This window comes from Leuresthes tenuis, unplaced genomic scaffold (genome assembly GCF_036924035.1).
Source record: "Leuresthes tenuis unplaced genomic scaffold, fLeuTen1.0.hap1 SCAF_17, whole genome shotgun sequence".
Classification (NCBI taxonomy): Eukaryota; Metazoa; Chordata; class Actinopteri; order Atheriniformes; family Atherinopsidae; genus Leuresthes; species Leuresthes tenuis.
The window spans coordinates 29666921-29739009 of NW_027325371.1; the positions used below are offsets into that span (position 1 = coordinate 29666921).

The 72089-nt window shown below is 42.2% G+C and overlaps 7 non-coding genes and 1 pseudogene across 7 annotated transcripts; 2 read left to right on the top strand and 6 right to left on the bottom strand.

Moving 5' to 3' along the window:
* Positions 1-6858: 6858 nt before the first annotated feature.
* Positions 6859-6972, top strand: LOC140274293 (U5 spliceosomal RNA). Its single transcript, XR_011908260.1, has one exon. It is a non-coding gene; the product is annotated as a U5 spliceosomal RNA (small nuclear RNA).
* Positions 6973-24944: 17972 nt separating this feature from the next.
* On the bottom strand, positions 24945-25058 carry LOC140274294 (U5 spliceosomal RNA). The gene has a single exon (XR_011908261.1). It is a non-coding gene; the product is annotated as a U5 spliceosomal RNA (small nuclear RNA).
* A 10093-nt stretch (positions 25059-35151) lies between these two features.
* Positions 35152-35265, top strand: LOC140274295 (U5 spliceosomal RNA). Its single transcript, XR_011908262.1, has one exon. It is a non-coding gene; the product is annotated as a U5 spliceosomal RNA (small nuclear RNA).
* A 2972-nt stretch (positions 35266-38237) lies between these two features.
* Positions 38238-38338, bottom strand: LOC140274108 (U2 spliceosomal RNA; annotated as a pseudogene).
* A 308-nt stretch (positions 38339-38646) lies between these two features.
* On the bottom strand, positions 38647-38760 carry LOC140274172 (U5 spliceosomal RNA). The gene has a single exon (XR_011908149.1). It is a non-coding gene; the product is annotated as a U5 spliceosomal RNA (small nuclear RNA).
* An 11117-nt stretch (positions 38761-49877) lies between these two features.
* LOC140274296 (U5 spliceosomal RNA) lies at positions 49878-49991 on the bottom strand. The gene has a single exon (XR_011908263.1). It is a non-coding gene; the product is annotated as a U5 spliceosomal RNA (small nuclear RNA).
* Positions 49992-69467: 19476 nt separating this feature from the next.
* LOC140274332 (U2 spliceosomal RNA) lies at positions 69468-69651 on the bottom strand. The gene has a single exon (XR_011908296.1). It is a non-coding gene; the product is annotated as a U2 spliceosomal RNA (small nuclear RNA).
* Positions 69652-69959: 308 nt separating this feature from the next.
* On the bottom strand, positions 69960-70073 carry LOC140274319 (U5 spliceosomal RNA). The gene has a single exon (XR_011908284.1). It is a non-coding gene; the product is annotated as a U5 spliceosomal RNA (small nuclear RNA).
* Positions 70074-72089: the final 2016 nt, after the last annotated feature.

Consider the following 72089-nt stretch of genomic DNA (forward strand, 5'->3'; position numbering starts at 1 on the left):
TTTTGCAAATTATGATCTGACATTCACACCTACTTGCAGTCGAACAGCTCTGCTCCCGCTTTTGATTATGTATGTTTGGATATTCGAACCTTTTCTTAACTGCTTTTTACAAACTTTGGTTGGACGTTCACACCTTCTTGTAGCCGAACACATGCACCCCTGCTTTTGATGATGAATGGTTGGGCATTCGCACCTTTTTTTTTACCCATTTTTCAGGTATTATGGGTGGACATTCACACCTTCTTGCAGCTGAACACCTCCTCTCCCACTTATGATCATGTGTGGTTTGATTTTCGAAAATTTTCTTTCATGTTTTCTAGCAATTATTGATGGACATTTAGACCTTCTTGCAGCTGAACACCACCTCTCCCGATTTTGATTATGTATGGACCGGCATTTTTACCTTTTCTAACACATTTTTCAGCAATTATGGTTGGATATTCACACCTACTCACAGCCGAACAACTCCGCTACCGCATTTGATGGTGTATAGTCGGGCATTCTCACCCTTTCTCATCAGCTTTTTGCAAATTATGATCTGACATTCACACCTACTTGCAGTCGAACAGCTCTGCTCCCACTTTTGATTATGTATGGTTGGATATTCGAACCTTTTCTTAACTGCTTTTTACAAACTTTGGTTGGACGTTCACACCTTCTTGTAGCCGAACACATGCACTCCTGCTTTTAATGATGTATGGTTGGGCATTCGCACCTTTTTTTTACCCATTTTTCAGGTATTATGGGTGGACATTCACACCTTCTTGCAGCTGAACACCTCCTCTCCCACTTATGATCATGTGTGGTTTGATTTTCGAAAATTTTCTTTCATGTTTTCTAGCAATTATTGATGGACATTTAGACCTTCTTGCAGCTGAACACCACCTCTCCAGATTTTGATGATGTATGGACCGGCATTTTTACCTTTTCTAACACATTTTTCAGCAATTATGGTTGGATATTCACACCTACTCACAGCCAAACAACTCCGCTACCGCATTTGATGGTGTATAGTCGGGCATTCTCACCCTTTCTCATCAGCTTTTTGCAAATTATGATCTGACATTCACACCTACTTCCAGTCGAACAGCTCTGCTCCCGCTTTTGATTATGTTTGGTTAGATATTCGAACCTTTTCTTAACTGCTTTTTACAAACTTTGGTCGGACGTTCACAATATCTTGCAGCCGAACACCTCCGCTTCCGCTTTTGATGGTGTATATTCGGGCATACGAACCTTTTCTTACCCTCTTTTTACAAACCAAGGTCGGACTTTCACACCTTCTCTTAGCTGAACAACTCCGCTCCCTCTTTTGATTGTGTACAGTCGGGTAATTTAACCTTTTCTTACCCGCTTTTTACCATCTATGGTCGGACATTCACACCGTCTTACAGCGGAACACCTCCGCTCCCTCTTTTGATGATGTATGGTTAGGCATTCGCACCTTTTCTTACCCATTTTTCAGTAATTATGGGTAGACATTCACACCTTCTTGCAGCTGAACACCTCCTCTCCCGCTTATGATCATGTGCAGTTTGATATTCGAAAATTTTCTTTCATGTTTTCTAGCAATTATTGATGGACATTCAGACCGTCTTGCAGCTGAACACCTCCGCTCCCACTTTTGATGGTGTATAGTCGGGCTTTCGAGCCTTTTCTTCCCCGGTTTTTACAAATTATGGTTGGACATTCAGACCTTCTTGCAGCCGAAAACCTCCACTCCCTCTTTTGATCATACATTGTCGGGCATTCGCACCTTTTCTTACCCGCTTTTTACAAACCCTGGTCGGACTTTCACACCTTTTAGTAGCCGAACAACTCCGCTCCCGCTATTGATTGTGTACAGTCGGGTATTTTAACCTTTTCTTACCCGCTTTTTACCAACTATGGTTGGACATTCACACCTTCTTACAGCAGAACACCTCCGCTCCCTGTTTTGATTATGTATGGTTTGACATTTGCACCTTCTCTCACCCGCCTTTTACTATGGTCGGCCAATCACAGCTTCCTCTCCACCATACTTGTATGGTGGGATATTCACACCCACTTGCATCCGAAGACCTCCGCCCCCACTTTTGTTGATATTTAGTCGGTCATTCGCACCTTACCCGCTTTTGGCAAACTATGGCCTTCTTGCAGCCAAACACCTCTGATCTCGCTTTTGATGATGTAAGGTTGGGCATTCAGACCTTGCTTCACCTGCTTTTCACCAAATATAGTCGGACATTCACACCCACTTGCATCCGAAGACCTCCGCCCCAAATTTTGTTGATATTTAGTCGGACATTCGCACCTTACCCGCTTTTGGCAAACTATGGCCTTCTTGCAGCCAAACACCTCTGATCTCGCTTTTGATGATGTAAGGTTGGGCATTCAGACCTTGCTTCACCTGCTTTTCACCAAATATAGTCGGACATTCACACCTTCTTGCAGCCGAACACTTCCGCTCCACCTTTTAGTGTTCTATCACACCTTTTTTTCACCGCATTTTATACATTATGGTTGGAAATTTTCAACCACTCTCATCCGAAGACCTCTCCTCCCGCTTTTGTTAATATATTTGAACTTTAGTCGGACATTCAAACCTTCTTGCAGCTGAACCACCTCCGCTCCCTGTTTTGATCATATATGGTCTGGCAATACTACCTTTTCTTACCCGTTTGTGAGTAATTATGGCTGGACATTCACACCTACTTGCAGCCGAACACAACCTCTCTCGCTTTTGATGATGTATGGACCGGCATTCTTACCTTTTCTAACACATTTTTCAGCAATTATGGTCGGAGATTCACACCTACTCACAGCCGAACAACTCCGCTCCCGCATTTGATGGTGTATAGTCGGGCATTCTCACCCTTTCTCATCAGCTTTTTGCAAATTATGATCTGATATTCACACCTACTTGCAGTCGAACAGCTCTGCTCCCGCTTTTGATTATGTTTGGTTAGATATTCGAACCTTTTCTTAACTGCTTTTTACAAACTTTGGTCGGACGTTCACAATATCTTGCAGCCGAACACCTCCGCTTCCGCTTTTGATGGTGTATAGTCGGGCATTCGAGCCTTTTCTTACCCACCTATTACTTACTATGGTCGGACATTCAAACCTTCTTGTAGCCGAACACATCCGCTCCTGCTTTTGATGATGTATGATTTGGCATTCGCACCTTTTCTTACCCATTTTTCAGTAATTATTGGTCGGACATTCAGACCTGCTTGCACCTGAACACCTCCGCTCCCGCTTTTGATGGTGTATAGTCGGGCTTTCGAGCCTTTTCTTTCCCGATTTTTACAAATTATGGTTGGACATTCAGACCTTGCAGCCGAAAACCTCCGCTCCCTCTTTTGATCATACATTGTCGGGCATTCGCCCCTTGTCTTACACGGTTTTTACAAACTTTAGTCAGACATTCACACCTTGCAGCTGAACCACCTCCATTCCCTGTTTTGATCATGTGTGGTCTGGAAATACTACCTTTTCTTCCCCCGTTTGTGAGTAATTATGGCTGGACATTCACACCTACTTGCAGCCGAAAAACCACCTCTCCCGCTTTTGATGATGTATTGTCCGGCATTCTAGTCTTTTCTATCACATTTTTCAGCAATTATGATCTGACATTCACACCTACTTGCAGTCGAACAGCTCTGCTCCCGCTTTTGATTATGTTCGGTTGGATATTCAAACCTTTTCTTAACTGCTTTTTACAAACTTTGGTCGGACGTTCACACCTTCTTGCAGCCGAACACCCCCACTTCCGCTTTTGATGGTATATATTCGGGTATTCGAACCTTCTCTTACCCGCTTTTTACAAACCATGGTTGGACTTTCATACCTTCTTGTAGCTGAACAACTCCACTCCTGCTTTTGATGATTTATGGTTGGACATTCGCATCTTTTCCTACCCATTTTTCAGTAATTATGGGTGGATATTCACATCTTCTTGCAGCTGAACACCTCCTCTCCCGCTAATGATCATGTAAGGTTTGATATTCGAAAATTTTCTTTCATGTTTTAAAGCAATTATTAATGGACATTCACACCTACTTGCAGCCGAACACCACCTCTCCCGCTTTTGATGATGTATGGACCGGCATTCTTACCTTTTCTAACACATTTTTCAGCAATTATGGTTGGAGAATCACACCTACTCACAGCCGAACAACTCCGCTACCGCATTTGATGGTGTATAGTCGGGATTTCTCACCCTTTCTCATCAGCTTTTTGCAAATTATTCTCTGACATTCACACCTACTTGCAGTCGAACAGCTCTGCTCCCGCTTTTGATTATATTTGGTTAGATATTCGAACCTTTTCTTAACTGCTTTTTTACAAACTTTGGTCGGACGTTCACACCTTCTTGCAGCCGAACACCTCCGCTCCCTCTTTTGTTGGTGTATGTTCGGGCATTCGAACCTTTTCTTACCCGCTTTTTACAAACCAGGGTCGGACTTTCACACCTTTTAGTAGCCGAACAACTCCGCTCCCGCTATTGATTGTGTACAGTCGGGTATTTTAACCTTTTCTTACCCGCTTTTTACCAACTATGGTCGGACATTCACACCTTCGTACAGCGGAACACCTCCGCTCCCTCTTTTGATGGTGTATGTTCGGGTATTCAAACCTTTTCTTACCCGCTTTTTCCAAACTATGGTCGGCTATTCACAGCTTCCTCTCCACCATACTTGTATGGTTGGATATTCACACCCACTTGCATCCGAAGACCTCTGCCCCAAATTTTGTTGATATTTAGTCGGACATTCGCACCTTACCCGCTTTTGGCAAACTATGGCCTTCTTGCAGCCAAACACCTCTGATCTCGCTTTTGATTATGTAAGGTTGGGCATTCAGACCTTGCTTCACCTGCTTTTCACCAAATATAGTCGGATATTCACACCTTCTTGCAGCCGAACACTTCCGCTCCACCTTTTAGTGTTCTATCACACCTTTTTTTCACCGCATTTTATACATTATGGTTGGAAATTTTCAACCACTCTCATCCGAAGACCTCTCCTCCCGCTTTCTTTAATATATTTGAACTTTAGTCGGACATTCAAACCTTCTTGCAGCTGAACCACCTCCGCTCCCTGTTTTGATCATATATGGTCTGGCAATACTACCTTTTCCTACCCGTTTGTGAGTAATTATGGCTGGACATTCACACCTACTTGCAGCCGAACACAACCTCTCTCGCTTTTGATGATGTATGGACCGGCATTTTTACCTATTCTAACACATTTTTCAGCAATTATGGTCGGAGATTCACACCTACTCACAGCCGAACAACTCCGCTCCCGCATTTGATGATGTATAGTCGGGCATTCTCACCCTTTCTCATCAGCTTTTTGCAAATTATGATCTGACATTCACACCTACTTCCAGTCTAACAGCTCTGCTCCCGCTTTTGATTATGTTTGGTTAGATATTCGAACCTTTTCTTAACTGCTTTTTACAAACTTTGGTCGGACGTTCACAATATCTTGCAGCCGAACACCTCCGCTTCCGCTTTTGATGGTGTATATTCGGGCATACGAACCTTTTCTTACCCGCTTTTTACAAACCAAGGTCGGCCTTTCACACCTTCTCTTAGCTGAACAACTCCGCTCCCTCTTTTGATTGTGTACAGTCGGGTAATTTAACCTTTTCTTACCCGCTTTTTACCATCTATGGTCGGACATTCACACCGTCTTACAGCGGAACACCTCCGCTCCCTCTTTTGATGATGTATGGTTAGGCATTCGCACCTTCTCTCACCCGCCTTTTACTATGGTCGGCCATTCACAGCTTCCTCTCCACCATACTTGTATGGTGGGATATTCACACCCACTTGCATCCGAAGACCTCCGCTTCCGCTTTTGATGGGAACTGACAACATAAGAAGTCCGGACATACTTTGATAGTATATGAATAAGTGGGTAGCTACTGACAAGCATTAAGCATGTCACACAGCCCAAACATATAACATTTCAGGACACACCACACAGTTAACAACCACAGTGAAGCGTGTCAAAGCCCAAACATGTAACATTCAACAGGACACTTACACAACACATTCAAATCAAACAGTCAGACAACATACAAGAACATATACCCCAGCCGGCATTGCTCCCTGCCTATTTTCGTACAGCACACTATGTGTGCGCACACCTTTATTCACAAACTCTTCAACTTATACTCTTTTACCGAAGTTGCTACAGCTCGATTGGCCGAATACCCTTTGATCCTATTTCGGTGAATTTGACATCTGCCTTACATATAACAGATTAGCGGTTTAGCAGTTTTAATTTAGTTTGAGTGAAGGAATTCATTTTATAGCAAAATCCGAAATCGTGAATAACTCATGAAAGTAAGCTTATTCTCGGATTCCTGAAACTTTAGATTTGCTCTTTCTTTTACTGCAAAGTACAACGTTGTTTTTTTTGTTTAAATCTTTCTAGACATGGTAAATATTAAGGACAAAGCAGTTTTCACATAGTTTGAGTGAAGGAATTCATTTTATAGATAAAATCCCAAGAGTCTGCTGAGAAAAGAGAGTGAATGCGAAGTAGACTTTAACACGGCTATGGGAGCGAGCTGAGTGTGGGCTAACCAGGAGAATTGCTTGAAAGAAACGCGACCCCGAATGAGCGGTCAGAACAAAGCCTCAATACGGGATTCTCGTGGTGTTTTTGTTGCTGCCTTGTCTTTTGCACAGAGTAAAAGACAAGATAGCCATCGAATAGGGCCCGATTGTTCCTACTTGGTCAGCCGAGGAGCAAGGGGGGGGGGGGGGGGCAAGCGTCTCAACCAAGCAAAGCTCACCATGGGGAAGGTGGCTATGCCAACAAGCCTGATGCCCTGCTCCCGCAGTGACGGATAATCGTACTCTGGTTTCTCTTCATAACGTACAAGTCTTTCGCCTTTTACTAAAGATTTCTGTGGAGAGCAGCACTAATGAGTTGTTTCTATTTTTGGCAGGCTTTACCTTTGCGGGTGAAGCCCTTTCTGTCTGTGCAAAAGAAATCTTGTTACTGTGCAGAGTGACTTCTCTGAGTAGAGTCGCCTTACTTGTTGCGACTGTGCCGATGTTCGAAGCTGGAGTGCAAAGTTGTTGCTTGAATGGTGCTTGCTGGAGCGTGCGGGAGTGCAAAGTTATACCATTTAAAAGGGCTGAAGAGTGCTCAGTGCAGCGGGTGGGCGACACTCTGGCCACCTTGAAAACCGAGGTTACATCCACTACCAGGGGCAGCCCAAGTTCTGCCGCAAGTGTGGTGAGCATGGGCACCTGGTTGAGGCTTGTACCAAGGTGTTATGTGGGAAGAGCAGAGAAATTGGGCAAACTTTTGGAGAGTGTCCAAATGGCAGGAAATGTAATCTCTGTGGAGAATTAAATCACCTCTTCAGAGATTGCCCTAAATCTTTTGCCAACAAATTAAAGACGGTAAAGCCACAGTCAAGCCAACAAAGAGAAGGACCAAAGGTGGCAGTTGGTGAACAAAGTGAAGAGGTTGACCCAATAAATTCAAACTTCCCGCCAAAAGCTTGGATTGGAAGTGAGGAGCAAAAAGGGGAGGGGCCTGTAGAGGCCTCACCACTCAGTGTTGAAGTCTGTGAGAATTCACAGGCAGAGGGTGGAGCTACGCTAAATGAGGAGGAAGAGCAGACAGGTGAGTCTAGTGAAGATACTCACCTCCCCGAAGGTCAACAGAAGGTCAATTTGTTGATAGGCATTCATTTATTTCTTCACTTCTGATGAAGTTTCAACAATAAACAACAAACTTTGTATTATTAGAAAGAACCAGAATCATTCTTCAGGAATCCGAAAATAAGCTCTATTTTATGAGTTATGCACGAATTCGGATTCTCCTATAAAACGAATTCATTAACTCAAACCAAGTTAAGACTGCTTTGTCCTTCATATTTATTCATGTCTAATCAAGTTTCAACGATAAACAACGTTGTACTTTGTAGAATGAGAAAGAACTTCTTCAGCAATAAGCATCTCTCGACATATGACGAAGTACAGATTTTGCTATAAAATTAATTCCTTCTATCAGCCTGACTTAAAACTGTTTGTCCTCCGTATTTATCCACTTCAAATCAAGTTTCAACAAATAAAAAAAAGTTGTAGTTTGAGAAAGTACAACTTAATCTTCAGCAATCAGTATAAAAAGAGGTGCAAATGCCAACCATACATACCTACAAGGTGGAGCGGAAGTATTCAGCTGCAAGTAGGTGTGAATGTTCGACTATAATTTGTAAAAAGCGGGTAAGAAAAGGTTCGAATGCCCGACTATATATTAACAAAAGCGGGAGGAGAGGTCTTCGGATGAGAGTGGGTGAGAATTTCCAACCATAATCTATAAAATACGGTGAAAAAAAATATGTGAATGCCTCATAGAACACTAAAAGCGGAAGTGTTCGACTGCAAGTAGGTGTGAATGTCAGATCATAATTTGCAAAAAGCTGATGAGAAAGGGTGAGAATGCCCGACTATACATCATCAAATGCGGGAGCGGAGTTGTTCGGCTGTGAGTAGGTGTGAATCTCCGACCATAATTGCTGAAAAATGTGTTAGAAAAGGTAAAAATGCCGGTCCATACATCATCAAAAGCGAGAGAGGTTGTGTTCGACTGCAAGTAGGTGTGAATGTCCAGCCATAATTACTCACAAACGGGTAAGAAAAGGTAGTAGCCAGACCATATATGATCAAAACAGGGAGCGGAGGTGGTTCAGCTGCAAGAAGGTTTGAATGTCAAACTAAAGTTCAAATATATTAACAAAAGCGGGAGGAGAGGTCTTCGGATGAGAGTGGTTGAAAATTTCCAACCATAATGTATAAAATGCGGTGAAAAAAAAGGTGTGATAGAACACTAAAAGGTGGAGCGGAAGTGTTCGGCTGCAAGAAGGTGTGAATGTCCGACTATATTTGGTGAAAAGCAGGTGAAGCAAGGTCTGAATGCCCAACCTTACATCATCAAAAGCAAGATCAGAGTTGTTTGGCTGCAAGAAGGCCATAGTTTGCCAAAAGTGGGTAAGGTGCGAATGTCCGACTAAATATCAACAAAATTTGGGGCGGAGGTCTTCGGATGCAAGTGGGTGTGAATATCCCACCATACAAGTATGGTGGGTGGAGAGGAAGCTGTGAATAGCCGACCATAGTTTGGAAAAAGCGGGTAAGAAAAGGTTTGAATGCCCGAACATACACCATCAAAAGAGGGAGCGGAGGTGTTCCGCTGTACGAAGGTGTGAATGTCCAACCATACTTGGTAAAAAGCGGGTAAGAAAAGGTTAATATACCCGACTGTACACAATCAATAGCGGAAGCGGATGTGTTCGGCTACAAGACGGTGTGACAGTCCGACCATGGTTTGTAAAAAGCCGGTAAGAAAAGGTGCGAATGTCCGACAATGTATGATCAAAAGAGAGAGCGGAGGTTTTCGGATACACGAAAGTTTGAATGTCCTACCATAGTTTGTAAATAGCGGGTAAGAAAAGGTTCAAATGCCCGACTATACACCATAAAAAGCGGGAGCGGAGGTGTTCCGCTGTAAGACGGTGTGAATGTCCGACCATAGTTGGTAAAAAGCGGGTAAGAAAAGGTTAAAATACCCGACTGTACAAAATCAATAGCGGGAGCGGAGTTGTTCGGCTACAAGAAGGTGTGAAAGTACGACCATGGTTTGTAAAAAGCAGTTAAGAAAAGGTTCGAATATCCAACCAAACATAATCAAAAGCGGGAGCAGAGCTGTTCGACTGCAAGTAGGTGTGAATGTCCAGCCATAATTACTCACAAACGGGGGAAGAAAAGGTAGTATTGCCAGACCATACATGATCAAAACAGGGAGCGGAGGTTCAGCTGCAAGGTGTGAATGTCTGACTATAGTTTGTAAAAAGCGGGTAAGACAAGGTGCGAATGCCCGACAATGTATGATCAAAAGAGAGAGCGGAGGTGTTCGGCTGCAAGGTCTGAATGTCCAACCATAATTTGTAAAAACCGGGTAAGAAAAGGCTCGAAAGCCCGACTATACATCATCAAAAGCGGGAGCGGAGGTGTTCAGCTGTAAGAAGGTGTGAATGTTCGACTAAAGTTTGTAAAAAGCTGGTAAGACAAGGAGCGATGTCCCGACATTGTATGATCAAAAGCGGGAGCGGAGGTGTCCAGCTGTGAGTAGGTGTGAATGTCCAACCATAATTGCTGAAAAATGTGTTAGAAAAGGAAAGAATACTGGACCATACATCATCAAAAGCGGGAGAGGTGGTGTTCGGCTGCAAGAAGGTGTGAAAGTCCAACAATGGTTTGTAAAAAGCGGGTAATAAAAGGTTCGAATGCCCGAATATACATCATCAAAAGCGGAAGCGGAGGTGTTCGGATGCAAGAAGGTGTGAACGTCCGACCAAAGTTTGTAAAAAGCAGTGAAAAGCGAGAAAAAGCTTTTCGTGAGTTTTGCATGATTTGGGATTTTGCTTATAAAATGCATTACTTCACTCAAACTATGTTAAAACTGATTTGTCCTTCATATTTACCATGTCTAGAAAGATTTAAACAAAAAAACAACGTTGTACTTTGCAGTAAAAGAAAGAGCAAATCTAAAGTTTCCAGGAATCCGAGTATAAGCCTGCTTTCATGAGTTCTAAACGATTTCGGATTTTGCTATAAAATGAATTGCTTTGCTCAAACAAAGTTAAAACTGCTTTGTCCTTCCAGATTCATCAATGTCTAGATCGACTTCAACAAAGAAAAACATTGGACTTTGCAGTAGAAGAAGTTGAAATCCATCTACACATTGATAAATACGACGGACAAAGCAGTTCCCACTTGCCCATAAGAAAATAAGCTTATTCTCGGATTCCTGATCCTTCAGTTTTGCTCTTTCTTCTACTGCAAAATACAATGTTGTTCTTTGTTGAAGTCGATCTAGACATTGATAAATATGAATGAAAAAGCAGTTTTAACTTGGTTTGAGTGAATGAATTAATTTTATACATAAAATCCGAAATCGTGCAGAACTCATGAAAATAAGCTTATTCTCGCATTCCTAAAACGTTTGATTGGCTCTTTCTTTTACTGCAAAGTACAACGTTGTTTTTTTGTTTAAATCTATCGAGACATTGATAAATATGAAGGTAAAAGCCGTTTTAAAATAGTTTGAGTGAAGGAATTGATTTTATAGATAAAATCCCAAATCATGCAGGACTCCTCAAAAGGGGCGTATGGCTTAATCACAAGTGTGGCTCTTTCTCATTCAGGGTAGTATGAGGAAGTTTATGCTTGAAATATATGTAGAAATGGGTACATATGAAGGACAAAGCAGTGTTAACTTAGTTTGCGTGAAGGGATTCATTTTATACATAAAATCCGAAATCGTGCAGAACTCATGAAAATAAGCTTATTCTCGGATTCCTAAAACTTTTGATTTGCACTTTCTTTTACTGCAAAGTACAACGTTGTTTTTTGTTGAAATCTATCTAGACATTGATAAATACCAGTCGAAACTCTGCTGCCGCTTTTGATAATTTATGGTTGGGCATTCTTACCTTTTCTTACCCGCTTTTTACAAATTATGATCTTACATTCACACCTACTTGCAGTCGAACACCTTCTCATCCACTTATGATCATGTGCGGTTGGGCTTTCGCACCTTTTCTTAGCCATTTTTCAGTAATTATGGGTGGACATTCAGACCTTCTTGCAGCCGAAAACCTCCACTCCTCTTTTGATCATACATTGTCGCTAATTCACACCTTGTCTTACCCGCTTTTTTCAAACTTTAGTCGGACATTCAAACCTTCTTGCAGCTGAACCACCTCCGCTCCCTGTTTTGATCATATATGGTCTGGCAATAGTACCTTTTCTTACCCGTTTGTGAGTAATTATGGCTGGACATTCACACCTACTTGCAGCCGAACACAACCTATCCCGTTTTTGGTGATATATGGTCCGGCATTCTTACCTTTTCTAACACATTTTTCAGCAATTATGGTCGGAGATTCACACCTACTCAAAGCCGAACAACTCCGCTCCCGCATTTGATGATGTATAGTCGGGCATTCACACCTTTTTTTTGCCTATTTTTCAGGAATTATGGGTGGACATTCATACCTTGCAGCTGAACACCTCCTATCCCACTTATGATCATGTGCGGTTTGATTTTCGAAAAGTTTCTTTCATGTTTTCTAGCAATTATTGATGGACATGTAGACCTTCTTGCAGCTGAACACCTCCCCTCCCGCTTTTGATCATACATTGTCAGGCATTCGCACCTTGTCTTACCCACTTTTTACAAACTTTAGTCGAACAGTCACACCTACTTGCAGCCGAACACAACCTCTCTCGCTTTTGATGATGTATGGACCGGCATTCTTACCTTTTCTAACACATTTTTCAGCAATTATGGTCGGAGATTCACACCTACTCACAGCCGAACAACTCCGCTCCCGCATTTGATGGTGTAAAGTCGGGCATTCTCACCCTTTCTCATCAGCTTTTTGCAAATTATGATCTGACATTCACACCTACTTGCAGTCGAACAGCTCTGCTCCCGCTTTTGATTATGTATGGTTGGATATTCGAACCTTTTCTTAACTGCTTTTTACAAACTTTGGTTGGACGTTCACACCTTCTTGTAGCCGAACACATGCACTCCTGCTTTTGATGATGTATGGTTGGGTATTCGCACCTTTTTTTTTACCCATTTTTCAGGTATTATGGGTGGACATTCACACCTTCTTGCAGCTGAACACCTCCTCTCCCACTTATGATCATGTGTGGTTTGATTTTCGAAAATTTTCTTTCATGTTTTCTAGCAATTATTGATGGACATTTAGACCTTCTTGCAGCTGAACACCACCTCTCCCGATTTTGATTATGTATGGACCGGCATTTTTACCTTTTCTAACACATTTTTCAGCAATTATGGTTGGAGATTCACACCTACTCACAGCCGAACAACTCCGCTACCGCATTTGATGGTGTATAGTCGGGCATTCTCACCCTTTCTCATCAGCTTTTTGCAAATTATGATCTGACATTCACACCTACTTCCAGTCGAACAGCTCTGCTCCCGCTTTTGATTATGTTTGGTTAGATATTCAAACCTTTTCTTAACTGCTTTTTACAAACTTTGGTCGGACGTTCACAATATCTTGCAGCCGAACACCTCCGCTTCCGCTTTTGATGGTGTATATTCGGGCATACGAACCTTTTCTTACCCGCTTTTTACAAACCAAGGTCGGACTTTCACACCTTCTCTTACCTGAACAACTCCGCTCCCTCTTTTGATTGTGTACAGTCGGGTAATTTAACCTTTTCTTACCCGCTTTTTACCATCTATGGTCGGACATTCACACCGTCTTACAGCGGAACACCTCCGCTCCCTCTTTTGATGATGTATGGTTAGGCATTCGCACCTTTTCTTACCCATTTTTCAGTAATTATGGGTAGACATTCACACCTTCTTGCAGCTGAACACCTCCTCTCCCGCTTATGATCATGTGCAGTTTGATATTCGAAAATTTTCTTTCATGTTTTCTAGCAATTATTGATGGACATTCAGACCGTCTTGCAGCTGAACACCTCCGCTCCCACTTTTCTTCCCCGGTTTTTACAAATTATGGTTGGACATTCAGACCTTCTTGCAGCCGAAAACCTCCACTCCCTCTTTTGATCATACATTGTCGGGCATTCGCACCTTTTCTTACCCGCTTTTTACAAACCATGGTCGGACTTTCACACCTTTTAGGAGCCGAACAACTCCGCTCCCGCTATTGATTGTGTACAGTCGGGTATTTTAACCTTTTCTTACCCGCTTTTTACCAACTATGGTTGGACATTCACACCTTCTTACAGCAGAACACCTCCGCTCCCTGTTTTGATTATGTATGGTTTGACATTCGCACCTTCTCTCACCCGCCTTTTACTATGGTCGGCCATTCACAGCTTCCTCTCCACCATACTTGTATGGTGGGATATTCACACCCACTTGCATCCGAAGACCTCCGCCCCCACTTTTGTTGATATTTAGTCAGTCATTCGCATCTTACCCGCTTTTGGCAAACTATGGCCTTCTTGCAGCCAAACACCTCTGATCTCGCTTTTGATGATGTAAGGTTGGGCATTCAGACCTTGCTTCACCTGCTTTTCACCAAATATAGTCGGACATTCACACCCACTTGCATCCGAAGACCTCCGCCCCAAATTTTGTTGATATTTAATCGGACATTCGCACCTTACCCGCTTTTGGCAAACTATGGCCTTCTTGCAGCCAAACACCTCTGATCTCGCTTTTGATGATGTAAGGTATGGCATTCAGACCTTGCTTCACCTGCTTTTCACCAAATATAGTCGGAGATTCACACCTACTCACAGCCGAACAACTCCGCTCCCGCATTTGATGATGTATAGTCGGGCATTCACACCTTTTTTTTGCCCATTTTTCAGGAATTATGGGTGGACATTCATACCTTGCAGCTGAACACCTCCTATCCCACTTATGATCATGTGCGGTTTGATTTTCGAAAAGTTTCTTTCATGTTTTCTAGCAATTATTGATGGACATGTAGACCTTCTTGCAGCTGAACACCTCCGCTCCCGCTTTTGATCATACATTGTCAGGCATTTGCACCTTGTCTTACCCACTTTTTACAAACTTTAGTCGAACAGTCACACCTACTTGCAGCCGAACACAACCTCTCTCGCTTTTGATGATGTATGGACCGGCATTCTTACCTTTTCTAACACATTTTTCAGCAATTATGGTCGGAGATTCACACCTACTCACAGCCGAACAACTCCGCTCCTGCATTTGATGGTGTATAGTCGGGCATTCTCACCCTTTCTCATCAGCTTTTTGCAAATTATGATCTGACATTCACACCTACTTGCAGTCGAACAGCTCTGCTCCCGCTTTTGATTATGTATGGTTGGATATTCGAACCTTTTCTTAACTGCTTTTTACAAACTTTGGTTGGACGTTCACACCTTCTTGTAGCCGAACACATGCACTCCTGCTTTTGATGATGTATGGTTGGGTATTCGCACCTTTTTTTTTACCCATTTTTCAGGTATTATGGGTGGACATTCACACCTTCTTGCAGCTGAACACCTCCTCTCCCACTTATGATCATGTGTGGTTTGATTTTCGAAAATTTTCTTTCATGTTTTCTAGCAATTATTGATGGACATTTAGACCTTCTTGCAGCTGAACACCACCTCTCCCGATTTTGATTATGTATGGACCGGCATTTTTACCTTTTCTAACACATTTTTCAGCAATTATGGTTGGAGATTCACACCTACTCACAGCCGAACAACTCCGCTACCGCATTTGATGGTGTATAGTCGGGCATTCTCACCCTTTCTCATCAGCTTTTTGCAAATTATGATCTGACATTCACACCTACTTCCAGTCGAACAGCTCTGCTCCCGCTTTTGATTATGTTTGGTTAGATATTCAAACCTTTTCTTAACTGCTTTTTACAAACTTTGGTCGGACGTTCACAATATCTTGCAGCCGAACACCTCCGCTTCCGCTTTTGATGGTGTATATTCGGGCATACGAACCTTTTCTTACCCGCTTTTTACAAACCAAGGTCGGACTTTCACACCTTCTCTTACCTGAACAACTCCGCTCCCTCTTTTGATTGTGTACAGTCGGGTAATTTAACCTTTTCTTACCCGCTTTTTACCATCTATGGTCGGACATTCACACCGTCTTACAGCGGAACACCTCCGCTCCCTCTTTTGATGATGTATGGTTAGGCATTCGCACCTTTTCTTACCCATTTTTCAGTAATTATGGGTAGACATTCACACCTTCTTGCAGCTGAACACCTCCTCTCCCGCTTATGATCATGTGCAGTTTGATATTCGAAAATTTTCTTTCATGTTTTCTAGCAATTATTGATGGACATTCAGACCGTCTTGCAGCTGAACACCTCCGCTCCCACTTTTCTTCCCCGGTTTTTACAAATTATGGTTGGACATTCAGACCTTCTTGCAGCCGAAAACCTCCACTCCCTCTTTTGATCATACATTGTCGGGCATTCGCACCTTTTCTTACCCGCTTTTTACAAACCATGGTCGGACTTTCACACCTTTTAGGAGCCGAACAACTCCGCTCCCGCTATTGATTGTGTACAGTCGGGTATTTTAACCTTTTCTTACCCGCTTTTTACCAACTATGGTTGGACATTCACACCTTCTTACAGCAGAACACCTCCGCTCCCTGTTTTGATTATGTATGGTTTGACATTCGCACCTTCTCTCACCCGCCTTTTACTATGGTCGGCCATTCACAGCTTCCTCTCCACCATACTTGTATGGTGGGATATTCACACCCACTTGCATCCGAAGACCTCCGCCCCCACTTTTGTTGATATTTAGTCAGTCATTCGCATCTTACCCGCTTTTGGCAAACTATGGCCTTCTTGCAGCCAAACACCTCTGATCTCGCTTTTGATGATGTAAGGTTGGGCATTCAGACCTTGCTTCACCTGCTTTTCACCAAATATAGTCGGACATTCACACCCACTTGCATCCGAAGACCTCCGCCCCAAATTTTGTTGATATTTAATCGGACATTCGCACCTTACCCGCTTTTGGCAAACTATGGCCTTCTTGCAGCCAAACACCTCTGATCTCGCTTTTGATGATGTAAGGTATGGCATTCAGACCTTGCTTCACCTGCTTTTCACCAAATATAGTCGGAGATTCACACCTACTCACAGCCGAACAACTCCGCTCCCGCATTTGATGATGTATAGTCGGGCATTCACACCTTTTTTTTGCCCATTTTTCAGGAATTATGGGTGGACATTCATACCTTGCAGCTGAACACCTCCTATCCCACTTATGATCATGTGCGGTTTGATTTTCGAAAAGTTTCTTTCATGTTTTCTAGCAATTATTGATGGACATGTAGACCTTCTTGCAGCTGAACACCTCCGCTCCCGCTTTTGATCATACATTGTCAGGCATTTGCACCTTGTCTTACCCACTTTTTACAAACTTTAGTCGAACAGTCACACCTACTTGCAGCCGAACACAACCTCTCTCGCTTTTGATGATGTATGGACCGGCATTCTTACCTTTTCTAACACATTTTTCAGCAATTATGGTCGGAGATTCACACCTACTCAAAGCCGAACAACTCCGCTCCTGCATTTGATGGTGTATAGTCGGGCATTCTCACCCTTTCTCATCAGCTTTTTGCAAATTATGATCTGACATTCACACCTACTTGCAGTCGAACAGCTCTGCTCCCGCTTTTGATTATGTATGGTTGGATATTCGAACCTTTTCTTAACTGCTTTTTACAAACTTTGGTTGGACGTTCACACCTTCTTGTAGCCGAACACATGCACTCCTGCTTTTGATGATGTATGGTTGGGTATTCGCACCTTTTTTTTTACCCATTTTTCAGGTATTATGGGTGGACATTCACACCTTCTTGCAGCTGAACACCTCCTCTCCCACTTATGATCATGTGTGGTTTGATTTTCGAAAATTTTCTTTCATGTTTTCTAGCAATTATTGATGGACATTTAGACCTTCTTGCAGCTGAACACCACCTCTCCCGATTTTGATTATGTATGGACCGGCATTTTTACCTTTTCTAACACATTTTTCAGCAATTATGGTTGGAGATTCACACCTACTCACAGCCGAACAACTCCGCTACCGCATTTGATGGTGTATAGTCGGGCATTCTCACCCTTTCTCATCAGCTTTTTGCAAATTATGATCTGACATTCACACCTACTTCCAGTCGAACAGCTCTGCTCCCGCTTTTGATTATGTTTGGTTAGATATTCAAACCTTTTCTTAACTGCTTTTTACAAACTTTGGTCGGACGTTCACAATATCTTGCAGCCGAACACCTCCGCTTCCGCTTTTGATGGTGTATATTCGGGCATACGAACCTTTTCTTACCCGCTTTTTACAAACCAAGGTCGGACTTTCACACCTTCTCTTACCTGAACAACTCCGCTCCCTCTTTTGATTGTGTACAGTCGGGTAATTTAACCTTTTCTTACCCGCTTTTTACCATCTATGGTCGGACATTCACACCGTCTTACAGCGGAACACCTCCGCTCCCTCTTTTGATGATGTATGGTTAGGCATTCGCACCTTTTCTTACCCATTTTTCAGTAATTATGGGTAGACATTCACACCTTCTTGCAGCTGAACACCTCCTCTCCCGCTTATGATCATGTGCAGTTTGATATTCGAAAATTTTCTTTCATGTTTTCTAGCAATTATTGATGGACATTCAGACCGTCTTGCAGCTGAACACCTCCGCTCCCACTTTTCTTCCCCGGTTTTTACAAATTATGGTTGGACATTCAGACCTTCTTGCAGCCGAAAACCTCCACTCCCTCTTTTGATCATACATTGTCGGGCATTCGCACCTTTTCTTACCCGCTTTTTACAAACCATGGTCGGACTTTCACACCTTTTAGGAGCCGAACAACTCCGCTCCCGCTATTGATTGTGTACAGTCGGGTATTTTAACCTTTTCTTACCCGCTTTTTACCAACTATGGTTGGACATTCACACCTTCTTACAGCAGAACACCTCCGCTCCCTGTTTTGATTATGTATGGTTTGACATTCGCACCTTCTCTCACCCGCCTTTTACTATGGTCGGCCATTCACAGCTTCCTCTCCACCATACTTGTATGGTGGGATATTCACACCCACTTGCATCCGAAGACCTCCGCCCCCACTTTTGTTGATATTTAGTCAGTCATTCGCATCTTACCCGCTTTTGGCAAACTATGGCCTTCTTGCAGCCAAACACCTCTGATCTCGCTTTTGATGATGTAAGGTTGGGCATTCAGACCTTGCTTCACCTGCTTTTCACCAAATATAGTCGGACATTCACACCCACTTGCATCCGAAGACCTCCGCCCCAAATTTTGTTGATATTTAATCGGACATTCGCACCTTACCCGCTTTTGGCAAACTATGGCCTTCTTGCAGCCAAACACCTCTGATCTCGCTTTTGATGATGTAAGGTATGGCATTCAGACCTTGCTTCACCTGCTTTTCACCAAATATAGTCGGAGATTCACACCTACTCACAGCCGAACAACTCCGCTCCCGCATTTGATGATGTATAGTCGGGCATTCACACCTTTTTTTTGCCCATTTTTCAGGAATTATGGGTGGACATTCATACCTTGCAGCTGAACACCTCCTATCCCACTTATGATCATGTGCGGTTTGATTTTCGAAAAGTTTCTTTCATGTTTTCTAGCAATTATTGATGGACATGTAGACCTTCTTGCAGCTGAACACCTCCGCTCCCGCTTTTGATCATACATTGTCAGGCATTCGCACCTTGTCTTACCCACTTTTTACAAACTTTAGTCGAACAGTCACACCTACTTGCAGCCGAACACAACCTCTCTCGCTTTTGATGATGTATGGACCGGCATTCTTACCTTTTCTAACACATTTTTCAGCAATTATGGTCGGAGATTCACACCTACTCACAGCCGAACAACTCCGCTCCTGCATTTGATGGTGTATAGTCGGGCATTCTCACCCTTTCTCATCAGCTTTTTGCAAATTATGATCTGACATTCACACCTACTTGCAGTCGAACAGCTCTGCTCCCGCTTTTGATTATGTATGGTTGGATATTCGAACCTTTTCTTAACTGCTTTTTACAAACTTTGGTTGGACGTTCACACCTTCTTGTAGCCGAACACATGCACTCCTGCTTTTGATGATGTATGGTTGGGCATTCGCACCTTTTTTTTTACCCATTTTTCAGGTATTATGGGTGGACATTCACACCTTCTTGCAGCTGAACACCTCCTCTCCCACTTATGATCATGTGTGGTTTCATTTTCGAAAATTTTCTTTCATGTTTTCTAGCAATTATTGATGGACATTTAGACCTTCTTGCAGCTGAACACCACCTCTCCCGATTTTGATGATGTATGGACCGGCATTTTTACCTTTTCTAACACATTTTTCAGCAATTATGGTTGGAGATTCACACCTACTCACAGCCGAACAACTCCGCTACCGCATTTGATGGTGTATAGTCGGGCATTCTCACCCTTTCTCATCAGCTTTTTGCAAATTATGATCTGACATTCACACCTACTTCCAGTCGAACAGCTCTGCTCCCGCTTTTGATTATGTTTGGTTAGATATTCAAACCTTTTCTTAACTGCTTTTTACAAACTTTGGTCGGACGTTCACAATATCTTGCAGCCGAACACCTCCGCTTCCGCTTTTGATGGTGTATATTCGGGCATACGAACCTTTTCTTACCCGCTTTTTACAAACCAAGGTCGGACTTTCACACCTTCTCTTAGCTGAACAACTCCGCTCCCTCTTTTGATTGTGTACAGTCGGGTAATTTAACCTTTTCTTACCCGCTTTTTACCATCTATGGTCGGACATTCACACCGTCTTACAGCGGAACACCTCCGCTCCCTCTTTTGATGATGTATGGTTAGGCATTCGCACCTTTTCTTACCCATTTTTCAGTAATTATGGGTAGACATTCACACCTTCTTGCAGCTGAACACCTCCTCTCCCGCTTATGATCATGTGCAGTTTGATATTCGAAAATTTTCTTTCATGTTTTCTAGCAATTATTGATGGACATTCAGACCGTCTTGCAGCTGAACACCTCCGCTCCCACTTTTCTTCCCCGGTTTTTACAAATTATGGTTGGACATTCAGACCTTCTTGCAGCCGAAAACCTCCACTCCCTCTTTTGATCATACATTGTCGGGCATTCGCACCTTTTCTTACCCGCTTTTTACAAACCATGGTCGGACTTTCACACCTTTTAGGAGCCGAACAACTCCGCTCCCGCTATTGATTGTGTACAGTCGGGTATTTTAACCTTTTCTTACCCGCTTTTTACCAACTATGGTTGGACATTCACACCTTCTTACAGCAGAACACCTCCGCTCCCTGTTTTGATTATGTATGGTTTGACATTCGCACCTTCTCTCACCCGCCTTTTACTATGGTCGGCCATTCACAGCTTCCTCTCCACCATACTTGTATGGTGGGATATTCACACCCACTTGCATCCGAAGACCTCCGCCCCCACTTTTGTTGATATTTAGTCGGTCATTCGCATCTTACCCGCTTTTGGCAAACTATGGCCTTCTTGCAGCCAAACACCTCTGATCTCGCTTTTGATGATGTAAGGTTGGGCATTCAGACCTTGCTTCACCTGCTTTTCACCAAATATAGTCGGACATTCACACCCACTTGCATCCGAAGACCTCCGCCCCAAATTTTGTTGATATTTAGTCGGACATTCGCACCTTACCCGCTTTTGGCAAACTATGGCCTTCTTGCAGCCAAACACCTCTGATCTCGCTTTTGATGATGTAAGGTATGGCATTCAGACCTTGCTTCACCTGCTTTTCACCAAATATAGTCGGAGATTCACACCTACTCACAGCCGAACAACTCCGCTCCCGCATTTGATGATGTATAGTCGGGCATTCACACCTTTTTTTTGCCCATTTTTCAGGAATTATGGGTGGACATTCATACCTTGCAGCTGAACACCTCCTATCCCACTTATGATCATGTGCGGTTTGATTTTCGAAAAGTTTCTTTCATGTTTTCTAGCAATTATTGATGGACATGTAGACCTTCTTGCAGCTGAACACCTCCGCTCCCGCTTTTGATCATACATTGTCAGGCATTCGCACCTTGTCTTACCCACTTTTTACAAACTTTAGTCGAACAGTCACACCTACTTGCAGCCGAAAACAACCTCTCTCGCTTTTGATGATGTATGGACCGGCATTCTTACCTTTTCTAACACATTTTTCAGCAATTATGGTCGGAGATTCACACCTACTCACAGCCGAACAACTCCGCTCCCGCATTTGATGGTGTATAGTCGGGCATTCTCACCCTTTCTCATCAGCTTTTTGCAAATTATGATCTGACATTCACACCTACTTGCAGTCGAACAGCTCTGCTCCCGCTTTTGATTATGTATGGTTGGATATTCGAACCTTTTCTTAACTGCTTTTTACAAACTTTGGTTGGACGTTCACACCTTCTTGCATCCGAACACCTCCGCTTCCGCTTTTGATGATGTATATTCGGGCATTCGAACCTTTTATTACCCGCTTTTTACAAACCATTGTTGGACTTTCACACGTTCTTGCAGCCGAACACCACCTCTCCCGCTTTTGATGATGTATGGTCCAGTATTCTTACCTTTTCTAACACATTTTTCAGCAATTATGGTCGGACATTCACACCTACTCACAGCTGGACACCTCCGCTCCTGCTTTTGATCATACAATGTCGGGACATCGCTCCTTGTCTTACCAGCTTTTTACAAACTTTAGTCGAACATTCACACCTTCTTGCAGCTGAACACCTCCGCTCCCGCTTTTGATGATGTATAGTCGGGCTTTCGAGCCTTTTCTTACCCGGTTTTTACAAATTATGGTTGGACATTCAGACCTTGCAGCCGAACACCTCCGCTCTCTCTTTTGATCATACATTGTCGGGCATTCGCACCTTGTCTTACCCGCTTTTTACAAACTATAGTCAGACATTCACACCTTGCAGCTGAACCTCCGCTCCCTGTTTTGATCATGTATGGTCTGGCAATACTACCTTTTCTTCCCCCGTTTGTGAGTAATTATGGCTGGACGTTCACACCTTCTTGCAGCCGAACAGCTCTGCTCCCGCTTTTGATTATGTTTGGTTGGATATTCGAACCTTTTCTTAACTGCTTTTTACAAACCAGGGTCTGACTTTCACACCTTCTTGTAGCCGAACAACTCCGCTCCCGCTATTGATTTTGTACAGTCGGGTATTTTAACCTTTTCTTACCCGCTTTTTACCAACTATGGTCGGACATTCACACCGTCTTACAGCGGAACACCTCCGCTCCCGCTTTTTATGGTGTATAGTCGGGCATTTGAACCTTTTCTTACCCGCTATTTACAAACTATGGTAGGACATTCAAACTTTCGTGTATCCGAAAACCTCCGCTCTCTCTTTTGATCATACATTGTCGGACATTCGCACCTTTTCTTCCCGGTTTTTACAAACCATGGTCAGACTTTCACACCTTCTTGTAGCCGAACAACTCCGCTCCCGCTATTGATTGTGTACAGTCGGGTATTTTAACCTTTTCTTACCCGCTTTTTACCAAGTATGGTCGGACATTCACACCTTCGTACAGCGGAACACCTCCGCTCCCTCTTTTGATGGTGTATGTTCGGGCATTCAAACCTTTTCTTACCCGCTTTTTCCAAACTATGGTCGGCTATTCACAGCTTCCTCTCCACCATACTTGTATGGTGGGATATTCACACCCACTTGCATCCGAAGACCTCCGCCCCCACTTTTGTTGATATTTAGTCGGACATTCGCACCTTACCCGCTTTTGGAAAACTATGGCCTTCTTGCAGCCTAACACCTCTGATCTAGCTTTTGATGATATAAGGTTGGGCATTCAGACCTTGCTTCACCTGCTTTTCACCAAATATAGTCGGACATTCACACCTTCTTGCAGCCGAACACTTCCGCTTTTACTGTTCTATGAGGCATTCACATATTTTTTTTCACCGTATTTTATAGATTATGGTTGGAAATTCTCACCCACTCTCATCCGAAGACCTCTCCTCCCGCTTTTGTTAATATATAGTCGGGCATTCGAACCTTTTCTTACCCGCTTTTTACAAATTATAGTCGGACATTCACACCTACTTGCAGCTGAATACTTCCGCTTCACCTTGTAGGTATGTATGGTTGGCATTTGCACCTCTTTTTATACTGATTGCTGAAGATTAAGTTGTACTTTCTCAAACTACAACTTTTTTTTATTTGTTGAAACTTGATTTGAAGTGGATAAATAAGGAGGACAAACAGTTTTAAGTCAGGCTGATAGAAGGAATTAATTTTATAGCAAAATCTGTACTTCGTCATATGTCGAGAGATGCTTATTGCTGAAGAAGTTCTTTCTCATTCTACAAAGTACAACGTTGTTTATCGTTGAAACTTGATTAGACATGAATAAATATGAAGGACAAAGCAGTCTTAACTTGGTTTGAGTTAATGAATTCGTTTTATAGGAGAATCCGAATTCGTGCATAACTCATAAAATAGAGCTTATTTTCGGATTCCTGAAGAATGATTCTGGTTCTTTCTAATAATACAAAGTTTGTTGTTTATTGTTGAAACTTCATCAGAAGTGAAGAAATAAATGAATGCCTATCAACAAATTGACCTTCTGTTGACCTTCGGGGAGGTGAGTATCTTCACTAGACTCACCTGTCTGCTCTTCCTCCTCATTTAGCGTAGCTCCACCCTCTGCCTGTGAATTCTCACAGACTTCAACACTGAGTGGTGAGGCCTCTACAGGCCCCTCCCCTTTTTGCTCCTCACTTCCAATCCAAGCTTTTGGCGGGAAGTTTGAATTTATTGGGTCAACCTCTTCACTTTGTTCACCAACTGCCACCTTTGGTCCTTCTCTTTGTTGGCTTGACTGTGGCTTTACCGTCTTTAATTTGTTGGCAAAAGATTTAGGGCAATCTCTGAAGAGGTGATTTAATTCTCCACAGAGATTACATTTCCTGCCATTTGGACACTCTCCAAAAGTTTGCCCAATTTCTCTGCTCTTCCCACATAACACCTTGGTACAAGCCTCAACCAGGTGCCCATGCTCACCACACTTGCGGCAGAACTTGGGCTGCCCCTGGTAGTGGATGTAACCTCGGTTTTCAAGGTGGCCAGAGTGTCGCCCACCCGCTGCACTGAGCACTCTTCAGCCCTTTTAAATGGTATAACTTTGCACTCCCGCACGCTCCAGCAAGCACCATTCAAGCAACAACTTTGCACTCCAGCTTCGAACATCGGCACAGTCGCAACAAGTAAGGCGACTCTACTCAGAGAAGTCACTCTGCACAGTAACAAGATTTCTTTTGCACAGACAGAAAGGGCTTCACCCGCAAAGGTAAAGCCTGCCAAAAATAGAAACAACTCATTAGTGCTGCTCTCCACAGAAATCTTTAGTAAAAGGCGAAAGACTTGTACGTTATGAAGAGAAACCAGAGTACGATTATCCGTCACTGCGGGAGCAGGGCATGAGGCTTGTTGGCATAGCCACCTTCCCCATGGTGAGCTTTGCTTGGTTGAGACGCTTGCTCCCCCCCCCTTGCTCCTCGGCTGACCAAGTAGGAACAATCGGGCCCTATTCGATGGCTGCCTTGTCTTTTACTCTGTGCAAAAGACAAGGCAGCAACAAAAACACCACGAGAATCCCGTATTGAGGCTTTGTTCTGACCGCTCATTCGGGGTCGCGTTTCTTTCAAGCAATTCTCCTGGTTAGCCCACACTCGGCTCGCTCCCATAGCCGTGTTAAAGTCTACTTCGCATTCACTCTCTTTTCTCAGCAGACTCTTGGGATTTTATCTATAAAATGAATTCCTTCACTCAAACTATGTGAAAACTGCTTTGTCCTTAATATTTACCATGTCTAGAAAGATTTAAACAAAAAAAACAACGTTGTACTTTGCAGTAAAAGAAAGAGCAAATCTAAAGTTTCAGGAATCCGAGAATAAGCTTACTTTCATGAGTTCTTCACGATTTCGGATTTTGCTATAAAATGAATTCCTTCACTCAAACTAAATTAAAACTGCTAAACCGCTAATCTGTTATATGTAAGGCAGATGTCAAATTCACCGAAATAGGATCAAAGGGTATTCGGCCAATCGAGCTGTAGCAGCTTCGGTAAAAGAGTATAAGTTGAAGAGTTTGTGAATAAAGGTGTGCGCACACATAGTGTGCTGTACGAAAATAGGCAGGGAGCAATGCCGGCTGGGGTATATGTTCTTGTATGTTGTCTGACTGTTTGATTTGAATGTGTTGTGTAAGTGTCCTGTTGAATGTTACATGTTTGGGCTTTGACACGCTTCACTGTGGTTGTTAACTGTGTGGTGTGTCCTGAAATATTATATGTTTGGGCTGTGTGACATGCTTAATGCTTGTCAGTAGCTACCCACTTATTCATATACTATCAAAGTATGTCCGGACTTCTTATGTTGTCAGTTCCCATCAAAAGCGGAAGCGGAGGTCTTCGGATGCAAGTGGGTGTGAATATCCCACCATACAAGTATGGTGGAGAGGAAGCTGTGAATGGCCGACCATACATAATCAAAACAGGGAGCGGAGGTGTTCTGCTGTAAGAAGGTGTGAATGTCCAACCATAGTTGGTAAAAAGCGGGTAAGAAAAGGTTAAAATACCCGACTGTACACAATCAATAGCGGGAGCGGAGTTGTTTGGCTGCGACAAGGTGTGAATGTCCACCCATAATTAATGAAAAGCGGGCAACAAGTAGGTTCGAATGCCCAACCATACATCATCAAAAGCAGGAGTGGATGTGTTCGGCTACAAGAAGGTTTGAATATCCGACCATAGTTTGTAAAAAGCGGGTAAGAAAAGGCTCGAAAGCCCGACTATACACCATCAAAAGTGGGAGCGGAGGTGTTCAGCTTCAAGACGGTCTGAATGTCCATCAATAATTGCTAGAAAACATGAAAGAAAATTTTCGAATATCAAACTGCACATGATCATAAGCAGGAGAGGAGGTGTTCAGCTGCAAGAAGGTGTGAATGTCTACCCATAATTACTGAAAAAGGGGTAAGAAAAGGTGCGAATGCCTAACCATACATCATCAAAAGAGGGAGCGGAGGTGTTCCGCTGTAAGACGGTATGAATGTCCGACCATAGATGGTAAAAAGCGGGTAAGAAAAGGTTAAATTACCCGACTGTACACAATCAAAAGAGGGAGCGGAGTTGTTCAGCTAAGAGAAGGTGTGAAAGTCCGACCTTGGTTTGTAAAAAGCGGGTAAGAAAAGGTTCGTATGCCCGAATATACACCATCAAAAGCGGAAGCGGAGGTGTTCGGCTGCAAGATATTGTGAACGTCCGACCAAAGTTTGTAAAAAGCAGTTAAGAAAAGGTTCGAATATCTAACCAAACATAATCAAAAGCGGGAGCAGAGCTGTTCGACTGCAAGTAGGTGTGAATGTCAGATCATAATTTGCAAAAAGCTGATGAGAAAGGGTGAGAATGCCCGACTATACATCATCAAATGCCGGAGCGGAGTTGTTCGGCTGTGAGTAGGTGTGAATCTCCGACCATAATTGCTGAAAAATGTGTTAGAAAAGGTAAAAATGCCGGTCCATACATCATCAAAAGCGAGAGAGGTTGTGTTCGGCTGCAAGTAGGTCTACATGTCCATCAATAATTGCTAGAAAACATGAAAGAAACTTTTCGAAAATCAAACCGCACATGATCATAAGTGGGATAGGAGGTGTTCAGCTAAAAGGTGTGAATGTCCACCCATAATTCCTGAAAAATGGGCAAAAAAAAGGTGTGAATGCCCAACCATACATCATCAAAAGCAGGAGTGCATGTGTTCGGCTGCAAGAAGGTGTGAACGTCCAACCAAAGTTTGTAAAAAGCAGTTAAGAAAAGGTTCGAATATCCAACCATACATAATCAAAAGCGGGAGCAGAGCTGTTCGACTGCAAGTAGGTGTGAATGTCAGATCATAATTTGCAAAAAGCTGATGAGAAAGGGTGAGAATGCCCGACTATACATCATCAAATGCCGGAGCGGAGTTGTTCGGCTGTGAGTAGGTGTGAATCTCCGACCATAATTGCTGAAAAATGTGTTAGAAAAGGTAAAAATGCCGGTCCATACATCATCAAAAGCGAGAGAGGTTGTGTTCGGCTGCAAGTAGGTGTGAATGTCCAGCCATAATTACTCACAAACGGGTAAGAAAAGGTAGTATTGCCAGACCATATATGATCAAAACAGGGAGCGGAGGTGGTTCAGCTGCAAGAAGGTTTGAATGTCAAACTAAAGTTCAAATATATTAACAAAAGCGGGAGGAGAGGTCTTTGGATGAAAGTGGTTGAAAATTTCAAACCATAATGTATAAAATGCGGTGAAAAAAAAGGTGTGATAGAACACTAAAAGGTGGAGCGGAAGTGTTCGGCTGCAAGAAGGTGTGAATGTCCGACTATATTTGGTGAAAAGCAGGTGAAGCAAGGTCTGAATGCCCAACCTTACATCATCAAAAGCATGATCAGAGTTGTTTGGCTGCAAGAAGGCCATAGTTTGCCAAAAGCGGGTAAGGTGCGAATGTCCGACTAAATATCAACAAAATTTGGGGCGGAGGTTTTCGGATGCAAGTGGGTGTGAATATCCCACCATACAAGTATGGTGGAGAGGAAGCTGTGAATAGCCGACCATAGTTTGGAAAAAGCGGGTAAGAAAAGGTTTGAATGCCCGAACATACACCATCAAAAGAGGGAGCGGAGGTGTTCCGCTGTACGAAGGTGTGAATGTCCGACCATACTTGGTAAAAAGCGGGTAAGAAAAGGTTAAAATACCCGACTGTACACAATCAATAGCGGGAGCGGATGTGTTCGGCTACAAGAAGGTGTGACAGTCCAACCATGGTTTGTAAAAAGCGGGTAAGAAAAGGTGCGAATGTCCCACAATGTATGATCAAAAGAGAGAGCGGAGGTTTTCGGATACACGAAGGTTTGAATGTCCTACCATAGTTTGTAAATAGCGGGTAAGAAAAGGTTCGAATGCCCGACTATACACCATAAAAAGCGGGAGCGGAGGTGTTCCGCTTTAAGACGGTGTGAATGTCCGACCATAGTTGGTAAAAAGCGGGTAAGAAAAGGTTAAAATACCCGACTGTACACAGTCAATAGCGGGAGCGGATGTGTTTGGCTACAAGAAGGTGTGACAGTCCGACCATGGTTTGTAAAAAGCAGTTAAGAAAATGTTCGAATATCCAACCAAACATAATCAAAAGCGGGAGCAGAGCTGTTCGACTGCAAGTAGGTGTGAATGTCCAGCCATAATTACTCACAAACGGGGGAAGAAAAGGTAGTATTGCCAGACCATACATGATCAAAACAGGGAGCGGAGGTTCAGCTGCAAGGTGTGAATGTCTGACTATAGTTTGTAAAAAGCGGGTAAGACAAGGTGCGAATGCCCAACAATGTATGATCAAAAGAGAGAGCGGAGGTGTTCGGCTGCAAGGTCTGAATGTCCAACCATAATTTGTAAAAACCGGGTAAGAAAAGGCTCGAAAGCCCGACTATACATCATCAAAAGCGGGAGCGGAGGTGTTCAGCTGCAAGAAGGTGTGAATGTTCGACTAAAGTTTGTAAAAAGCTGGTAAGACAAGGAGCGATGTCCCGACATTGTATGATCAAAAGCGGGAGCGGAGGTGTCCAGCTGTGAGTAGGTGTGAATGTCCGACCATAATTGCTGAAAAATGTGTTAGAAAAGGTAAGAATACTGGACCATACATCATCAAAAGCGGGAGAGGTGGTGTTCGGCTGCAAGAAGGTGTGAAAGTCCGACAATGGTTTGTAAAAAGCGGGTAAAAAAAGGTTCGAATGCCCGAATATACATCATCAAAAGCGGAAGCGGAGGTGTTCGGATGCAAGAAGGTGTGAACGTCCGACCAAAGTTTGTAAAAAGCAGTGAAAAGCGAGAAAAAGCATTTCGTGAGTTCTGCATGATTTGGGATTTTGCTTATAAAATGCATTACTTCACTCAAACTATGTTAAAACTGATTTGTCCTTCATATTTACCATGTCTAGAAATATTTAAACAAAAAAACAACGTTGTACTTTGCAGTAAAAGAAAGAGCAAATCTAAAGTTTCAGGAATCCGAGTATAAGCCTGCTTTCATGAGTTCTGCACGATTTCGGATTTTGCTATAAAATGAATTGCTTTGCTCAAACCAAGTTAAAACTGCTTTGTCCTTCCATATTCATCAATGTCTAGATCGACTTCAACAAAGAAAAACATTGGACTTTGCAGTAGAAGAAGTTGAAATCCATCTACACATTGATAAATATGAAGGACAAAGCAGTTCCCACTTGCCCATAAGAAAATAAGCTTATTCTCGGATTCCTGATCCTTCAGTGTTGCTCTTTCTTCTACTGCAAAATACAATGTTGTTCTTTGTTGAAGTTGATCTAGACATTGATAAACATGAAGGAAAAAGCAGTTTTAACTTGGTTTGAGTGAATGAATTCATTTTATACATAAAATCCGAAATCGTGCAGAACTCATGAAAATAAGCTTATTCTCGGATTCCTAAAACTTTTGATTGGCTCTTTCTTTTACTGCAAAGTACAACGTTGTTTTTTTGTTTAAATCTATCGAGACATTGATAAATATGAAGGTAAAAGCCGTTTTAACATAGTTTGAGTGAAGGAATTGATTTTATAGATAAAATCCCAAATCATGCAGAACTCCTCAAAAGGGGCGTATGGCTTAATCACAAGTGTGGTTCTTTCTCATTCAGGGTAGTATGAGGAAGTTTATGCTTGAAATATATGTAGAAATGGGTACATATGAAATACAAAGCAGTGTTAACTTAGTTTGCGTGAAGAAATTCATTTTATACATAAAATCCGAAATCGTGCAGAACTCATGAAAATAAGCTTATTCTCGGATTCCTAAAACTTTTGATTGGCTCTTTCTTTTACTGCAAAGTACAACGTTGTTTTTTGTTGAAATCTATCTAGACATTGATAAATACCAGCCGAAACTCTGCTGCCGCTTTTGATAATTTATGGTTGGGCATTCTTACCTTTTCTTACCCGCTTTTTACAAATTATGAACTTACATTCACACCTACTTGCAGTCGAACACCTTCTCATGTGCGGTTGGGCTTTCGCACCTTTTCTTACCCATTTTTCAGTAATTATGGGTGGACATTCAGACCTTCTTGCAGCCGAAAACCTCCGCTCCTCTTTTGATCATACATTGTCGGGCATTCACACCTTGTCTTACCCGCTTTTTACAAACTTTAGTCGGACATTCAAACCTTCTTGCAGCTGAACCACCTCCGCTCCCTGTTTTGATCATATATGGTCTGGCAATAGTACCTTTTCTTACCCGTTTGTGAGTAATTATGGCTGGACATTCACACCTACTTGCAGCCGAAAAACCACCTCTCCCGCTTTTGATGATGTATTGTCCGGCATTCTAGTCTTTTCTATCACATTTTTCAGCAATTATGATCTGACATTCACACCTACTTGCAGTCAAACAGCTCTGCTCCCGCTTTTGATTATGTTCGGTTGGATATTCAAACCTTTTCTTAACTGCTTTTTACAAACTTTGGTCGGACGTTCACACCTTCTTGCAGCCGAACACCCCCGCTTCCGCTTTTGATGGTATATGGTTGGACATTCGCATCTTTTCCTACCCATTTTTCAGTAATTATGGGTGGATATTCACATCTTCTTGCAGCTGAACACCTCCTCTCCCGCTAATGATCATGTAAGGTTTGATATTCGAAAATTTTCTTTCATGTTTTAAAGCAATTATTGATGGACATTCACACCTACTTGCAGCCGAACACCACCTCTCCCGCTTTTGATGATGTATGGACCGGCATTCTTACCTTTTCTAACACATTTTTCAGCAATTATGGTTTGAGAATCACACCTACTCACAGCCGAACAACTCCGCTACCGCATTTGATGGTGTATAGTCGGGATTTCTCACCCTTTCTCATCAGCTTTTTGCAAATTATTCTCTGACATTCACACCTACTTGCAGTCGAACATCTCTGCTCCCGCTTTTGATTATGTTTGGTTAGATATTCGAACCTTTTCTTAACTGCTTTTTTACAAACTTTGGTCGGACGTTCACACCTTCTTGCAGCCGAACACCTCCGCTCCCTCTTTTGTTGGTGTATGTTCGGGCATTCGAACCTTTTCTTACCCGCTTTTTACAAACCAGGGTCGGACTTTCACACCTTTTAGTAGCCGAACAACTCCGCTCCCGCTATTGATTGTGTACAGTCGGGTATTTTAACCTTTTCTTACCCGCTTTTTCCAAACTATGGTCGGCTATTCACAGCTTCCTCTCCACCATACTTGTATGGTTGGATATTCACACCCACTTGCATCCGAAGACCTCTGCCCCAAATTTTGTTGATATTTAGTCGGACATTCGCACCTTACCCGCTTTTGGCAAACTATGGCCTTCTTGCAGCCAAACACCTCTGATCTCGCTTTTGATGATGTAAGGTTGGGCATTCAGACCTTGCTTCACCTGCTTTTCACCAAATATAGTCGGATATTCACACCTTCTTGCAGCCAAACACTTCCGCTCCACCTTTTAGTGTTCTATCACACCTTTTTTTTACCGCATTTTATACATTATGGTTGGAAATTTTCAACCACTCTCATCCGAAGACCTCTCCTCCCGCTTTCTTTAATATATTTGAACTTTAGTCGGACATTCAAACCTTCTTGCAGCTGAACCACCTCCGCTCCCTGTTTTGATCATATATGGTCTGGCAATACTACCTTTTCTTACCCGTTTGTGAGTAATTATGGCTGGACATTCACACCTACTTGCAGCCGAACACAACCTCTCTCGCTTTTGATGATGTATGGACCGGCATTTTTACCTATTCTAACACATTTTTCAGCAATTATGGTCGGAGATTCACACCTACTCACAGCCGAACAACTCCGCTCCCGCATTTGATGATGTATAGTCGGGCATTCTCACCCTTTCTCATCAGCTTTTTGCAAATTATGATCTGACATTCACACCTACTTGCAGTCGAACAGCTCTGCTCCCGCTTTTGATTATGTATGGTTGGATATTCGAACCTTTTCTTAACTGCTTTTTACAAACTTTGGTTGGACATTCACACCTTCTTGTAGCCGAACACATGCACTCCTGCTTTTGATGATGTATGGTTGGGCATTCGCACCTTTTTTTTACCCATTTTTCAGGTATTATAGGTGGACATTCACACCTTCTTGCAGCTGAACACCTCCTCTCCCACTTATGATCATGTGTGGTTTGATTTTCGAAAATTTTCTTTCATGTTTTCTAGCAATTATTGATGGACATTTAGACCTTCTTGCAGCTGAACACCACCTCTCCCGATTTTGATTATGTATGGGCCGGCATTTTTACCTTTTCTAACACATTTTTCAGCAATTATGGTTGGAGATTCACACCTACTCACAGCCGAACAACTCCGCTACCGCATTTGATGGTGTATTGTCCGGCATTCTCACCCTTTCTCATCAGCTTTTTGCAAATTATGATCTGACATTCACACCTACTTCAAGTCAAACAGCTCTGCTCCCGCTTTTGATTATGTTTGGTTAGATATTCGAACCTTTTCTTAACTGCTTTTTACAAACTTTGGTCGGACGTTCACAATATCTTGCAGCCGAACACCTCCGCTTCCGCTTTTGATGGTGTATATTCGGGCATTCGAACTTTTTCTTACCCGCTTTTTACAAACCAAGGTCGGACTTTCACACCTTCTCTTAGCTGAACAACTCCGCTCCCTCTTTTGATTGTGTACAGTCGGGTAATTTAACCTTTTCTTACCCGCTTTTTACCATCTATGGTCGGACATTCACACCGTCTTACAGCGGAACACTTCCGCTCCCTCTTTTGATGATGTATGGTTGGGCATTCGCACCTTTTCTTACCCATTTTTCAGTAATTATGGGTAGACATTCACACCTTCTTGCAGCTGAACACCTCCTCTCCCGCTTATGATCATGTGCAGTTTGATATTCGAAAATTTTCTTTCATGTTTTCTAGCAATTATTGATGGACATTCAGACCGTCTTGCAGCTGAACACCTCCGCTCCCACTTTTGATGGTGTATAGTCGGGCTTTCGAGCCTTTTCTTCCCCGGTTTTTACAAATTATGGTTGGACATTCAGACCTTCTTGCAGCCGAAAACCTCCACTCCCTCTTTTGATCATACATTGTCGGGCATTCGCACCTTTTCTTACCCGCTTTTTACAAACCATGGTCGGACTTTCACACCTCTTAGTAGCCGAACAACTCCGTTCCCGCTATTGATTGTGTACAGTCGGGCATTTTAACCTTTTCTTACCCGCTTTTTACCAACTATGGTTGGACATTCACACCTTCTTACAGCAGAACACCTCCGCTCCCTGTTTTGATTATGTATGGTTTGACATTCGCACCTTCTCTCACCCGCCTTTTACTATGGTCGGCCATTCACAGCTTCCTCTCCACCATACTTGTATGGTGGGATATTCACACCCACTTGCATCCGAAGAGCTCCGCTTCCGCTTTTGATGGGAACTGACAACATAAGAAGTCCGGACATACTTTGATAGTATATGAATAAGTGGGTAGCTACTCACAAGCATTAAGCATGTCACACAGCCCAAACATATAACATTTCAGGACACACCACACAGTTAACAACCACAGTGAAGCGTGCCAAAGCCCAAACATGTAACATTCAACAGGACACTTACACAACACATTCAAATCAAACAGTCAAACAACATACAAGAACATATACCCCAGCCGGCATTGCTCCCTGCCTATTTTCGTACAGCACACTATGTGTGCGCACACCTTTATTCACAAACTCTTCAACTTATACTCTTTTACCGAAGCTGCTACAGCTCGATTGGCCGAATACCCTTAGATCCTATTTCGGTGAATTTGACATCTGCCTTACATGTAACAGATTAGCGGTTTAGCAGTTTTAATTTAGTTTGAGTGAAGGAATTCATTTTATAGCAAAATCCGAAATCGTGAAGAACTCATGAAAGTAAACTTATTCTCGGATTCCTGAAACTTTAGATTTGCTCTTTCTTTTACTGCAAAGTACAACGTTGTTTTTTTTGTTTAAATCTTTCTAGACATGGTAAATATGAACGACAAAGCAGTTTTAACATAGTTTGAGTGAAGGAATTCATTTTATAGATAAAATCCCAAGAGTCTGCAGAGAAAAGAGAGTGAATGTGAAGTAGACTTTAACACGGCTATGGGAGCGAGCCGAGTGTGGGCTAACCGGGAGAATTGCTTGAAAGAAACGCGACACTGAATGAGCGGTCAGAACAAAGCTTCAATACGGGATTCTCGTGGTGTTTTTGTTGCTGCCTTGTCTTTTGCACAGAGTAAAAGACAAGGCAGCCATCGAATAGGGCCCGATTGTTCCTAGTTGGTCAGCCGAGGAGCAAGGGGGGGGGGAGCAAGCGTCTCAACCAAGCAAAGCTCACCATGGGGAAGGTGGCTATGCCAACTAGCCTGATGCCCTGCTCCCGCAGTGACGGATAATCGTACTCTGGTTTCTCTTCATAACGTACAAGTCTTTCGCCTTTTACTAAAGATTTCTGTGGAGAGCAGCACTAATGAGTTGTTTCTATTTTTGGCAGGCTTTACCTTTGCGGGTGAAGCCCTTTCTGTCTGTGCAAAAGAAATCTTCTTACTGTGCAGAGTGACTTCTCTGAGTAGAGTCGCCTTACTTGTTGCGACTGTGCCGATGTTCGAAGCTGGAGTGCAAAGTTGTTGCTTGAATGGTGCTTGCTGGAGCGTGCGGGAGTGCAAAGTTATACCATTTAAAAGGGCTGAAGAGTGCTCAGTGCAGCGGTTGGGCGACACTCTGGCCACCTTGAAAACCGAGGTTACATCCACTACCAGGGGCAGCCCAAGTTTTGCCGCAAGTGTGGTGAGCATGGGCACCTGGTTGAGGCTTGTACCAAGGTGTTATGTGGGAAGAGCAGAGAAATTGGGCAAACTTTTGGAGAGTGTCCAAATGGCAGGAAATGTAATCTCTGTGGAGAATTAAATCACCTCTTCAGAGATTGCCCTAAATCTTTTGCCAACAAATTAAAGACGGTAAAGCCACAGTCAAGCCAACAAAGAGAAGGACCAAAGGTGGCAGTTGGTAAACAAAGTGAAGAGGTTGACCCAATAAATTCAAACTTCCCGCCAAAAGCTTGGATTGGAAGTGAGGAGCAAAAAGGGGAGGGGCCTGTAGAGGCCTCACCACTCAGTGTTGAAGTCTGTGAGAATTCACAGGCAGAGGGTGGAGCTACGCTAAATGAGGAGGAACAGCAGACAGGTGAGTCTAGTGAAGACACTCACCTCCCCGAAGGTCAACAGCCGAAGAGGACGGCATCTGAGCCTCTGATTCCCCAGTGGTATCAGAGAAGAGGGGAAGGGTTAGGTCCCTTTCAGACAGTTCTTCAGTGGAAGAACCTAGAGTCTTCCCCTCCGACTCACCAAATGAGGTCTCCTTTTTAACTTCAGCTCAGCAATCAACCCCCAGGGACTCAAAGTTAAATGCAACATTGCGTCAGAGGCCAACACCGAGAGTCCGAAAAGGAAATATAGATCACCCTACTCACTTTTCACCTAAAGAAATGAAGGAAGAGCTAGTTTCCCAAGAAATAACCTGTGTGTAATTTGTTTTGATAACTTAGAAAAACGAAAATGACATACCTACTTTCCTTTATGCTTTTAATGGTTCTCACCTTCTCAACACTAAATGTGAGAAGTGTGAAATCAAAGACAAGAGCCCAGAGTATTTTATCCTTCTTAGACTCCATAAAATCAGATGTGTTTTTAATACAAGAATGTGTACTACCTTTTTTAAAAAACCATAGACAATGGGAGGAAATGTGGCCCCATTTATCGATATGGAGTGGCTCAAATCAAAATAAAAATGATGGTGTGGCCATTCTAATTAAAAATCTGCATGTTCTGGTGAAAGGTAGCACAGTGGTGAGAAACGGACGGGCACTTTTAGCACACTTGAATTTTATGGGGCAAGACTTTAACCTCTTAAATATTTATGGTTTCAATGGAAAAAATGAAAGGTATGACCTTTTAGAAGATATACAGCTTTACATGCTAGGGCAAGTACCTTTAGTTGTAGGAGGGGATTTTAACTGTATCTTGAGCAGGAAAGATAGAAAAAGAGCAGGGGTAGATTTTAAAGTGGATAAGACTTCGATTTTACTTCAGGGCATATGCAGGGATTTTAAGCTTACTGACTGTTTTAAAACCATGCATCCCAGAGAGGAGGGCTTCACCTGGTTTAGTCATGATGGCACTAGAGCCTCTCGCATTGATTATTTCTTTACTAGAGATTGCCCACCCACTGATGTTAGATTAACCCCTGTTTTCTTTTCAGACCACCTTATGCTCTCCTGCACCCTTTCACCCCCTTCTGGTGTGACGGTAGGAAGTGGTCTGTGGAAACTCAACTGTTCCCTGTTGGAGGATGAAATCATAGTCAGTCAGTACAGGGAATGTTATAAAGAGTGGCAGACCCTTCAAGACCTCTACGAAACACATGCACAATGGTGGGAAATGGTGAAGGAAACGACCCAGACTTTTTTTAAACAGCAAGGTAAACGTAAAAAAAGGAAAGAGAATAGATGTATGATGGGACTACATAAACGCTTACAGCGCTACTTTAAACTAAATCAGTGTGGCATAGACTTTAAAGAAGAAATCAAAGATGTCAAAAAGGAAATGTCAGTTTTAGCAGAAATAAAGAGTAAAGGAATTTTTGTAAGAAGCAGGGAGCAGGAAATTGAGGAAGGTGAAAAAGAAAGAAAGTTATAAATAAAAAGGAGTGTATTCAAAATCTAAAAAGAGAAGATGGGTTTTTAACAAAATCCACACAAGAGATGATTGAAACTGTACATACCTTTTATAGTAACATGTACAAAGAGAAACCAGTGCACTTGGAAACATCGGCAGAAATCTTAAAATTCGTTGACAAAACCGTAAAAGAGAATGCACACTTGACACAGAATTTTACTGCTTTAGAGTTAAAAAAATGCCTAACAGGTTTTAAGAGAAGTCGAGCTCCGGGTTTAGACGGGCTTCCTGCAGAATTCTATCTGACCTATTGGGACCTTTTATCATCAGACATTTTAGATGTTTTTAAAGATTTTGAAAAACTCGACCGACTGCCTGACAGTTTTAGAGTGGGAATAGTGACTCTACTTTATAAAAAAAATGATAAGACTGACCTAAAGAATTGGAGGCCCATCACACTTTTAAACTTTGACTGTAAACATTTTAGCAAGGTTTTAGCGACACGGATGTCCTCTGTTTTAGAGGAGGTAATTCACCCAGACCAAGCTTGTGCCATCTCAGGGAGACAACTCACCGACAGCCTCGTACTGATTCGAGACATCATTGATTACGCTAGAGACAGAAACACCCGGCTTGTCATCTTAAATTTAGACTTTGAAAAAGGATTTGATCGGGTCTCGCATCAATATCTCTTTCAGGTGTTGCAGCCATCGAAAAGGGCCCGATTGTTCCTACTTGGTGAGCTTTGCTTGGTTGAGACGCTTGCCCCCACCCCCTGCTCCTCGGCTGACCAAGTAGAAACAATCTATTCGATGGCTGCCTTGTCTTTTACTTAGTCCTCGTATAGAGGACATATTAAACTGATAAGAACAGATACTACACTTGATCTTAGCCAAAAGGCCGAGAAGCGATAACTGTCCACTGTTTCAGGTCCGAGGGCCCTTGCTGGCACAATGCGCACTTGTAGCAGTGTTCTTTTTATGGCCATAGGTGGCCAGAGTGTCACGTTGCACCTCCGCCCACCCGCTGCACTGAGCACTCTTCAGCCCTTTTAAATGGTATAACTTTGCACTCCCGCATGCTCCAGCAAGCACCATTCAAGCAACAACTTTGCACTCCAGCTTCGAACATCGGCACAGTCGCAACAAGTAAGGCGACTCTACTCAGAGAAGTCACTCTGCAAAGTAGCAAGATTTCTTTTGCACAGACAGAAAGGGCTTCACCCGCAAAGGTAAAGCCTGCCAATAATAGAAACAACTCATTAGTGCTGCTCTCCACGGAAGTCTTTAGTAAAAGGCGAAAGACTTGTATGTTATGAAGAGAAACCAGAGTACGATTATCCGTCACTGCGGGAGCAGGGCATCAGGCGTGGTGAGCTTTGCTTGGTTGAGACACTTGCCCCCCCCCCTGCTCCTCGGCTGACCAAGTAGGAACAATCGGGCCCTCTTCGATGGCTGCCTTGTCTTTTACTCTATGCAAAAGACAAGGCAGCAACAAAAACACCACGAGAATCCCGTATTGAGGCTTTGTTCTGACCGCTCATTCAGTGTCGCGTTTCTTTCAAGCAATTCTCCCGGTTAGCCCACACTCGGCTCGCTCCCATAGCCGTGTTAAAGTCTACTTCACATTCACTCTCTTTTCTCTGCAGACTCTTGGGATTTTATCTATAAAATGAATTCCTTCACTCAAACTATGTTAAAACTGCTTTGTCGTTCATATTTACCATGTCTAGAAAGATTTAAACAAAAAAAACAACGTTGTACTTTGCAGTAAAAGAAAGAGCAAATCTAAAGTTTCAGGAATCCGAGAATAAGTTTACTTTCATGAGTTCTTCACGATTTCGGATTTTGATATAAAATGAATTCCTTCACTCAAACTAAATTAAAACTGCTAAACCGCTAATCTGTTACATGTAAGGCAGATGTCAAATTCACCGAAATAGGATCTAAGGGTATTCGGCCAATCGAGCTGTAGCAGCTTCGGTAAAAGAGTATAAGTTGAAGAGTTTGTGAATAAAGGTGTGCGCACACATAGTGTGCTGTACGAAAATAGGCAGGGAGCAATGCCGGCTGGGGTATATGTTCTTGTATGTTGTCTGACTGTTTGATTTGAATGTGTTGTGTAAGTGTCCTGTTGAATGTTTGGGCTTTGACACTACACTGTGGTTGTTAACTGTGTGGTGTGTCCTGAAATGTTATATGTTTGGGCTGTGTGACATGCTTAATGCTTGTCAGTAGCTACCCACTTATTCATATATAGCAACTGACAACATAAGAAGTCTGGACATACTTTGATAGTAGTTGTAGAAGTATCCTTATTGATAATAGATAAACTAATTCATAGTGATAGAACAGTAGATGAACAGGTGCCTGCACGTCTCACGAAAATAAAATGGGTGTATGATTGCTGACGGCAGAGCAATACTGCCAAACTTATGAGTGCTTGTGGCAAACTTGATTCAGTGTCTTGACGTGTATACGCTGTTTCGCTGACTTGATTGTCACAAGAAACAAAGTGTGTTTGATAAGATCCGACCATTTTATTACGGGAGGATCAGTATGTATGGATTCTGATGTGACTGATAAACCCATTCGTATCTTAAGCATAATCTAATACGTGAGACAACGCCCTGGCACACAATCAAAAAAAAAAAGAGAGAGCGGTTTTGTGTCCCCACAGTCCATAATGTAGAAAAGAGAGAAAAAAGCCTTTCTGATTTGGTGTGTGTGCTCATAGTGCAGAGTGTAGAGAAAAGAGAGAAAAGAAAGCCGTTTTGGTGTCACGGGTGTTGTGACTTACACACACACATTTCTGAATTGAGAAAAGAAATTATTTTAGAGGAAGCAGTAGAGTTTAGATCCCACATTTGTTGATAGGCATTCATTTATTTCTTCACTTCTGATGAAGTTTCAACAATAAACAACAAACTTTGTATTATGAGAAAGAACCAGACTCATTCTTCAGGAATCCGAAAATAAGCACGAATTCGGATTCTCCTATAAAACGAATTAATTAACTCAAACCAAGTTAAGACTGCTTTGTCCTTCATATTTATTCATGTCTAATCAAGTTTCAACGATAAACAACGTTGTACTTTGTAGAATGAGAAAGAACTTCTTCAGCAATAAGCATCTCTCGACATATGACGAAATACAGATTTTGCTATAAAATTAATTTCTTCTATCAGCGTGACTTAAAACTGTTTGTCCTCCTTATTTATCCACTTCAAATCAAGTTTCAACAATTAAAAAAAAATTGTAGTTTGAGAAAGAACAACTTAATCTTCAGCAATCAGTATAAAAAGAGGGTAACAAAAGGTGCAAATGCCAACCATACATCACCAAAAGGTGGAGCGGAAGTATTCAGCGTCAAGTAGGTGTGAATGTTCGACCAAAATTTGTAAAAAGTGGGTAAGAAAAGGTTCGAATGCCCGACTAAATATTAACAAAAGCGGGAGGAGAGGTCTTCGGATGAGAGTGGGTGAGAATTTCCTACCATACAAGTATGGTGGAGAGGAAGCTGTGATTGGCCGACAATAGTAAAAAGCAGGTGAGAAAAGGTGCGAATGTCAAAACATACATGATCAAAACAGGGAGCGGAGGTGTTTGGCTGCGACAAGGTGTGAATGTCTACCCATAATTAATGAAAAACGGGCAACAAGTAGGTTCGAATGCCCAACCATACATCATCAAAAGCAGGAGTGGATGTGTTCGGCTTCAAGAAGGTATGAATGTCCATCAATAATTGCTATAAAACATGAAAGAAAATTTTCGAATATCAAACCGCACATAATCGTAAGCGGGAGAGGAGGTGTTCCGCTGCAAGAAGGTGTGAATATCCACCCATAATTACTGAAAAATGGGTAAGAAAAGGTGCGAATGCCCAACCATACATCATCAAAAGCAGGAGTGGATGTGTTCGGCTACAAGAAGGTTTGAATGTCCGACCATAGTTTGTAAAAAGCGGGTAAGAACAGGTTTGTATGCCCGACTGTACACAATCAAAAGAGGGAGCGGAGTTGTTCAGCTACAAGAAGGTGTGAAAGTCCGACCATGGTTTGTAAAAAGCGGGTAAGAACAGGTTCGTATGCCCGAATATACACCATCAAATGCGGGAGCGGAGGTGTTCGGCTGTGAGTAGGTGTGAATCTCCAACCATAATTGCTGAAAAATGTGTTAGAAAAGGTAAGAATGCCGGTCCATACATCATCAAAAGCGGGAGAGGTGGTGTTCGGCTGAAAGTAGGTGTGAATGTCCAGCCATAATTACTCACAAATGGGTAAGAAAAGGTAGTATTGCCAGACCATACATCATCAAAACAGGGAGCGGAGGTGGTTAAGCTGCAAGAAGGTGTTAATGTCCGACTAAAGTTTGTAAAAAGCGGGCAAGAAAAGGTGCGAATGCCCGACAATGTATGATCAAAAGAGGGAGCGGAGGTTTTCGGCTGAAAGAAGGTCTGAATGTCCAACCATAATTTGTAAAAACCGGGGAAGAAAAGGCTCGAAAGCCCGACTATACACCATCAAAAGCTGGAGCAGAGGTGTTCAGCTGCAAGAAGGTCTGAATGTCCATCAATAATTGCTAGAAAACATGAAAGAGAATTTTCGAATATCAAACCGCACATGATAATAAGCGGGAGAGGAGGTGTTCAGCTGCAAGAAGGTGTGAATGTCCACCCATAATTACTGAAAAATGGGTAAGAAAAGGTGCGAATTCCCAACCATACATCATCAAATGCACGAGTGGATGTGTACGGCTACAAGAAGGTTTGAATGTCCGACCATAGTTTGTAAAAAGCAGGTAAGAAAAGGTTCGAATGCCCAAACATACACCATCAAAAGAGGGAGCGGAGGTGTTCCGCTGTAAGAAGGTGTGAATGTCCGACCATAGTTGGTAAAAAGCGGGTAAGAAAAGGTTAAAATACCCGACTGTACACAATCAATAGCGGGAGCGGAGTTGTTCGGCTACTAAAAGGTGTGAAAGTCCGACCCTGGTTTTAAAAAGCGGGTAAGAAAAGGTTCGAATGCCCGAACATACACCATCAAAAGAGGTAGCGGAGGTGTTCCGCTGTAAGACGGTGTGAATGTCCGATCATAGTTGGTAAAAAGCGGGTAAGAAAAGGTTAAAATACCCGACTGTACACAATCAAAAGAGGGAGCGGAGTTGTTCAGCTAAGAGAAGGTGTGAAAGTCCTACCATGGTTTGTAAAAAGCGGGTAAGAAAAGGTTTGTATGCCCGAATATACACTATCAAAACCGGAAGCGTAGGTGTTCGGCTGCAAGAAGGTGTGAACGTCCGACCAAAGTTTGTGAAAAAGCAGTTAAGAAAAGGTTCGAATATCTAACCAAACACAATCAAAAGCGGGAGCAGAGCTGTTCGACTGCAAGTAGGTGTGAATGTCAGAGAATAATTTGCAAAAAGCTGATGAGAAAGGGTGAGAAATCCCGACTATACACCATCAAATGCGGTAGCGGAGTTGTTCGGCTGTGAGTAGGTGTGATTCTCAAACCATAATTGCTGAAAAATGTGTTAGAAAAGGTAAGAATGCCGGTCCATACATCATCAAAAGCGGGAGAGGTGGTGTTCGGCTGCAAGTAGGTGTGAATGTCCATCAATAATTGCTTTAAAACATGAAAGAAAATTTTCGAATATCAAACCTTACATGATCATTAGCGGGAGAGGAGGTGTTCAGCTGCAAGGTGTGAATATCCACCCATAATTACTGAAAAATGGGTAGGAAAAGATGCGAATATCCAACCATAAATCATCAAAAGCAGGAGTGGAGTTGTTCAGCTACAAGAAGGTATGAAAGTCCAACCATGGTTTGTAAAAAGCGGGTAAGAGAAGGTTCGAATACCCGAATATATACCATCAAAAGCGGAAGCGGAGGTGTTCGGCTGCAAGAAGGTGTGAACGTCCGACCAAAGTTTGTAAAAAGCAGTTAAGAAAAGGTTTGAATATCTAACCGAACATAATCAAAAGCGGGAGCAGAGCTGTTCGACTGCAAGTAGGTGTGAATGTCAGATCATAATTGCTGAAAAATGTGATAGAAAAGACTAGAATGCCGGACAATACATCATCAAAAGCGGGAGAGGTGGTTTTTCTGCTGCAAGTAGGTGTGAATGTCCAGCCATAATCACACACAAACGGGGGAAGAAAAGGTAGTATTTCCAGACCACACATGATCAAAACAGGGAATGGAGGTGGTTCAGCTGCAAGGTGTGAATGTCTGACTAAAGTTTGTAAAAACCGTGTAAGACAAGGGGCGAATGCCCGACAATGTATGATCAAAAGAGGGAGCGGAGGTTTTCGGCTGCAAGGTCTGAATGTCCAACCACAATTAGTAAAAATCGGGGAAGAAAAGGCTCGAAAGCCCGACTATACACCATCAAAAGCGGGAGCAGAGGTGTTCAGGTGCAAGAAGGTCTGAATATCCGACCCAAAATTAATGAAAATTGGGTGAGAAAAGGTGCAAATGCCAAATAATACATCATCAAAAGCAGGAGCGGATGTGTTCGGCTACAAGAAGGTTTGAATGTCCAACCATAGTAAGTAATAGGCGGGTAAGAAAAGGCTCGAATGCCCGACTATATACCATCAAAAGCGGAAGCGGAGGTGTTCGGCTGCAAGACGGTGTGAACGTCCGACCAAAGTTTGTAATAAGCAGTTAAGAAAATGTTCGAATATCCAACCAAACATAATCAAAAGCGGGAGCAGAGCTGTTCGACTGCAAGTAGGTGTGAATATCAGATCATAATTTGCAAAAAGCTGTTGAGAAAGGGTGAGAATGCCCGACTATACACTATCAAATGTGGGAGCGGAGTTGTTCGGCTGTGAGTAGGTGTGATTCTACAACCATAATTGCTGAAAAATGTGTTAGAAAAGGTAAGAATGCCGGACCATATATCACCAAAAGCGGGAGAGGTTGTGTTCGGCTGCAAGTAGGTGTGAATGTCCAGCCATAATTACTCACAAACGGGTAAGAAAAGGTACTATTGCCAGACCATATATGATCAAAACAGGGAGCGGAGGTGGTTCAGCTGCAAGAAGGTTTGAATGTCAAACTAAAGTTCAAATATATTAACAAAAGTGGGAGGAGAGGTCTTCGGATGAAAGTGGTTGAAAATTTCCAACCATAATCTATAAAATGCGGTGAAAAAAAAGGTGTGAATACCCCATAGAACACTAAAAGGTGAAGCGGAAGTGTTCGGCTGCAAGAAGGTGTGAATGTCAGACCATAGTTGGTAAAAAGCGGGTAAGAAAAGGTGTGAATTCCCGACAATGTATGATCAAAAGAGGAGTGGAGGTTTTCGGCTGCAAGAAGGTCTGAATGTCCACCCATAATTACTGAAAAATGGGTAAGAAAAGGTGCGAAAGCCCAACCGCACATGATCATAAGTGGATGAGAAGGTGTTCGACTGCAAGTAGGTGTGAATGTAAGATCATAATTTGTAAAAAGCGGGTAAGAAAAGGTAAAAATACCCAACCATAAATTATCAAAAGCGGCAGCAGAGTTTCGACTGGTATTTATCAATGTCTAGATAGATTTCAACAAAAAACAACGTTGTACTTTGCAGTAAAAGAAAGTGCAAATCAAAAGTTTTAGGAATCCGAGAATAAGCTTATTTTCATGAGTTCTGCACGATTTCGGATTTTATGTATAAAATGAATTCCTTCACGCAAACTAAGTTAACACTGCTTTGTCCTTCATATGTACCCATTTCTACATATATTTCAAGCATAAACTTCCTCATACTACCCTGAATGAGAAAGAGCCACACTTGTGATTAAGCCATACGCCCCTTTTGAGGAGTTCTGCATGGTTTGGGATTTTATCTATAAAATTAATTCCTTCACTCAAACTATGTTAAAACGGCTTTTACCTTCATATTTATCAATGTCTCGATAGATTTAAACAAAAAAACAACGTTGTACTTTGCAATAAAAGAAAGAGCAAATCAAAAGTTTTAGGAATCCGAGAATAAGCTTATTTTCATGAGTTCTGCACGATTTCGGATTTTATGTATAAAATGAATTCATTCACTCAAACCAAGTTAAAACTGCTTTTTTCTTCATATTTATCAATGTCTAGATCGACTTCAACAAAGAACAACATTGTATTTTGCAGTAGAAGAAAGAGCAAAACTGAAGGATCAGGAATCCGAGAATAAGCTTCTTTTCATACGTTCTGCATGATTTGGGATTTTATGTATAAAATGAATTCCTTCACTCAAACTAAGTTAACACTGCTTTGTCCTTCATATGTACCCATTTCTACATATATTTCAAGCATAAACTTCCTCATACTACCCTGAATGAGAAAGAGCCACACTTGTGATTAAGCCATACGCCCCTTTTGAGGAGTTCTGCATGATTTGGGATTTTATCTATAAAATCAATTCCTTCACTCAAACTATGTTAAAACGGCTTTTACCTTCATATTTATCAATGTCTCGATAGATTTAAACAAAAAAACAACGTTGTACTTTGCAGTAAAAGAAAGAGCCAATCAAAAGTTTTAGGAATCCGAGAATAAGCTTATTTTCATGAGTTCTGCACGATTTCGGATTTTATGTATAAAATGAATTCATTCACTCAAACCAAGTTAAAACTGCTTTTTCCTTCATATTTATCAATGTCTAGATCGACTTCAACAAAGAACAACATTGTATTTTGCAGTAGAAGAAAGAGCAAAACTGAAGGATCAGGAATCCGAGAATAAGCTTCTTTTCGTACGTTCTGCATGATTTGGGATTTTATGTATAAAATGAATTCCTTCACTCAAACTAAGTTAACACTGCTTTGTCCTTCATATGTACCCATTTCTACATATATTTCAAGCATAAACTTCCTCATACTACCCTGAATGAGAAAGAGCCACACTTGTGATTAAGCCATACGCCCCTTTTGAGGAGTTCTGCATGATTTGGGATTTTATCTATAAAATCAATTCCTTCACTCAAACTATGTTAAAACGGCTTTTACCTTCATATTTATCAATGTCTCGATAGATTTAAACAAAAAAACAACGTTGTACTTTGCAGTAAAAGAAAGAGCCAATCAAAAGTTTTAGGAATCCGAGAATAAGCTTATTTTCTTATGGGCAAGTGGGAACTGCTTTGTCCTTCGTATTTTTCAATATGTAGATGGATTTGAACTTCTTCTACTGCAAAGTCCAATGTTTTTCTTTGTTAAAGTCGATCTAGACATTGATGAATATGGAAGGACAAAGCAGTTTTAACTTGGTTTGAGCAAAGCAATTCATTTTATAGCAAAATCCGAAATCGTGCAGAACTCATGAAAGCACGCTTATACTCGGATTCCTGAAACTTTAGATTTGCTCTTTCTTTTACTGCAAAGTACAACGTTGTTTTTTTTGTTAAAATCTTTCTAGACATGGTAAATATGAAGGACAAATCAGTTTTAACATAGTTTGAGTGAAGTAATGCATTTTATAAGCAAAATCCCAAATCATGCAAAACTCACGAAAAGCTTTTTCTCGCTTTTCACTGCTTTTTACAAACTTTGGTCGGACGTTCACACCTTCTTGCATCTGAACACCTCCGCTTCCGCTTTTGATGATGTATATTCGGGCATTCGAACCTTTTATTACCCGCTTTTTACAAACCATTGTTGGACTTTCACACCTTCTTGCAGCCGAACACCACCTCTCCCGCTTTTGATGATGTATGGTCCAGTATTCTTACCTTTTCTAACACATTTTTCAGCAATTATGGTCGGACATTCACACCTACTCACAGCTGGACACCTCCGCTCCCGCTTTTGATCATACAATGTCGGGACATCGCTCCTTGTCTTACCAGCTTTTTACAAACTTTAGTCGAACATTCACACCTTCTTGCAGCTGAACACCTCCGCTCCCGCTTTTGATGATGTATAGTCGGGCTTTCGAGCCTTTTCTTACCCGGTTTTTACAAATTATGGTTGGACATTCAGACCTTGCAGCCGAACACCTCCGCTCTCTCTTTTGATCATACATTGTCGGGCATTCGCACCTTGTCTTACCCGCTTTTTACAAACTATAGTCAGACATTCACACCTTGCAGCTGAACCTCCGCTCCCTGTTTTGATCATGTATGGTCTGGCAATACTACCTTTTCTTCCCCCGTTTGTGAGTAATTATGGCTGGACATTCACACCTACTTGCAGTCGAACAGCTCTGCTCCCGCTTTTGATTATGTTTGGTTGGATATTCGAACCTTTTCTTAACTGCTTTTTACAAACCATGGTCGTACTTTCACACCTTCTTGTAGCCGAACAACTCCGCTCCCGCTATTGATTTTGTACAGTCGGGTATTTTAACCTTTTCTTACCTGCTTTTTACCAACTATGGTCGGACATTCAAACCGTCTTACAGCGGAACACCTCCGCTCCCGCTTTTTATGGTGTATAGTCGGGCATTTGAACCTTTTCTTACCCGCTATTTACAAACTATGGTAGGACATTCAAACTTTCGTGTATCCGAAAACTTCCGCTCTCTCTTTTGATCATACATTGTCGGACATTCGCACCTTTTCTTACCGGCTTTTTACAAACCATGGTCGGACTGTCACACCTTCTTGTAGCCGAACACATCCGCTCCCGCTATTGATTGTGTACAGTCGGGTATATTAACCTTTTCTTACCCGCTTTTTACCAAGTATGGTTGGACATTCACACCTTCGTACAGCGGAACACCTCCGCTCCCTCTTTTGATGGTGTATGTTCGGGCATTCAAACTTTTTCTTACCCGCTTTTTCCAAACTATGGTCGGCTATTCACAGCTTCCTCTCCACCATACTTGTATGGTGGGATATTCACACCCACTTGCATCCGAAGACCTCCGCCCCAAATTTTGTTGATATTTAGTCGGACATTCGCACCTTACCCGCTTTTGGCAAACTATGGCCTTCTTGCAGCCAAACAACTCTGATCTTGCTTTTGATGATGTAAGGTTGGGCATTCAGACCTTGCTTCACCTGCTTTTCACCAAATATAGTCGGACATTCACACCTTCTTGCAGCCGAACACTTCCGCTTTTAGTGTTCTATGAGGCATTCACATATTTTTTTTCACCGTATTTTATAGATTATGGTTGGAAATTCTCACCCACTCTCATCCGAAGACCTCTCCTCCCGCTTTTGTTAATATATAGTCGGGCATTCGAACCTTTTCTTACCCGCTTTTTACAAATTATAGTCGAACATTCACACCTACTTGCAGCTGAATACTTCCGCTCCACCTTGTAGGTATGTATGGTTGGCATTTGCACCTCTTTTTATACTGATTGCTGAAGATTAAGTTGTACTTTCTCAAACTACAACTTTTTTTTATTTGTTGAAACTTGATTTGAAGTGGATAAATAAGGAGGACAAACAGTTTTAAGTCAGGCTGATAGAAGGAATTAATTTTATAGCAAAATCTGTACTTCGTCATATGTCGAGAGATGCTTATTGCTGAAGAAGTTCTTTCTCATTCTACAAAGTACAACGTTGTTTATCGTTGAAACTTGATTAGACATGAATAAATATGAAGGACAAAGCAGTCTTAACTTGGTTTGAGTTAATTAATTCGTTTTATAGGAGAATCCGAATTCGTGCATAACTCATAAAATAGAGCTTATTTTCGGATTCCTGAAGAATGATTCTGGTTCTTTCTAATAATACAAAGTTTGTTGTTTATTGTTGAAACTTCATCAGAAGTGAAGAAATAAATGAATGCCTATCAACAAATTGACCTTCTGTTGACCTTCGGGGAGGTGAGTATCTTCACTAGACTCACCTGTCTGCTCTTCCTCCTCATTTAGCGTAGCTCCACCCTCTGCCTGTGAATTCTCACAGACTTCAACACTGAGTGGTGAGGCCTCTACAGGCCCCTCCCCTTTTTGCTCCTCACTTCCAATCCAAGCTTTTGGCGGGAAGTTTGAATTTATTGGGTCAACCTCTTCACTTTGTTCACCAACTGCCACCTTTGGTCCTTCTCTTTGTTGGCTTGACTGTGGCTTTACCGTCTTTAATTTGTTGGCAAAAGATTTAGGGCAATCTCTGAAGAGGTGATTTAATTCTCCACAGAGATTACATTTCCTGCCATTTGGACACTCTCCAAAAGTTTGCCCAATTTCTCTGCTCTTCCCACATAACACCTTGGTACAAGCCTCAACCAGGTGCCCATGCTCACCACACTTGCGGCAGAACTTGGGCTGCCCCTGGTAGTGGATGTAACCTCGGTTTTCAAGGTGGCCAGAGTGTCGCCCAACCGCTGCACTGAGCACTCTTCAGCCCTTTTAAATGGTATAACTTTGCACTCCCGCACGCTCCAGCAAGCACCATTCAAGCAACAACTTTGCACTCCAGCTTCGAACATCGGCACAGTCGCAACAAGTAAGGCGACTCTACTCAGAGAAGTCACTCTGCACAGTAAGAAGATTTCTTTTGCAAAGACAGAAAGGGCTTCACCCGCAAAGGTAAAGCCTGCCAAAAATAGAAACAACTCATTAGTGCTGCTCTCCACAGAAATCTTTAGTAAAAGGCGAAAGACTTGTACGTTATGAAGAGAAACCAGAGTACGATTATCCGTCACTGCGGGAGCAGGGCATCAGGCTAGTTGGCATAGCCACCTTCCCCATGGTGAGCTTTGCTTGGTTGAGACGCTTGCTCCCCCCCCCCCTTGCTCCTCGGCTGACCAACTAGGAACAATCGGGCCCTATTCGATGGCTGCCTTGTCTTTTACTCTGTGCAAAAGACAAGGCAGCAACAAAAACACCACGAGAATCCCGTATTGAGGCTTTGTTCTGATCGCTCATTCGGTGTCGCGTTTCTTTCAAGCAATTCTCCCGGTTAGCCCACACTCGGCTCGCTCCCATAGCCGTGTTAAAGTCTACTTCGCATTCACTCTCTTTTCTCAGCAGACTCTTGGGATTTTATCTATAAAATGAATTCCTTCACTCAAACTATGTGAAAACTGCTTTGTCCTTAATATTTACCATGTCTAGAAAGATTTAAACAAAAAAAACAACGTTGTACTTTGCAGTAAAAGAAAGAGCAAATCTAAAGTTTCAGGAATCCGAGAATAAGCTTACTTTCATGAGTTATTCACGATTTCGGATTTTGCTATGAAATGAATTCCTTCACTCAAACTAAATTAAAACTGCTAAACCGCTAATCTGTTATATGTAAGGCAGATGTCAAATTCACCGAAATAGGATCAAAGGGTATTCGGCCAATCAAGCTGTAGCAGCTTCGGTAAAAGAGTATAAGTTGAAGAGTTTGTGAATAAAGGTGTGCGCACACATAGTGTGCTGTAAGAAAATAGGCAGGGAGCAATGCCGGCTGGGGTATATGTTCTTGTATGTTGTCTGACTGTTTGATTTGAATGTGTTGTGTAAGTGTCCTGTTGAATGTTACATGTTTGGGCTTTGACACTTCACTGTGGTTGTTAACTGTGTGGTGTGTCCTGAAATGTTATATGTTTGGGCTGTGTGACATGCTTAATGCTTGTCAGTAGCTACCCACTTATTCATATATAGCAACTGACAACATAAGAAGTCCGGACATACTTTGATAGTAGTTGTAGAAGTATCCTTATTGATAATAGATCACTAATTCATAGTGATAGAACAGTAGATGAACAGGTGTTTGCACATGTCTCACGAAAATAAAATGGGTGTATGATTGCTGACGGCAGAGCAATACTGCCAAACTTATGAGTTCTTGTGGCAAACTTGATTCAGTGTCTTGACGTGTATACGCTGTTTCGCTGACTTGATTGTCACAAGAAACAAAGTGTGTTTGATAAGATCCGACCATTTTATTACGGGAGGATCAGTATGTATGGATTCTGATGTGACTGATAAACCCATTCGTATCTTAAGCATAATCTAATACGTGAGACAATCCCCTGGCACACAATCAAAAAAAAAAAAGAGAGAGAGCGGTTTTGTGTCCCCACAGTCCATAATGTAGAAAAGAGAGAAAAAAGCCTTTCTGATTTGGTGTGTATGCTCATAGTGCAGAGTGTAGAGAAAAGAAAGCCGTTTTGGTGTCACGGGTGTTGTGACTTACACACACACATTTCTAAATTGAGAAAGGAAATTATTTTAGAGGAAGCACTAGAGTTTAGATCCCACATTTGTTGATAAGCATTCATTTATTTCCTCACTTCTGATGAAGTTTCAACAATAAACAACAAACTTTGTATTATGAGAAAGAACCAGACTCATTCTTCAGGAATCCGAAAATAAGCTCTATTTTATGAGTTATGCATGAATTCGGATTCTCCTATAAAAAGAATTCATTAACTCAAACCAAGTTAAGACTGCTTTGTCCTTCATATTTATTCATGTCTAATCAAGTTTCAACGATAAACAACGTTGTACTTTGTAGAATGAGAAAGAACTTCTTCAGCAATAAGCATCTCTCGACATATGACGAAATACAGATTTTGCTATAAAATTAATTCCTTCTATCAGCCTGACTTAAAACTGTTTGTCCTCCTTATTTATCCACTTCAAATCAAGTTTCAACAATTAAAAAAAATTTGTAGTTTGAGAAAGAACAACTTAATCTTCAGCAATCAGTATAAAAAGAGGTGCAAATGCCAACCATACATACCTAAAAGGTGGAGCGGAAGTATTCAGCTGCAAGTAGGAGTGAATGTTCGACCATAATTTGTAAAAAGCGGGTAAGAAAAGGTTCGAATGCCCGACTATATATTAACAAAAGCGGGAGGAGAGGTCTTCGGATGAGAGTGGGTGAGAATTTCCAACCATAATCTATAAAATACGGTGAAAGAAAATATGTGAATGCCTCATAGAACACTAAAAGCGGAAGTGTTCGGCTGCAAGAAGGTGTGAATGTCCGACTATATTTGGTGAAAAGCAGGTGAAGCAAGGTATGAATGCCCAACCTTACATCATCAAAAGCGAGATCAGAGGTGTTTGGCTGCAAGAAGGCCATAGTTTGCCAAAAGCGGGTAAGGTGCGAATGACCGACTAAATATCAACAAAAGTGGGGGCGGAGGTCTTCGGATGCAAGTGGGTGTGAATATCCCACCATACAAGTATGGTGGAGAGGAAGCTGTGAATGGCCGACCATAGTAAAAGGCGGGTGAGAGAAGGTGCGAATGTCAAACCATACATAATCAAAACAGGGAGCGGAGGTGTTCTGCTGTAAGAAGGTGTGAATGTCCAACCATAGTTGGTAAAAAGCGGGTAAGAAAAGGTTAAAATACCCGACTGTACACAATCAATAGCAGGAGCGGAGTTGTTCGGCTACTAAAAGGTGTGAAAGTCCGACCATGGTTTGTAAAAAACGGGTAAGAAAAGGTGCGAATGCCCGACAATGTATGATCAAAAGAGGGAGTGGAGGTTTTCGGCTGCAAGAAGGTCTGAATGTCCAACCATAATTTGTAAAAACCGGGGAAGAAAAGGCTCGAAAGCCCGACTATACACCATCAAAAGTGGGAGCGGAGGTGTTCAGCTGCAAGACGGTCTGAATGTCCATCAATAATTGCTAGAAAACATGAAAGAAAATTTTCAAATATCAAACTGCACATGATGATAAGCGGGAGAGGAGGTGTTCAGCTGCAAGAAGGTGTGAATGTCTACCCATAATTACTGAAAAATGGGTAAGAAAAGGTGCGAATGCCTAACCATACATCATCAAAAGAGGGAGCGGAGGTGTTCCGCTGTAAGACGGTGTGAATGTCCGACCATAGATGGTAAAAAGCGGGTAAGAAAAGGTTAAATTACCCGACTGTACACAATCAAAAGAGGGAGCGGAGTTGTTCAGCTAAGAGAAGGTGTGAAAGTCCGACCTTGGTTTGTAAAAAGCGGGTAAGAAAAGGTTCGTATGCCCGAATATACACCATCAAAAGCGGAAGCGGAGGTGTTCGGCTGCAAGATATTGTGAACGTCCGACCAAAGTTTGTAAAAAGCAGTTAAGAAAAGGTTCGAATATCTAACCAAACATAATCAAAAGCGGGAGCAGAGCTGTTCGACTGGAAGTAGGTGTGAATGTCAGATCATAATTTGCAAAAAGCTGATGAGAAAGGGTGAGAATGCCCGACTATACACCATCAAATGCGGTAGCGGAGTTGTTCGGCTGTGAGTAGGTGTGAATCTCCAACCATAATTGCTGAAAAATGTGTTAGAAAAGGTAAAAATGCCGGTCCATACATCATCAAAATCGGGAGAGGTGGTGTTCAGCTGCAAGAAGGTCTAAATGTCCATCAATAATTGCTAGAAAACATGAAAGAAAATTTTCGAAAATCAAACCACACATGATCATAAGTGGGAGAGGAGGTGTTCAGCTGCAAGAAGGTGTGAATGTCCACCCATAATACCTGAAAAATGGGTAAAAAAAAGGTGCGAATGCCCAACCATACATCATCAAAAGCAGGAGTGCATGTGTTCGGCTACAAGAAGGTGTGAACGTCCAACCAAAGTTTGTAAAAAGCAGTTAAGAAAAGGTTCGAATATCCAACCATACATAATCAAAAGTGGGAGCAGAGCTGTTCGACTGCAAGTAGGTGTGAATGTCAGATCATAATTTGCAAAAAGCTGATGAGAAAGGGTGAGAATGCCCGACTATACACCATAAAATGCGGGAGCGGAGTTGTTCGGCTGTGAGTAGGTGTGAATCTCCGACCATAATTGCTGAAAAATGTGTTAGAAAAGGTAAGAATGCCGGTCCATACATCATCAAAAGCGAGAGAGGTTGTGTTCGGATGCAAGTAGGTGTGAATGTCCAGCCATAATTACTCACAAACGGGTAAGAAAAGGTAGTATTGCCAGACCATATATGATCAAAACATGGAGCGGAGGTGGTTCAGCTGCAAGAAGGTTTGAATGTTCAACTAAAGTTCAAATATATTAACAAAAGCGGGAGGAGAAGTCTTCGGATGAGAGTGGTTGAAAATTTCCAACCATAATGTATAAAATGCGGTGAAAAAAAGTGTGATAGAACACTAAAAGGTGGAGCGGAAGTGTTCGGCTGCAAGAAGGTGTGAATGTCCGACTATATTTGGTGAAAAGCAGGTGAAGCAAGGTCTGAATGCCCAACCTTACATCATCAAAAGCGAGATCAGAGGTGTTTGGCTGCAAGAAGGCCATAGTTTGCCAAAAGCGGGTAAGGTGCGAATGTCCGACTAAATATCAACAAAATTTGGGGCGGAGGTCTTCGGATGCAAGTGGGTGTGAATGTCCGACTATATTTGGTGAAAAGCAGGTGAAGCAAGGTCTGAATGCCCAACCTTACATCATCAAAAACGAGATCAGAGGTGTTTGGCTGCAAGAAGGTCATAGTTTGCCAAAAGCGGGTAAGGTGCGAATGACCGACTAAATATCAACAAAAGTGGGGGCGGAGGTCTTCGGATGCAAGTGGGTGTGAATATCCCACCATACAAGTATGGTGGAGAGGAAGCTGTGAATGGCCGACCATAGTAAAAGGCGGGTGAGAGAAGGTGCGAATGTCAAACCATACATAATCAAAACAGGGAGCGGAGGTGTTCTGCTGTAAGAAGGTGTGAATGTCCAACCATAGTTGGTAAAAAGCGAGTAAGAAAAGGTTAAAATACCCGACTGTACACAATCAATAGCAGGAGCGGAGTTGTTCGGCTCCTAAAAGGTGTGAAAGTCCGACCATGGTTTGTAAAAAGCGGGTAAGAAAAGGTGCGAATGCCCGACAATGTATGATCAAAAGAGGGAGTGGAGGTTTTCGGCTGCAAGAAGGTCTGAATGTCCAACCATAATTTGTAAAAAACGGGGAAGAAAAGGCTCGAAAGCCCGACTATACACCATCAAAAGTGGGAGCGGAGGTGTTCAGCTGCAAGATGGTCTGAATGTCCATCAATAATTGCTAGAAAACATGAAAGAAAATTTTCGAATATCAAACTGCACATGATCATAAGCGGGAGAGGAGGTGTTCAGCTGCAAGAAGGTGTGAATGTCTACCCATAATTACTGAAAAATGGGTAAGAAAAGGTGCGAATGCCTAACCATACATCATCAAAAGAGGGAGCGGAGGTGTTCCGCTGTAAGACGGTGTGAATGTCCGACCATAGATGGTAAAAAGCGGGTAAGAAAAGGTTAAATTACCCGACTGTACACAATCAAAATAGGGAGCGGAGTTGTTCAGCTAAGAGAAGGTGTGAAAGTCCGACCTTGGTTTGTAAAAAGCGGGTAAGAAAAGGTTTGTATGCCCGAATATACACCATCAAAAGCGGAAGCGGAGGTGTTCGGCTGCAAGATATTGTGAACGTCCAACCAAAGTTTGTAAAAAGCAGTTAAGAAAAGGTTTGAATATCTAACCAAACATAATCAAAAGCGGGAGCAGAGCTGTTCGACTGGAAGTAGGTGTGAATGTCAGATCATAATTTGCAAAAAGCTGATGAGAAAGGGTGAGAATGCCCGACTATACACCATCAAATGCGGTAGCGGAGTTGTTCGGCTGTGAGTAGGTGTGAATCTCCAACCATAATTGCTGAAAAATGTGTTAGAAAAGGTAAAAATGCCGGTCCATACATAATCAAAATCCGGAGAGGTGGTGTTCAGCTGCAAGAAGGTCTAAATGTCCATCAATAATTGCTAGAAAACATGAAAGAAAATTTTCGAAAATCAAACCACACATGATCATAAGTGGGAGAGGAGGTGTTCAGCTGCAAGAAGGTGTGAATGTCCACCCATAATACCTGAAAAATGGGTAAAAAAAAAGGTGCGAATACCCAACCATACATCATCAAAAGCAGGAGTGCATGTGTTCGGCTACAAGAAGGTGTGAACGTCCAACCAAAGTTTGTAAAAAGCAGTTAAGAAAAGGTTCGAATATCCAACCATACATAATCAAAAGCGGGAGCAGAGCTGTTCGACTGCAAGTAGGTGTGAATGTCAGATCATAATTTGCAAAAAGCTGATGAGAAAGGGTGAGAATGCCCGACTATACACCATCAAATGCGGGAGCGGAGTTGTTCGGCTGTGAGTAGGTGTGAATCTCCGACCATAATTGCTGAAAAATGTGTTAGAAAAGGTAAGAATGCCGGTCCATACATCATCAAAAGCGAGAGAGGTTGTGTTCGGCTGCAAGTAGGTGTGACTGTTCGACTAAAGTTTGTAAAAAGTGGGTAAGACAAGGTGCGAATGCCTGACAATGTATGATCAAAAGCGGGAGCGGAGGTGTTCAGCTGCAAGAAGGTCTACATGTCCATCAATAATTGCTAGAAAACATGAAAGAAACTTTTCGAAAATCAAACCGCACATGATCATAAGTGGGATAGGAGGTGTTCAGCTGCAAGGTGTGAATGTCCACCCATAATTCCTGAAAAATGGTTAAAAAAAAGGTGTGAATGCCCAACCATACATCATCAAAAGCAGGAGTGGAAGTGTTCGGCTACAAGAAGGTGTGAACGTCCAACCAAAATATGTAAAAAGTAGTTAAGAAAAGGTTCGAATATCCAACCATACATAATCAAAAGCGGGAGCAGAGCTTTTCGACTGCAAGTAGGTGTGAATGTCAGATCATAATTTGCAAAAAGCTGATGAGAAAGGGTGAGAATGCCCGACTATACATCATCAAATGCGGGAGCGGAGTTGTTCGGCTGTGAGTAGGTGTGAATCTCCGACCATAATTGCTGAAAAATGTGTTAGAAAAGGTAAAAATGCCGGTCCATACATCATCAAAAGCGAGAGAGGTTGTGTTCGGCTGCAAGTAGGTGTGAATGTCCAGCCATAATTACTCACAAACGGATAAGAAAAGGTAGTATTGCCAGACCATATATGATCAAAACAGGGAGCGGAGGTGGTTCAGCTGCAAGAAGGTTTGAATGTCCGACTAAAGTTCAAATATATTAAAGAAAGCGGGAGGAGAGGTCTTCGGATGAGAGTGGTTGAAAATTTCCGACCATAATGTATAAAATGCGGTGAAAAAAAGTGTGATAGAACACTAAAAGGTGGAGCGGAAGTGTTCGGCTGCAAGAAGGTGTGAATGTCCGACTATATTTGGTGAAAAGCAGGTGAAGCAAGGTCTGAATGCCCAACCTTACATCATCAAAAGCGAGATCAGAGGTGTTTGGCTGCAAGAAGGCCATAGTTTGCCAAAAGCGGGTAAGGTGCGAATGTCCGACTAAATATCAACAAAATTTGGGGCAGAGGTCTTCGGATGCAAGTGGGTGTGAATATCCAACCATACAAGTATGGTGGAGAGGAAGCTGTGAATAGCCGACCATAGTTTGGAAAAAGCGGGTAAGAAAAGGTTTGAATACCCGAACATACACCATCAAAAGAGGGAGCGGAGGTGTTCCGCTGTACGAAGGTGTGAATGTCCGACCATAGTTGGTAAAAAGCGGGTAAGAAAAGGTTAAAATACCCGACTGTACACAATCAATAGCGGGAGCGGATGTGTTCGGCTACAAGAAGGTGTGAAAGTCCAACCATGGTTTGTAAAAAGCGGATAAGAAAAGGTGCGAATGTCCGACAATGTATGATCAAAAGAGAGAGCGGAGGTTTTCGGATACAAGAAGGTTTGAATGTCCCACCATAGTTTGTAAAAAGCGGGTAAGAAAAGGTTCGAATGCCCGAACATACACCATCAAAAGAGGGAGCGGAGGTGTTCCGCTGTAAGAAGGTGTGAATGTCAGACCATAGTTGCTAAAAAGCGGGTAAGAAAAGGTTAAAATACCCGACTGTACAAAATCAATAGCGGGAGCGGAGTTGTTCGGCTACTAAAAGGTGTGAAAGTCCGACCCTGGTTTGTAAAAAGCGGGTAAGAAAAGGTTCGAATGCCCGAACATACACCATCAAAAGAGGGAGCGGAGGTGTTCCGCTGTAAGACGGTGTGAATGTCCGATCATAGTTGGTAAAAAGCGGGTAAGAAAAGGTTAAAATACCCGAAGGTACACAATCAAAAGAGGGAGCGGAGTTGTTCAGCTAAGAGAAGGTGTGAAAGTCCGACCATGGTTTGTAAAAAGCAGGTAAGAAAAGGTTCGTATGCCCGAATATACACTATCAAAACCGGAAGCGTAGGTTTTCCGCTGCAAGAAGGTGTGAACGTCCGACCAAAGTTTGTAAAAAAGCAGTTAAGAAAAGGTTCGAATATCTAACCAAACATAATCAAAAGCGGGAGCAGAGCTGTTCGACTGCAAGTAGGTGTGAATGTCAGAGAATAATTTGCAAAAAGCTGATGAGAAAGGGTGAGAAATCCCGACTATACACCATCAAATGCGGTAGCGGAGTTGTTCGGCTGTGAGTAGGTGTGATTCTCCAACCATAATTGCTGAAAAATGTGTTAGAAAAGGTAAGAATGCCGGTCCATACATCATCAAAAGCGGGAGAGGAGGTGTTCAGCTGCAAGAAGGTGTGAATGTCCAGCCATAATTACTCACAAACGGGTAAGAAAAGGTACTATTGCCAGACCATATATGATCAAAACAGGGAGCGGAGGTGGTTCAGCTGCAAGGTTTTAATGTCCGACTAAAGTTTGTAAAAAGCGGGTAAGACAAGGTGTGAATGCCCGACAATGTATGATCAAAAGAGGAGGTTTTCGGCTGCAAGAAGGTCTGAATGTCCACCCATAATTACTGAAAAATTGGTAAGAAAAGGTGCGAAAGCCCAACCGCACATGATCATAAGTGGATGAGAAGGTGTTCGACTGCAAGTAGGTGTGAATGTAAGATCATAATTTGTAAAAAGCGGGTAAGAAAAGGTAAGAATGCCCAACCATAAATTATCAAAAGCGGCAGCAGAGTTTCGGCTGGTATTTATCAATGTCTAGATAGATTTCAACAAAAAACAACGTTGTACTTTGCAGTAAAAGAAAGTGCAAATCAAAAGTTTTAGGAATCCGAGAATAAGCTTATTTTCATGAGTTCTGCACGATTTCGGATTTTATGTATAAAATGAATTCCTTCACTCAAACTAAGTTAACACTGCTTTGTCCTTCATATGTACCCATTTCTACATATATTTCAAGCATAAACTTCCTCATATTACCCTGAATGAGAAAGAGCCACACTTGTGATTAAGCCATACCTCCCTTTTGAGGTGTTCTGCATGATTTGGGATTTTATCTATAAAATTAATCCCTTCACTCAAACTATGTTAAAACGGCTTTTACCTTCATACTTATCAATGTCTCGATAGATTTAAACAAAAAAAACAACGTTGTACTTTGCAATAAAAGAAAGAGCAAATCAAAAGTTTTAGGAATCCGAGAATAAGCTTATTTTCATGTGTTCTGCACGATTTCGGATTTTATGTATAAAATGAATTCATTCACTCAAACCAAGTTAAAACTGCTTTTTCCTTCATATTTATCAATGTCTAGATCGACTTCAACAAAGAACAACATTGTATTTTGCAGTAGAAGAAAGAGCAAAACTGAAGGATCAGGAATCCGAGAATAAGCTTCTTTTCATACGTTCTGCATGATTTGGGATTTTATGTATAAAATGAATTCCTTCACTCAAACTAAGTTAACACTGCTTTGTCCTTCATATATACCCATTTCTACATATATTTCAAGCATAAACTTCCTCATACTACCCTGAATGAGAAAGAACCACACTTGTGATTAAGCCATACGCCCCTTTTGAGGAGTTCTGCATGATTTGGGATTTTATCTATAAAATCAATTCCTTCACTCAAACTATGTTAAAACGGCTTTTACCTTCATATTTATCAATGTCTCGATAGATTTAAACAAAAAAACAACGTTGTACTTTGCAGTAAAAGAAAGTCAATCAAAAGTTTTAGGAATCCGAGAATAAGCTTATTTTCATGAGTTCTGCACGATTTCGGATTTTATGTATAAAATGAATTCATTCACTCAAACCAAGTTAAAACTGCTTTTTCCTTCATATTTATCAATGTCTAGATCGACTTCAACAAAGAACAACATTGTATTTTGCAGTAGAAGAAAGAGCAACACTGAAGGATCAGGAATCCGAGAATAAGCTTATTTTCTTATGGGCAAGTGGGAACTGCTTTGTCCTTCATATTTATCAATGTGTAGATGGATTTCAACTTCTTCTACTGCAAAGTCCAATGTTTTTCTTTGTTGAAGTCGATCTAGACATTGATGAATATGGAAGGACAAAGCAGTTTTAACTTGGTTTGAGCAAAGCAATTCATTTTATAGCAAAATCCGAAATCGTGCAGAACTCATGAAAGCAGGCTTATACTCGGATTCCTGAAACTTTAGATTTGCTCTTTCTTTTACTGCAAAGTACAATGTTGTTTTTTTGTTTAAATATTTCTAGACATGGTAAATATGAAGGATAAATCAGTTTTAACATAGTTTGAGTGAAGTAATGCATTTTATAAGCAAAATCCCAAATCATGCAGAACTCACGAAATGCTTTTTCTCGCTTTTCACTGCTTTTTACAAACTTTGGTCGGACGTTCACACCTTCTTGCATCCGAACACCTCCGCTTCCGCTTTTGATGATGTATATTCGGGCATTCGAACCTTTTTTTACCCGCTTTTTACAAACCATTGTCGGACTTTCACACCTTCTTGCAGCCGAACACCACCTCTCCCGCTTTTGATGATGTATGGTCCAGTATTCTTACCTTTTCTAACACATTTTTCAGCAATTATGGTCGGACATTCACACCTACTCACAGCTGGACACCTCCGCTCCCGCTTTTGATCATACAATGTCGAGACATCGCTCCTTGTCTTACCTGCTTTTTACAAACTTTAGTCGAACATTCACACCTTCTTGCAGCTGAACACCTCCGCTCCCGCTTTTGATGATGTATAGTCGGGCTTTCGAGCCTTTTCTTACCCGGTTTTTACAAATTATGGTTGGACATTCAGACCTTGCAGCCGAACACCTCCGCTCTCTCTTTTGATCATACATTGTTGGGCATTCGCACCTTGTCTTACCCGCTTTTTACAAACTATAGTCAGACATTCACACCTTGCAGCTGAACCTCCGCTCCCTGTTTTGATCATGTATGGTCTGGCAATACTACCTTTTCTTCCCCCGTTTGTGAGTAATTATGGCTGGACATTCACACCTACTTGCAGTCGAACTGCTCTGCTCCCGCTTTTGATTATGTTTGGTTTGGATATTCGAACCTTTTCTTAACTGCTTTTTACAAACCATGGTCGGACTTTCACACCTTCTTGTAGCCGAACAACTCCACTCCCGCTATTGATTGTGTACAGTCGGGTATTTTAACCTTTTCTTACCCGCTTTTTACCAACTATGGTCGGACATTCACACCGTCTTACAGCGGAACACCTCCGCTCCCGCTTTTTATGGTGTATAGTCGGGCATTCGAACCTTTTCTTACCCGCTATTTACAAACTATGGTAGGACATTCAAACCTTCGTGTATCCGAAAACCTCCGCTCTCTCTTTTGATCATACATTGTCGGACATTCGCACCTTTTCTTACCCACTTTTTACAAACCATGGTCGGACTGTCACATCTTCTTGTAGCCGAACACATCCGCTCCCGCTATTGATTGTGTACAGTCGGGTATTTTAACCTTTTCTTACCCGCTTTTTACCAAGTATGGTCGGACATTCACACCTCCGTACAGCGGAACACCTCCGCTCCCTCTTTTGATGGTGTATGTTCGGGCATTCAAACCTTTTCTTACCCGCTTTTTCCAAACTATGGTCGGCTATTCACAGCTTCCTCTCCACCATACTTGTATGGTGGGATATTCACACCCACTTGCATCCGAAGACCTCCGCCCCAAATTTTGTTGATATTTAGTCGGACATTCGCACCTTACCCGCTTTTGGCAAACTATGGCCTTCTTGCAGCCAAACACCTCTGATCTCGCTTTTGATGATGTAAGGTTGGGCATTCAGACCTTGCTTCACCTGCTTTTCACTAAATATAGTCGGACATTCACACCTTCTTGCAGCCGAACACTTCCGCTCCACCTTTTAGTGTTCTATCACACTTTTTTTTCACCGCATTTTATACATTATGGTTGGAAATTTTCAACCACTTTCATCCGAAGACCTCTCCTCCCACTTTTGTTAATATATTTGAACTTTAGTTTGACATTCAAACCTTCTTGCAGCTGAACCACCTCCGCTCCCTGTTTTGATCATATATGGTCTGGCAATACTACCTTTTCTTACCCGTTTGTGAGTAATTATGGCTGGACATTCACACCTACTTGCAGCCGAACACAACCTCTCTCACTTTTGATGATGTATGGACCGGCATTCTTACCTTTTCTAACACATTTTTCAGCAATTATGTTCGGAGATTCACACCTACTCACAGCCAAACAACTCCGCTACCGCATTTGATGGTGTATAGTCGGGCATTCTCACCCTTTCTCATCAGCTTTTTGCAAATTATGATCTGACATTCACACCTACTTGCAGTCGAACAGCTCTGCTCCCGCTTTTCATTATGTATGGTTGGATATTCGAACCTTTTCTTAACTGCTTTTTACAAACTTTGGTTGGACGTTCACACCTTCTTGTAGCCGAACACATGCACTCCTGCTTTTGATGATGTATGGTTGGGCATTCGCACCTTTTTTTTACCCATTTTTCAGGTATTATGGGTGGACATTCACACCTTCTTGCAGCTGAACACCTCCTCTCCCACTTATGATCATGTGTGGTTTGATTTTCGAAAATTTTCTTTCATGTTTTCTAGCAATTATTGATGGACATTTAGACCTTCTTGCAGCTGAACACCACCTCTCCCGATTTTGATGATGTATGGACCGGCATTTTTACCTTTTCTAACACATTTTTCAGCAATTATGGTTGGAGATTCACACCTACTCACAGCCGAACAACTCCGCTACCGCATTTGATGGTGTATAGTCGGGCATTCTCACCCTTTCTCATCAGCTTTTTGCAAATTATGATCTGACATTCACACCTACTTCCAGTCGAACAGCTCTGCTCCCGCTTTTGATTATGTTTGGTTAGATATTCGAACCTTTTCTTAACTGCTTTTTACAAACTTTGGTCGGACGTTCACAATATCTTGCAGCCGAACACCTCCGCTTCCGCTTTTGATGGTGTATATTCGGGCATACGAACCTTTTCTTACCCGCTTTTTACAAACCAAGGTCGGACTTTCACACCTTCTCTTAGCTGAACAACTCCGCTCCCTCTTTTGATTGTGTACAGTCGGGTAATTTAACCTTTTCTTACCCGCTTTTTACCATCTATGGTCGGACATTCACACCGTCTTACAGCGGAACACCTCCGCTCCCTCTTTTGATGATGTATGGTTAGGCATTCGCACCTTTTCTTACCCATTTTTCAGTAATTATGGGTAGACATTCACACCTTCTTGCAGCTGAACACCTCCTCTCCCGCTTATGATCATGTGCAGTTTGATATTCGAAAATTTTCTTTCATGTTTTCTAGCAATTATTGATGGACATTCAGACCGTCTTGCAGCTGAACACCTCCGCTCCCACTTTTGATGGTGTATAGTCGGGCTTTCGAGCCTTTTCTTCCCCGGTTTTCACAAATTATGGTTGGACATTCAGGCCTTCTTGCAGCCGAGAACCTCCACTCCCTCTTTTGATCATACATTGTCGGGCATTCGCACCTTTTCTTACCCGCTTTTTACAAACCATGGTCGGACTTTCACACCTTTTAGTAGCCGAACAACTCCGCTCCCGCTATTGATTGTGTACAGTCGGGTATTTTAACCTTTTCTTACCCGCTTTTTACCAACTATGGTTGGACATTCACACCTTCTTACAGCAGAACACCTCCGCTCCCTGTTTTGATTATGTATGGTTTGACATTCGCACCTTCTCTCACCCGCCTTTTACTATGGTCGGCCATTCACAGCTTCCTCTCCACCATACTTGTATGGTGGGATATTCACACCCACTTGCATCCGAAGACCTCTGCCCCCACTTTTGTTGATATTTAGTCGGTCATTCGCACCTTACCCGCTTTTGGCAAACTATGGCCTTCTTGCAGCCAAACACCTCTGATCTCGCTTTTGATGATGTAAGGTTGGGCATTCAGACCTTGCTTCACCTGCTTTTCACCAAATATAGTCGGACATTCACACCTTCTTGCAGCCGAACACTTCCGCTCCACCTTTTAGTGTTCTATCACACCTTTTTTTCACCGCATTTTATACATTATGGTTGGAAATTTTCAACCACTCTCATCCAAAGACCTCTCCTCCCGCTTTTGTTAATATATTTGAACTTTAGTCGGACATTCAAACCTTCTTGCAGCTGAACCACCTCCGCTCCCTGTTTTGATCATATATGGTCTGGCAATACTACCTTTTCTTACCCGTTTGTGAGTAATTATGGCTGGACATTCACACCTACTTGCAGCCGAACACAACCTCTCTCGCTTTTGATGATGTATGGACCGGCATTCTTACCTTTTCTAACACATTTTTCAGCAATTATGTTCGGAGATTCACACCTACTCACAGCCGAACAACTCCGCTACCGCATTTGATGGTGTATAGTCGGGCATTCTCACCCTTTCTCATCAGCTTTTTGCAAATTATGATCTGACATTCACACCTACTTGCAGTCGAACAGCTCTGCTCCCGCTTTTCATTATGTATGGTTGGATATTCGAACCTTTTCTTAACTGCTTTTTACAAACTTTGGTTGGACGTTCACACCTTCTTGTAGCCGAACACATGCACTCCTGCTTTTGATGATGTATGGTTGGGCATTCGCACCTTTTTTTTACCCATTTTTCAGGTATTATGGGTGGACATTCACACCTTCTTGCAGCTGAACACCTCCTCTCCCACTTATGATCATGTGTGGTTTGATTTTCGAAAATTTTCTTTCATGTTTTCTAGCAATTATTGATGGACATTTAGACCTTCTTGCAGCTGAACACCACCTCTCCCGATTTTGATGATGTATGGACCGGCATTTTTACCTTTTCTAACACATTTTTCAGCAATTATGGTTGGAGATTCACACCTACTCACAGCCGAACAACTCCGCTACCGCATTTGATGGTGTATAGTCGGGCATTCTCACCCTTTCTCATCAGCTTTTTGCAAATTATGATCTGACATTCACACCTACTTCCAGTCGAACAGCTCTGCTCCCGCTTTTGATTATGTTTGGTTAGATATTCGAACCTTTTCTTAACTGCTTTTTACAAACTTTGGTCGGACGTTCACAATATCTTGCAGCCGAACACCTCCGCTTCCGCTTTTGATGGTGTATATTCGGGCATACGAACCTTTTCTTACCCGCTTTTTACAAACCAAGGTCGGACTTTCACACCTTCTCTTAGCTGAACAACTCCGCTCCCTCTTTTGATTGTGTACAGTCGGGTAATTTAACCTTTTCTTACCCGCTTTTTACCATCTATGGTCGGACATTCACACCGTCTTACAGCGGAACACCTCCGCTCCTTCTTTTGATGATGTATGGTTAGGCATTCGCACCTTTTCTTACCCATTTTTCAGTAATTATGGGTAGACATTCACACCTTCTTGCAGCTGAACACCTCCTCTCCCGCTTATGATCATGTGCAGTTTGATATTCGAAAATTTTCTTTCATGTTTTCTAGCAATTATTGATGGACATTCAGACCGTCTTGCAGCTGAACGCCTCCGCTCCCACTTTTGATGGTGTATAGTCGGGCTTTCGAGCCTTTTCTTCCCCGGTTTTTACAAATTATGGTTGGACATTCAGGCCTTCTTGCAGCCGAAAACCTCCACTCCCTCTTTTGATCATACATTGTCGGGCATTCGCACCTTTTCTTACCCGCTTTTTACAAACCATGGTCGGACTTTCACACCTTTTAGTAGCCGAACAACTCCGCTCCCGCTATTGATTGTGTACAGTCGGGTATTTTAACCTTTTCTTACCCGCTTTTTACCAACTATGGTTGGACATTCACACCTTCTTACAGCAGAACACCTCCGCTCCCTGTTTTGATTATGTATGGTTTGACATTTGCACCTTCTCTCACCCGCCTTTTACTATGGTCGGCCATTCACAGCTTCCTCTCCACCATACTTGTATGGTGGGATATTCACACCCACTTGCATCCGAAGACCTCCGCCCCCACTTTTGTTGATATTTAGTCGGTCATTCGCACCTTACCCGCTTTTGGCAAACTATGGCCTTCTTGCAGCCAAACACCTCTGATCTCGCTTTTGATGATGTAAGGTTGGGCATTCAGACCTTGCTTCACCTGCTTTTCACCAAATATAGTCGGACATTCACACCCACTTGCATCCGAAAACCTCCGCCCCAAATTTTGTTGATATTTAGTCGGACATTCGCACCTTACCCGCTTTTGGCAAACTATGGCCTTCTTGCAGCCAAACACCTCTGATCTCGCTTTTGATGATGTAAGGTTGGGCATTCAGACCTTGCTTCACCTGCTTTTCACCAAATATAGTCGGACATTCACACCTTCTTGCAGCCGAACACTTCCGCTCCACCTTTTAGTGTTCTATCACACCTTTTTTTCACCGCATTTTATACATTATGGTTGGAAATTTTCAACCACTCTCATCCGAAGACCTCTCCTCCCGCTTTTGTTAATATATTTGAACTTTAGTCGGACATTCAAACCTTCTTGCAGCTGAACCACCTCCGCTCCCTGTTTTGATCATATATGGTCTGGCAATACTACCTTTTCTTACCCGTTTGTGAGTAATTATGGCTGGACATTCACACCTACTTGCAGCCGAACACAACCTCTCTCGCTTTTGATGATGTATGGACCGGCATTCTTACCTTTTCTAACACATTTTTCAGCAATTATGGTCGGAGATTCACACCTACTCACAGCCGAACAACTCCGCTCCCGCATTTGATGGTGTATAGTCGGGCATTCTCACCCTTTCTCATCAGCTTTTTGCAAATTATGATCTGACATTCACACCTACTTGCAGTCGAACAGCTCTGCTCCCGCTTTTGATTATGTATGGTTGGATATTCGAACCTTTTCTTAACTGCTTTTTACAAACTTTGGTTGGACGTTCACACCTTCTTGTAGCCGAACACATGCACTCCTGCTTTTGATGATGTATGGTTGGGCATTCGCACCTTTTTTTTACCCATTTTTCAGGTATTATGGGTGGACATTCACACCTTCTTGCAGCTGAACACCTCCTCTCCCACTTATGATCATGTGTGGTTTGATTTTCGAAAATTTTCTTTCATGTTTTCTAGCAATTATTGATGGACATTTAGACCTTCTTGCAGCTGAACATCACCTCTCCCGATTTTGATTATGTATGGACCGGCATTTTTACCTTTTCTAACACATTTTTCAGCAATTACGGTTGGAGATTCACACCTACTCACAGCCGAACAACTCCGCTCCCGCATTTGATGGTGTATAGTCGGGCATTCTCACCCTTTCTCATCAGCTTTTTGCAAATTATGATCTGACATTCACACCTACTTGCAGTCGAACAGCTCTGCTCCCGCTTTTGATTATGTATGGTTGGATATTCGAACCTTTTCTTAACTGCTTTTTACAAACTTTGGTTGGACGTTCACACCTTCTTGTAGCCGAACACATGCACTCCTGCTTTTGATGATGTATGGTTGGGCATTCGCACCTTTTTTTTACCCATTTTTCAGGTATTATGGGTGGACATTCACACCTTCTTGCAGCTGAACACCTCCTCTCCCACTTATGATCATGTGTGGTATGATTTTCGAAAATTTTCTTTCATGTTTTCTAGCAATTATTGATGGACATTTAGACCTTCTTGCAGCTGAACATCACCTCTCCCGATTTTGATTATGTATGGACCGGCATTTTTACCTTTTCTAACACATTTTTCAGCAATTACGGTTGGAGATTCACACCTACTCACAGCCGAACAACTCCGCTACCGCATTTGATGGTGTATAGTCGGGCATTCTCACCCTTTCTCATCAGCTTTTTGCAAATTATGATCTGACATTCACACCTACTTGCAGTCGAACAGCTCTGCTCCCGCTTTTGATTATGTATGGTTGGATATTCGAACCTTTTCTTAACTGCTTTTTACAAACTTTGGTTGGACGTTCACACCTTCTTGTAGCCGAACACATGCACTCCTGCTTTTGATGATGTATGGTTGGGCATTCGCACCTTTTTTTTACCCATTTTTGAGGTATTATGGGTGGACATTCACACCTTCTTGCAGCTGAACACCTCCTCTCCCACTTATGATCATGTGTGGTTTGATTTTCGAAAATTTTCTTTCATGTTTTCTAGCAATTATTGATGGACATTTAGACCTTCTTGCAGCTGAACACCACCTCTCCCGATTTTGATTATGTATGGACCGGCATTTTTACCTTTTCGAACACATTTCTAAATTGAGAAAGGAAATTATTTTAGAGGAAGCACTAGAGTTTAGATCCCACATTTGTTGATAGGCATTCATTTATTTCTTCACTTCTGATAAAAATGATAAGACTGACCTAAAGAATTGGAGGCCCATCACACTTTTAAACTTTGACTGTAAACTTTTTAGCAAGGTTTTAACGACACGGATGTCCTCTGTTTTAGAGGAGGTAATTCACCCAGACCAGGCTTGTGCCATCTCAGAGAGACAACTCACCGACAGCCTCGTACTGATTCGAGACATCATTGATTACGCTAGAGACAGAAACACCCGGCTTGTCATCTTAAATTTAGACTTTGAAAAAGCTTTTGATCGGGTCTCTCATCAATATCTCTTTCAGGTGTTGCAGCCATCGAATAGGGCCCGATTGTTCCTACTTGGTGAGATTTGCTTGGTTGAGACGCTTGCTCCCCCCCCTTGCTCCTCGGCTGACCAAGTAGGAACAATCGGGCCCTATTCGATGGCTGCCTTGTCTTTTACTCTGTGCAAAAGACAAGGCAGCCACAAACACCACGGGAACACCGTATTGAGGCTTTGTTCTGACCACTCATTCGGTGTCGCGTTTCTTTCAAGCAATTCTCCCGGTTAGCCCACACTCGGCTCGCTCCCAGAGCTGTGTTAAAGTCTACTTCGCATTCACTCTCTTTTCTCAGCAGATTAAAAGAAAGTTTCATCTTGGGCTCCCTGAAACTTCCATCCTGCACCGCTGTTTGCTTTTTCACAAGAGCAGAGAAGAGCGCACCGTTCCCAGCGGCACTGCAGTACTGGGTCGATGCTTGGAGTGAACGGAGCAAGCTTCTTTTTCAACTCCTATTCTTAAAAATCCATTTAATATATAGTCCTCGTATAGAGGACATATTAAACTGATAAGAACAGATACTACACTTGATCTTAGCCAAAAGGCCGAGAAGCGATAACTGTCCACTGTTTCAGGTCCGAGGGCCCTTGCTGGCACAATGCGCACTTGTAGCAGTGTTCTTTTTATGGCCATAGGTGGCCAGAGTGTCACGTTGCACCTCCGCCCACCCGCTGCACTGAGCACTCTTCAGCCCTTTTAAATGGTATAACTTTGCACTCCCGCATGCTCCAGCAAGCACCATTCAAGCAACAACTTTGCACTCCAGCTTCGAACATCGGCACAATCGCAACAAGTAAGGCGACTCTACTCAGAGAAGTCACTCTGCACAGTAACAAGATTTCTTTTGCACAGACAGAAAGGGCTTCACCCGCAAAGGTAAAGCCTGCCAAAAATAGAAACAACTCATTAGTGCTGCTCTCCACGAAAGTCTTTAGTAAAAGGCGAAAGACTTGTATGTTATGAAGAGAAACCAGAGTACGATTATCCGTCACTGCGGGAGCAGGGCATCAGGCTAGTTGCCATAGCCACCTTCCCCATGGTGAGCGTTGCTTGGTTGAAACGCTTGCCCCTGTGCAATCGACAAGGCAGCAACAAAAACACCACGGGAACACCGTATTGAGGCTTTGTTCTGACCGCTCATTCGGTGTCGCGTTTCTTTCAAGCAATTCTCCCGGTTAGCCCACACTCGGCTCGCTCCCAGAGCCGTGTTAAAGTCTACTTCGCATTCACTCTCTTTTCTCAGCAGACTCTTGGGATTTTATCTATAAAATGAATTCCTTCACTCAAACTATGTTAAAACTGCTTTGTCCTTCATATTTACCATGTCTAGAAAGATTTAAACAAAAAAAAAAACAACGTTGTACTTTGCAGTAAAAGAAAGAGCAAATCTAAAGTTTCAGGAATCCGAGAATAAGCTTACTTTCATGAGTTCTTCACGATTTCGGATTTTGCTATAAAATGAATTCCTTCACTCAAACTAAATTAAAACTGCTAAACCGCTAATCTGTTACATGTAAGGCAGATGTCAAATTCACCGAAATAGGATCTAAGGGTATTCGGCCAATCGAGCTGTAGCAGCTTTGGTAAAAGAGTATAAGTTGAAGAGTTTGTGAATAAAGGTGTGCGCACACATAGTGAGCTGTAGGAAAATAGGCAGGGAGCAATGCCGGCTGGGGTATATGTTCTTGTATGTTGTCTGACTGTTTGATTTGAATGTGTTGTGTAAGTGTCCTGTTGAATGTTACATGTTTGGGCTTTGACACTTCACTGTGGTTGTTAACTGTGTGGTGTGTCCTGAAATGTTATATGTTTGGGCTGTGTGACATGCTTAATGCTTGTCAGTAGCTACCCACTTATTCATATATAGCAACTGACAACATAAGAAGTCTGGACATACTTTGATAGTAGTTGTAGAAGTATCCTTATTGATAATAGATAAACTAATTCATAGTGATAGAACAGTAGATGAACAGGTGCCTGCACATGTCTCACGAAAATAAAATGGGTGTATGATTGCTGACGGCAGAGCAATACTGCCAAACTTATGAGTTCTTGTGGCAAACTTGATTCAGTGTCTTGACGTGTATACGCTGTTTCGCTGACTTGATTGTCACAAGAAACAAAGTGTGTTTGATTAGATCCGACCATTTTATTACGGGAGGATCAGTATGTATGGATTCTGATGTGACTGATAAACCCATTCGTATCGTAAGCATAATCTAATACGTGAGACAACGCCCTGGCACACAATCAAAAAAAAAAAGAGAGAGCGGTTTTGTGTCCCCACAGTCCATAATGTAGAAAAGAGAGAAAAAAGCCTTTCTGATTTGGTGTGTGTGCTCACAGTGCAGAGTGTAGAGAAAAGAGAGAAAAGAAAGCCGTTTTGGTGTCACGGGTGTTGTGACTTACACACACACATTTCTAAATTGAGAAAGGAAATTATTTTAGAGGAAGCACTAGAGTTTAGATCCCACATTTGTTGATAGGCATTCATTTATTTCTTCACTTCTGATGAAGTTTCAACAATAAACAACAAACTTTGTATTATGAGAAAGAACCAGACTCATTCTTCAGGAATCCGAAAATAAGCTCTATTTTACGAGTTATGCACGAATTCGGATTCTCCTATAAAACGAATTCCTTAACTCTAACCAAGTTAAGACTGCTTTGTCCTTCATATTTATTCGTGTCTAATCAAGTTTCAACGATAAACAACGTTGTACTTTGTAGAATGAGAAAGAACTTCTTCAGCAATAAGCATCTCACGACATATGACGAAATACAGATTTTGCTATAAAATTAATTCCTTCTATCAGCCTGACTTAAAACTGTTTGTCCTCCTTATTTATCCACTTCAAATCAAGTTTCAACAATTAAAAAAATGTTGTAGTTTGAGAAAAAACAACTTAATCTTAAGCAATCATTATAAAAAGAGGGTAAGAAAAGGTGCAAATGCCAACCATACATCACTAAAAGGTGGAGCGGAAGTATTCGG